The 71513-nt window shown below is 49.8% G+C and overlaps 2 protein-coding genes across 2 annotated transcripts; both read right to left on the reverse strand.

Annotated features, from left to right (window-relative positions):
* Nucleotides 1-15309: 15309 nt before the first annotated feature.
* LOC123139349 (uncharacterized) lies at nucleotides 15310-54353 on the reverse strand. The gene is made up of 10 exons (XM_044559158.1): nucleotides 54345-54353; nucleotides 54175-54258; nucleotides 54043-54069; nucleotides 53453-53529; nucleotides 53206-53328; nucleotides 53097-53154; nucleotides 16240-16284; nucleotides 15879-15897; nucleotides 15655-15762; nucleotides 15310-15437 (listed from the first exon to the last, which is right to left on the reverse strand). Exons 1-10 carry the CDS (start codon nucleotides 54351-54353, stop codon nucleotides 15310-15312), a joined length of 678 nt encoding a protein of 225 aa, XP_044415093.1.
* LOC123134377 (uncharacterized) lies at nucleotides 44900-47924 on the reverse strand. The gene is made up of 4 exons (XM_044553641.1): nucleotides 47404-47924; nucleotides 46981-47320; nucleotides 45615-45670; nucleotides 44900-45416 (listed from the first exon to the last, which is right to left on the reverse strand). Exons 1-3 carry the CDS (start codon nucleotides 47473-47475, stop codon nucleotides 45654-45656), a joined length of 429 nt encoding a protein of 142 aa, XP_044409576.1. The 5' UTR covers nucleotides 47476-47924; the 3' UTR covers nucleotides 44900-45416; nucleotides 45615-45653.
* Nucleotides 54354-71513: the final 17160 nt, after the last annotated feature.

Below are 71513 nucleotides of genomic sequence, written 5' to 3' on the forward strand. Positions count from 1 at the left end.
AAGCATCCCCAACTCACTCGCCCTCAAAGCTGCGCTTGCTCATGGACTCCTCCGTCGGGTGAGCGTCCCCGGCGGCGCCGCCCGATCTCCTTCCCCCGGCCTCCCCTGCTGCCGCCGGAACCAGATCTGCAATCAGCACGGCGTCCTCTCTCTTCCGCCCCTCGAAGGTCCACCCCCCGCGTAAGCTGCGTCGCTGGCTGCTCCCGTGTCCGTGACGCCCCAATGCTCGCGACGGCCGCGCCATCTCCGGCTCCGGCCATTGCGCTCGCTGTGGCCTCCCTCGCCGCCCGCAAGGCGGATCCGTCCGTTCAAGGACGCGTCGCCTCGCGCAAGCTCCCCTGCACACCCACGGTGCCGGCAAGTCAACCCCCGCCGCCAACCGTCCCCGTCCTCGTTGCCGGTGGCACTTCCGGCTGGACGACGGCACCTTCCGGCCTCCTCTGCTCGTCGCCAAGCACCCAACTGCCCCGTGCACCTCCTGTGTTCGCTTGCATGGCAGACCCAGCAGGACATGTCTTCCCGCCGCCGCAGCCAAGCTTGGGCCCTGAGGACGTCGCTATTGAGGTGCCGGAGACAACTCCTGGGCCGCCGGCAGCGCTGCCCTGCCAAGACGGCGACCGCCCACCTGCTGCCGTGTTGAGCTCCAGCACCCATGTCCCCGCTGCCGATGCTGACTTGCTCACCAGGCCAGATTCAACTTGTGTGGAGGAGGCTGCAGGCTGGAAGCTCGTCCAGTCCCGCCGTGTGCGCTTGGAGCCTCCGCCACATTTGGCTTTCATGCCTCAGCAACGTCCCCGGCCACCTGCGTGGCTCAGAAACAGATGTTTTCGTTGCTTCGCAAAAGGCCATCGGACAGCCGGATGCACGAGTTCGATCCGGTGTAATCAATGCTTCTGCTCGGGACGCCGTGCACGGGATGGCTGCAAGCCGGCACCGTCGCCGCATGCTTCATGTTCTGCTCGGCCGCCGACCCATTCTTGGGCTTCAGTTGTTGCATCTCCACCAACATCAGGGATCCATGAGGCACTATGCAACATGAAGACTATTTGTCAGGATTCATTGCCTTCCTTGTTGATTGCTTCGAGTTCCACCTGGAAGGATGTGGAGGAGGCAATTAAGCCCCTTCGTGAGGTCGGTGACTCTTTGCAGGGCTGGTTAGTGCGTGTTGGGAGCTTTTTAGAGCGTGCGGAGGCTGCTTTGCAAAGGTTCCCTGTTGCACCGGCTCCCATGCTTGAGTCTGTTGTTGGCTTCGTGGATGAGGAAGATGCAGAGCTCTTCGGTAGCTTCTCGCCTCGTGCTGGGTCCAGTTCGACGCCCTCTGTGTTGACAGGCTTTGAGGGCGAGGCCTGTGCTGAGGTTGTGTCTCCGGTGCTGCAGATCATGCTCGAGCTACAGATATTGTGTGGGAAACCTGCTTCGCCTCTGCCGACGGAGCAGCTCAAGTTGGGATCTCTCCAGGCTTCAGAGGTGGCCCTGGTGCCCTCACCACCCCCCGTGGAGCCTTGTCAAGTGTCAGGCGGCCTAGCACTCAGCGTCGTGGAGCATGGAGTTTCAGATATTGCTGCCCTTCCCTCGCGTGTGACCATCGAGCAAGTGGTGCCTATGAGTGGCATGACCATCGAGTCAAGTGTGTCGGCACCTGCTCCAAATTCTAATGCTCTCTTCGCAAAGGAGCTTTGTGACTTGCTTGCCAGTGTGGAGGTTGCTAGACCTGGTTTGGGTAGGTCAATTGCTTGCCTCCTAATTGGGACGCCAATAAGGGGCAAATCAAAGAAGGTCGGCAAAGGCAAGAGTGGTGCCATAGGCAGGACGAATGTGCTTGCTTGATGGATGATCTCCGATCTCTCAGCTCGTCCTCTTGGAGTGGGTTGCCTTTGTTGTTTGGGAGGAGCATGATGTCTTGTGTCGAGCTGTTCTTCTTGGGTCACTTGGCGTGGTAGCAATGTCGAGTTTGGTTGTTGTTAGTTTGGAGGGGCGTACATATGTGTCGTTGTGGGGTTTACCGAAATAGGCTTACGCCCCGCTATATTGATATAGCAACCACCCGATACAACAATCCGATCCACGCTGGGGCAAACAACACAAGCACGCCCAAAAGAAATAACAAGAGAAAATAAGAGAAGAAATGCCAACAACGCCGGATCGACGAAAGCTACGGCACACCGCGATCGTTGCGCCCACCGAAGATAACCACCACGCTCCAAAGCCACCGAGTTGCCGTGTACCAAGCACCACCTTCAAGAAGGAATGCGACGATGACGACGCTGCTGCCCGGACGAGTCCTAGGATTTCTCCCGGTACACGGAGGGTAGAGGGGGGAGAGGGTCACCCGACGCCCTTCAAGAAGGATGGTGGCGCCCGCAGGCGTCACCGCGTTGGTGCCGGCAAGACCCGACATGGATTTCTCCCGACCTCTCGCGCCCACCACCCAGGACCAACCTTCGGCTCCACCACACCCGCCGCCCACCAACATGCGCGAACAGTCACGAGGACACCGCCGTCGTCTCACCACGGCCAACGAAGCGAGGCCGGCCGGATCCAAACGAGACACCCGAAGACAAGGACCGGCAGCACCGCAGCCACGAGGGAGGGAACAACCTCCACCGGCTTAGGCGGTAGCAGACCGGGCATAGCAGCAGAGGCACACCAGACCCCCTGTCCGGCCAGGCCCTGCGTGGGCCCGTGAAGCTTCGCCGCCGTGCTGCAGCAGTCGCGGCACAGCAGCCGCCGTCCCTGTCGCGAGGAGCTCGCCGGAAACCACCGGAGAACAGCCCACTGCGGCCACCAGCAGGCCCGCCCCGACCCAGATCGGGCCCGTAGGGCCTAGATCTGGGCCAGCCGAGCGCCGCCGGCCGCCGCAGGCCATGGGCCGTCACCGCCGCCAAGGGGCAACGCCTCCGCATCGCCGCCGTCCAGATCCGCGCCGGAACGCCGCCGGCCGAAGGGCTCCGCCGCCAGGACCGCTCACCCGAGCCGGGGTCCAGCGACGGGTGAAGAAGGAGGGCCGCCACCGCCGGACTGCGGGGCGCCGCGCGGGCAACGCCCGGCCGCGCCCGCCGACGGCAGCGGCGAGGGGGAAGGGGGGCGGGGACTCGCGGGGAGGGGAGGGGTGGGGAGCCGCCCCGGTCGCCTCGCTCGGGGAGGGCGACGCGGGGGGCACCGGGGGGGGGGGGTCACCTCTTCTTCAAATGGCTTGGTTTTCACTCCTCGTTGTGGGGTTTCATGTCATGTGAGTAGTTTGTCTGTGGTACGTTTGTAATGGTTTTTGCCCGATTTTCCATAATTAATTGGACAATTCTCTTCTTCTTAATTAATTGATGAGGCAAAATTTTTGCCTCCGGTTCAAAAAAAAAAAGTATGCTAAGCCTGAAAGTTTTGAGGATCCAGTATAGATATTGCCGAACTAATCTTTAAATAGTGCACTTCACATGATCCGATCTAGGCTTTGCAAAGTCAAGTGAGACCAAAACCTTGTGTTTGAACCGATCTGGGGCCTCTTTGGTTCCGAGATTTCAGAGAAAATATGTCTTACATGTTCAAGATTATTATTTCTTCTATATAAACCTTATTTGATTTGTATGGTTGAAAACTAAAGGATATTTTTCCTATATGATCTATTTCAACATGTGAGAACTGAGTGCTAGCTCAATGGCTGGTGTTTCAATCAAGTCAAATATCATAGAAACTTTCTTTCATTACAATTTTAAAATGCTATGCCATATAATTCATACATCTCCCCCTCGTAATGCCTTTTGAAATCTCGCCAACCAAAGAGGCCCCTGGCATGTAGAGGCTCCAATGAAGAAACTTTGACCAACTGTACCAAAAGTTTGGTGGCTCCTATTCGCTGCGACAACATAAATTTGGATGACATTCTCGAGGCCTTCCCGGCGGTGCGCACGGCATTCCCGATGCGGTACCTTGGCCTTCCGCTATCGGTCAAGCGCCTCAAGAGCATTCATCTTCAACACCTTGTGGACAAGGTCGCATGCAAGCTCCCACCATGGCAGGGAAGACACGTCGCTACTGCTGGGCGTGTGGTGCTTGTAAAGGCGGTCCTCACGGCCATTGCAATTTATCATCTCACGTCTCTCGACATCCCCGTGGAGATTCTTAACGTAATTGACCGACTTCGGCGTGCTTACCTTTGGGAGGGTACCGACAAAGTCTCGGGAGGGTCATGCAAGATCAATTGGGACCTCGTCTGCAAGCCTAAACAGTTTGGTGGCTTGGGTGTGCTTAATTTGAACAAATTCGCTAAGGCCCTCCGACTTCGATGGCTATGGTTTCGAGTGGGTGGACAAAAGCAAGCCTTGGGTTGGCATGGGGTCTCCATGCACCAAGGACGACCGCAAATTTTTTGCGGCTGCTACAGTGGTGATTGTGGGAAATGGGCGCACGGCCAGATTCTGGCACTCCCCTTGGTTGCATGGTCTCTGCCCCTGTGACTTGGCGCCGAATATTTTTGCCATCTCCCGCAAGAAGAATTCCTTCGTCCAGCAAGCCCTCACCAACAACAGCTGGATCTCCCTCATTGACACCTCCAATGGCCTATCGTTTGCACACGTCCAACAGTTTGCTGACCTCTGGGAGAAGATATCCATGATCGCTCTGAATGATGACATAGAAGATTCCATCACCTGGAAGTTCACCAAGGATGGGGTGTACTCTGCTTCGTCTGCTTACAAGGCACAATTTGAGGGTCTCACATCGTCCGATCTCGTTCACTCTGTGTGGAGGGTTTGGGCCACCCCTCGGTGCAAGTTCTTTGCTTGGCTAGTCCTTCAAAACAGGATTTGGACATCGGATCGTCTCATACGTCGCGGATGGCCAAACTGTGGCCTCTGCCCACTTTGTAAGCAATGCCAGGAGTCAGCGGCCCACCTCCTCTTCCAATGCCGCTTCACCATCCGCATTTGGAACCATATTCTTATGTGGCTTGGCATGCACCACATTTCTACGACGATATGGCAGACGAGGACTTCGGTGAAAGACTGGTGGAACGACAACCTTCAGATTCGCCTTGGCTCCCCTAAGGCGCTAGCCTCCTTGATGATGCTTATCTCATGGGAGATATGGACAGAGCGTAATGCTAGGGTCTTTCGAAACACAGCCATCCCTTCCATGGTCCTAATCTGTAAGATCAAAGAGAAGGTGTCTCTTTGGGCAGTGGCGGGTGCAAAGCACATGAGTGCTGTAATGCCGCGAGAGTAGACATTTTATTTTGCCGCCTTGCGGCCCTTGTTCGATAACTCCTTTCTTAATCAATGAAATGGCAAATCTTTTACCACTTGGCATGAGTGGTAAGCTACATCAAAACAATGAAAAAAAATGGCAAATCTTTTGCCTTGTTTCAAAAAAAAAAGCCTTGAACCAAACAGCCCCGTAGTCTTGCTGTGGCGTCCTATTTTTTTTTTTTTGAAAAGGACGATTACCCCAGGGCTCTGCATCAGAATGATGCACACATCCATCTTTATTAATTATTTACGTGAGTTTTGACAAAATGAATACAACGATCAACCCGAAGCCACCTTCTAGGCGAACAAAATCGCTACACCTACAAGTATACAGATGTGCCTTGTCCGCATAACATACACAATCTAATCCACTGGCCTTAAGACCATCTAGTCTAGGTGTCACATAACGTGCACCGCCTGCGCACGCTCTAGGATCCGCAATCGCCATCTTCCGCCATCTCGTCTTCAGAAGGAATTACTTCATAGATCTTGCCAGTCCTATCCGCCGTTGACGTCACTACAACATCAAACAGCACCACCAGTCTGCGCTAGTCGAAATCCGCGTCCAACTCTAAGACTCCATTGCTCCACGCCGCTGAGACCCACCGTCTTCAATGAAGTCGATGTAACACCACTCCACCTGTTGGCCTATCCAGTGAACCTCTGCTCCAAGACGATGCCCCCAGGAGGAAGAACGGCAGCAAAGTCTTCGTCGTCACCCGATTCGGGAGATCCAGTTCTATGGTTTCCGCGGAACAGCTGTCACCCGGAGGAAGAGGGGCACCCATGTAGTCCTGCTGTGGCATCCCAATTGGCCTGTCAGTCATACATATATATATATATATATATATAAAACAATGATGATATTCTTCTCCTGCGTTAGCTCCTTGTGAATGCAGTGACTGCTTAGTCATCCATATTCTCCTCAAACAAAACCTCTATTGGTCCAAGTATAAACTGGGCTTGTTAGCATAATCATTATACAATCACATTCCCTGTCGGCATCGTGCTATTTTATGCTGCCTGCTAGATCAAATCAGGTTTGTTCCGTAGTGGCTTCCATTGTCAGTTTTATCAATTGCAGAATTCAGTGGCATGTACTACCCTTTGACTCACCGGTCATTTCCCCATGTCCACATCATTAATTTAGAAATCATCCTTGTCTGCACACGGAATCTGGCGCTCCGATTATCAAATCCTCAATGCTGGCGTAGATGCCCTAGGTATGCGTGTGCGCCACAGTGAGCACGGGATAACAACATGTAGTCTACTGCTGTACGCCAGTACTGTACTGTACTGAAGTACTGGTAGTGGTATAGTATTAACAGGGATGGATAGATAGGGTTTCCTTCTGAAAAGAAAAGAGAGAAGGACTGGGTGGGTAATATGGTGGTCAATCCGTGGGCAAGGTGCAATTGTGACTGTCGGTAGTTGGACCAGGCCACGGAAACGGCGGGGGCCATATGAGATAGGCGGGGCCAGCCGGCCACGAGCCATGCATGCACAGTGCATGGCTAGTGGTGTGGTGGGCGTTCGCAATCTAATAAGTTGTACTGTAGTATGCAGGTCACCCGCTCCTTGGGCATTATGTGTGCATCCACTTAACACATTTGCAACTGCGCCCGAGGGGTTGGTCTCCGTCCTGTCCCCATCCATGCACATGGCGTGATGTTGGAGATTGTTCCTGTGGATTTTTCTTTTCTCTCTTCTGCTCCAGTGTGCGACCAAGAGCGCCACTGCTCATGCCTCAGGGAGGCAATGTAGTGCAAATAATGCGTGCAGAACCATGTCTCCATGCAATACAGGCCTTTCTTTCTTTGAGCATTTCACGCGCAAGCAGGCAGGCAGCTAGCTACTTGCTTGCTGGTGAGCTGCTTTCGCTGTCCGGGCAGTTTAGCGCCCAGAAACAGATGGGCATGTTGGTTCCGGGCGATATGGCCGCGAGGCCAGATCGTCGCTGGCAGATGGATCCACGAAAGCAACAATTCCCCTGTAGGCTCAAGATCAGAGGACCCATGCGTGCATGCTTGTTCCTCTCCGTGCATGCACAACAAGCACATACGACGAACGACGTCACAGCGTCGTGACAGCGACGAATGGACGAATAAATACGCACCGCCTTATTACTAACGCTGTCTGGCGATCTCATTAGCAGGTGCGCAGTATTCGTCGATTTTGCCAAATGAATGATGGGGCCGAGTTATTAGCTGTAGCTGTACGATGGCTAACTATCACTGCACTGCACGCTACAGTGCTGTAAGTGCGATCGCTCGCGCGCGTGCATTCAAACGGCCTGGCCCCGGTTCGGTCGAGCCTAAGTACGTGCATCTATCGATCGATCGATCACTGTATCGTGCCGCAGAAAGTACCTGTCACCTTGCTGTGCGAGATCTGGCGGTCGTCCATGCATCAAACCGGGCTGGAATGTTCACAATGCCTCACTTTAACTTAATCGGCGGTGGCGGTACTTGGATGGATGGATCCTGGGCGGTCGAGTTCTTATTAATAAGTCCTGCCGGAAGCTGCGCCCAGCATGCAGCTGGTAAACGATCCATGCGTACGGCGGACCCAATTTACGCACCGTCCTGCCTTGCGTGCGGCATGTGCGCGGGCGGGCGTGCCCCGGAGACCGACAGTGAGGTGCTTTCTCCGCGCGGCGTGTTAAACGAAGGTACTACGTCCTCGACGAGAGGGGGAGAAGGAAATCTCCGGACGGATCGATGAGCAGGCGCATCCACCAAAACTGCTAAACATCCTACGGAGAATCACCTCGCGTACCCTCCCTGACGCGCGCATTTGCTTCGCCTGCGGCATTCGCGTGTGCCTACGAAGATTCCACGCTGAACGGAACGCGGTACTGGCTACGATCTCATAAGTTCGGAACAGAAGTAGGTCGTCTACCGCTTGCTTGCTGCTTTGGGAGATTGAATTCTTGGAGAGTAAAAACCTCTCCCAACGGTTGAGTTGAGTGAGTGTGCGTGGTTTTTGGTACTTCCGTCTTCAGGTACCTGGTTTCGGCACGCATTCAACTGGTTTGGTGTGTGTTTTGGCTCTTCATGAAAATTGGAAGTAAATGTTGTGCTTGGGGTACGTTGCTTCTTGTAGCTAGATTACATTCTGGAGCATAGAGTATGAAGGCAGAGCTCGGTCAAACGTGGGTTGAGCATTTGGGGTAGTACCACTTATCTGTACCTCGCTGTGTGTGGTGGACTCAGCAGGGGCTGCGGTAACTGAAGCCCCAGCCCTGCTTCCTCTGCCCGAACCATGAGGTTGAGGGAATACCATCAAGGTCGGGTGGTAAGTTATATGCCATGAAGCCTCCACATTTGTCACGTGGAAACCAAATTCTCAATATAACTTGGTAGGCAGTACTACTGAAATGGCAATAAACCGTTAATGAATTGTGAAGCTTACCTGATTACACAAATATCAGGCGAGTACCACTACGGATTCATTACATAAAAGTGAGGAAAAACGAACCTTACTGCTCCACCCATCAATTGTTCCGTAAGTACACATTACAATCTCAACAAACTACGGATATGGTCAAAGCATTTGGTTCTGACATCCAGTCGCTCTCGGTAGGATCTGCCGATAATAACTTAAGGATCAAAGACCAAGGAGTGAATAGATGACTACAAAGTTTAAGTTAGTGTTAGTTTCGTAGAAATGCAACTAAGGTGAATCACCCTATACAATAGAAGCAACTAGCTAACAAACTAAACAATTCAAAAAAACTAAACTAAACAAGATAAGGGCATCTCTAGGAGATCCCCTATCCTAAAAGTTCAAAACATTTTCTCTATCTCATTTTCCTATTCTTTTATTTTGCCAGTTTTTCTAAACCTTTTCAAACTTATTAGAACATATTATTTAATAAACTTGAATGTTGATGTACACACAATTCAAATATATAAGAATTTAATATTCCCAAACATAACCATTCAAAGTGAAACACAACATATGGTCCAAATGAACTAAGAATCTAAATGAACATGAATACATGATATGCTGTAAGAGCATATAACAGATGCGTTGAATAAGCCGCGCGCTGGATAAAACGGATATATAGCGCGCGACCAAAAATAGCGCTCCAGCAATCACGCTATAATCCCGCGCGCAATAAACAACATTCAGCGCGCTGGGAAAAACTGCAGCGCGTGCCCTATATTTCATGCACCAGCTCCAGCGTTCTCGGTATTTTGTGCGCCAGCTCCAGCTCCAAGCGCCGGCTGGGCGCGCGCGCTGGATTTACCACGTCTGATGAAGCGCTACAGCGGCATGCTAAATTTTACAGCGCCTGAAAAAGCAACCACCCTCCCGCGCGCGCTAAAACGCTATTTTAGCGCTGCAAATTTTTTTTGATGTGCCACCCTACCGCACGTCTGTTGAAGATGCTCTAAAGGTATCAATGACGCTTAATAAAATCTTCTTGAAGCAGATCGCGAGCTTGACGCTTCTCGATCGTTCGGTGTGCTTGAGGGAAGGCCTCAATCCTGTTTGGGTCATGTTCCGACTTCATGGAGTGCCCATTGAAGAGATACCCAAATTCATCTAGGTTCTCTCTCTCATCCTCAATAATCATGTTGTGCAAGATAACACATGTTGTCATGATCTGTCATAGGGTCTTAGGTTTCAAATACTCAAAAGAGCCATCGACAATCGTGAAGTGTTTTTGAAGCACACTAAAAGCTCCCTTGACATCTTTTTAGTAGATTATTGGCAATCTGCAAAGGGAGATTTCTTGTTACCTTTAGGTTTGTCCATACTCTTCATAAATGTGGCCCATGGAGGATAGATGCCATCGTCAAGGTAGTAACCATGTTGTACTCATGGCCAGTGACAACATAGTTGCAAAGTGGATTGTCATCGACAACAAGGCATGCAGGTCGCTGGAGGAGAATGCGATCATTGTGAGAGCCAAGCATCCCAAAGTATGTGTGCCAAATCCAAAGATCATGTGATGCAACAGCCTCAAGAATGATGGTTGGATCGTGGCCATGCCCTCGGTACTATCCTTCCCATGCCACATGATACTTTTTTCCATGTCCAATGCATACATTTAATTGATACAAGCATCCCTGGCCAACCTCCCTCTTCATTTTTCGCCATTATACTTTCGGTATCTTCTTCAGTGGGAACCCTCAAGTACTCCAATCCATAGATCTTGATCACAGCTGCTTAGAATCGTCTCACACATTTGAGATATGATATCCTCCCCAATACAAACATAGTCATTAATGGAATCGTTCGGGCATCCATAAGCGAGGACTCACACGACTTACTATAATCTTAACCAATGAAGTTGCACTTGTTGCTCTTCACTGCATTCCTTCTCGGTTGAAACCAAGGATTATATTTCTCCACATCTTTTGCAATGGTGTTAGAGAGATACAAGTGCATTGGGAATTGTAAGTGGGATATAATGCATTCGGCGCAAGCAATCCCTCACTAGACAAAAATGACCCATGACCTTATCTCAAAGAAATAGTCTTGACCAAAATGAGAACCGTGTCTTGGTGTCATAATATCCTCCATCATGACCACCACGACCATCAACTCCAATTCATCACCTTCTTCTTCCTCCTCCAAAGATGAATCATCAAATATCATCTCCCACAACCTCTTTATCTAAACAGAAGAGAGTTTAATAATCCATTTGAGAACTTCCATTGATGAAAAAAATGCAGTGGCAATTTGACAAACATCTTGTGTGCGGACGGGGTTGGTGTGATGGTGGCGGGTAGTGAAGCCCCGACTAGAGGGCCAATGCAGCGGAGAACACCGATGACGCCACCTAGCATGTCACATTGACGGTTCGAGCGTGGTGGCGATGAACGTGGATGGGAAGTAGGGGTAGCGGTGGCGGTCTAATTTGCCGACTACAGCAATGCCGACCGGCCAAGGATGGTGATTGAGCTTCCTACGCCATATCGAAGGTCGGCCCATCGGTTTTCGGGAAAAAAATGACCTTGGCGGCAACCGAGCGGAGTTAGGGGACAACAGGCTCATTGGTGGCAAAAAAGCCGATTTTGGTGCCATCAAGTGAGGATAAGGCGTAGAAGAGGTTCGCTGGGCAATGTGACGATGTTGTGATTTAATTCCTTCACCAATGGGGGTGCTACTAAGACGACGGGGGCGACGATGGCGAGGGGTTATTTGGCACCAAGAGGAAGGTCGAGTGACCGCCTAAATATCCTGAGAAGCCGCATGTCTAGACTAAAACTAGGCGGAACGACTATGCTTTGAGGATGAAAAGTTATACTCCTTCTGTCTGGAATTACTTGTCATAGAAATGGATGAATCTAGACGTATTTTAGTTCTAGATACATCTATTTTTATCCATTTCTACAACAAATAATTCGGGGCGGAGGGAGTATTTTTTTAGGGAGATACAATTTTGGGGATTTTCTAGATAGGCCTTTGATGTCTACTACACAACTTTGTTCTTGTATACTTTGTTGAGCCTCTAAGCGCAAGGTTTTGTAGGCCAGCAACAAGTTTTGAATGGCTAAGAACTTGTAGCGTTGTTGCAATTAATTTTAGCTTGTGATATGCTGACTTTGGTTGTTGCCTCAGTATGAATTAATTCATTTGCACATTGAACTTTTTGAGAAGATATGTCATAATTAATGCGTTTCTTTAGTTTTTTAAGATACATACATGGTGGTTTTCTAAATTCCTAGAAACTCATTTTTTCCCTACAATTGTAACTGATTTAGCTTTAAATATTACAGGATGAACGAAAGTGTTCTTACCTGGAGTGAGTTGATCAAGAGTGGCTAACGTCTCTAAAAATGTGCCTAGCAAAGCTATGGAGCATGTATGAGGAAGTGAATAGAGATAGGCTTAGACAAAATGTTGTCAATGCTGAAGAATATTTCAAGATATGAGAAGAAAAGAGGAAGATGGAGAATGAGCTCAAAATTTTGAAATTAAACTTTGCTAAGATGGCGTTTGAGAAAGAGGAGGTGAAGGGGAACATTGCATGCACTAGTGCAGAAAAGCCTAGTTATGGCATGGAAAAAATGGCCTTGCCGGCGTGGACATCGGCGCCACCAATATGGTGCCCTCAACTTATTATTCTTCTTAACAAGATGAACAGTCTCGTTGTGTAGCTCTTTAATCTCCCCCTTTAGCGAGGCATTCACCTGTTGCACACTATTGATGGTATAGTGATGAGCCTCTAGGAGATCTTTGTTGAGCATCTCCACATCGTACACCTCCTCGTTGTTGCCTCTGAAATTGGCCATGACCTGATGCACTTTAATTTGTTAGAAACATAAATAATTTTTTAGACAAATTAGTTCAACATATGCACTCCTAGTGTGGCACACAAATGTGGATGCCACACTTGTGGCACACAAGTGTGGATGGCAACAAACATGCCATGTGTATCAAAATGTGATTTCGCACTAATTTGGCTCACAAGTGTGGAGACCAATTTGGCCACCACAATAACCATGGCATGCCACACTTGTGGCACACACGTGTGGATGGCAACCAAACATGCCATGTGTATCAAATGTGATTTCGCACTACTTTGGCACACAAGTGTGGAGACCAATTTGGCAACCACAAAAACAGTTGCATGCCACACTTGTGGGGCACAAGTGTGGATGGCAACCAAACATGCCATGTGAATGTGATTTCACACTAATTTTGCACAAGTGTAGAGACCAATTTGGCCACCACAAAAACAGTGGCATGCCACACTTGTGGCACACAAGTGTGGATGGCATCCAAACATGCCATGTGTATCAAAAATATGATTTCACACAAATTAGTTCCTAATTTTCCGTACCTAGTCACTTCACATTGGATTCAATGTCGTGGAGGGGATGAACTCACCGACGATTTGTAGTCAATGCCGTGGAAGGGGATGAACCCTAGCAGTTCATCACCGCCATCGACGAAACCCTAGCGATGCAAATCCAACAGAACCAAATCAAACAAAATCAAAGGAAATTAAATCAAATGGTTGTAGAGTAGGGCATGGAGAGAGAGGGAGAGGGAGATTTACTTGTTACCTAACGACTGGAACCCGCCGGAATCTGAGGGCAATGACCGGAATCTGTTGGCGAGAGAAAGGGGATAGAGAAAGAGGATCGAGAGAGCGAGGGAAGAGATAGGGGGAGCGGCAGCAGAGAGAGAGAGAGAGAGAGAGAGAGAGAGAGAGAGAGTAAGGGTGAGGCGAGGTGGTCGTTGCCCTCGACTTTGACCCCCACTGACTCCTAAAAATTATGGGCTTGGCTCAATAAGCAAAAAAGTAAATTTAGCAAATAAAGTAAGAATAAAAGCAATACATTATTCTTAATTTTAATAAAATAATTTTCTTAACTTAATAAAAGTAATACAAAATAATAATAGTACTTTAATAAAAGTGAAAACAATATTCTTAAATAGTAGACGCAATTAAAATAAAAGCAATATAATATTCTTAATTTAAGAAAATAATATTCTTAACTTAATAAAAGTAATACAAAATAAGTACTTTAATGAAAGTTAAAAAATATTCTTAAATTAGTAGAAGCAATTAAAATAAAGGCAATATAATATTCTTAATTTAATAAAAATAATATTTGTAACTTAATAAAAGTAATACAAAATAATAATAGTACTTTAATAAAAGTCAAAACAATATTCTTAAATTAGTAGAAGTAATTAAAGTAAAATAAATATAATATTCTTAAATTAGTAGATATAATTAAAATAAAATAAATCAAATATTCTTAAATTAGTAAAAACAATTAGACCCCATGTCATGTAGTGCTGAAGTGGCAACGCGTGACACGCCACAACTAAACATAATAGTGCTTGTGTACCATGTTATACTACGCTAACACTATATTACACCTTGTACAAAGTGTGGATTCCATATACCTGTGACGTCCAACTATTTTCCTATGCCACCACTATGTCCCTAATAATGTCATACCAAATAAGCCGACGCCACCAACATTTGAAAAAAATATTGATGCCATCGGTTGAAATTGGCGCACCAGCAACAAAAGTCGTGGCTAGCATTTTTTCTGCTAGTGATGGAAAAAAAATTCCTTCGAAACATCCAAGATTTATTCTATGTAGATGCTAGCAATGAGAAGGGGGAGGGGTGTCTACATACCCTTGTAGACCAAAAGCGTTAACGATCTAAAGATCGTGCTTGGTGTAGTCATACACCCTTTGCGACCCAATGGGATCCAGCGCCATACGTACGTCACCTCCGAGATGTGCACACGTACACTACAAGAAATATGTCAACTTGTGACCTTGACTATTGGTCATTGAAAGATCATTGTTTTTTATTTGTGACCTTTTTATGACCAAAAACAGAAGGTCAAAAGTTGGCGGTCGTAAACTGAAATTAATGACCTTCTTTGTGAGAAGGTCGTAGACGTTTACGACTAAAACAGAAGGTCGTTGAACCCATGACCTTTTGTTTTGGTCACTGGCTGTTTGCCCAGGCCACGTCGGATCCGACGTGGCAAAATTGCGACCAATTGAAAAGGTCAAAAATTAGAATCGGCCCGGTCCAATTAGGTGTTTATATGGGCCGAGCCCATTAATTCAGCCAATTTAGTGTATTTTTTCTGTCAATTTCTATGGGCCATACTTCCATATTAGGGGGCCTTGGCCTTTTTGCAATATATTTATTTTTTTATTTTCTAAGGCTTTTTTGTTTCACTTTTTAAACAGACCAATGCTTGTTGGGCTGTGGCCTTTCTCAGCCAATTAGTTGTCCACTATTAGATCTCAGATTTTGAAATAAATGTTTGAACAAAATTGTTTGGGCACAAGACCTCTTTAATCCAGTTACACACACGCATCCGACATTGTTTCATATTCAAATCAGAAAAAACTCAATGTCGAATTCAAATCATCCATCATATCACATCACATAACACATCTCCCAGGTTTAGATAACATAACAAAATCATCTCAGGAATACATTTCCTTACACAAGAATTATGGCACATCTACTACTATCCTAACATGTACGTATATGCATGTGAGATTGCTTGACCGGCGCATGCATCACTGTAGCAGCCAAGCAAGTAGGCATCGTTGATGTCTACTCACAGATTTCCTCGCACCAGAGAAAGATCAAAACAAAAAATATTAGTAACTTTAAATCAGAAAGTATATCCACATCACCATAAAATAGTTGCAAACCATCACACAGAAGGCAAATACTATAAACTGATGATTAGTAGGCACGGACATGATTCAGCTACGTAATGGCTACCACAAGCAAAAGTGACAAGTGTGTAAGCAAGCTGCTAGTGTACACAAGGTGATTGAGCTCCTGTTTAGTACGCATACACGGTAGGCTACTGCTGCTAGTGTTCTAAGCCAACAGAGCATGCTATAGGAGAAGAAAATAGGGAGCTAGGGCTAGAAGATGGAGCCGACTCACTAGAGAGCTTGTGGTCGCCGCCGTACAAAGCCGCCATCACGCCGGTCGCCTCAAGAAGCACCACCGCGCCGGAGATGGTGCCAGACGTGTGCAAGAGCAGAGCACCTGCTGCATCCATTTCCAAATAGAACAAGAACAAAAAATTAGGAAGGGCTGCAAACAAATTAGGAAGGGTTTCAAAAAAGAACAGTTATTTAGAATGACAACAGAAATTCAGCTAGTACCATGCTTTTCGTTCTCCAGCTAGTTAAAATGAGATACTCATTCATACAAGAAAACATAGACACAATATGAATATTCATTGCACAAGTGCAAGTCATGCAAAATACTTCACTGCAACACATTGCGCCTAAACTTCGCATAAGATATAATTGATAAAAATCAGTTTGCTGCTACTGCCATTGGAAAACCGGCACCGAATTGAGCGGTAATAGAGATATATTTGATAAAAATCAGTTTGCTGCTACTGCCATTCAAAATCTAACTGACCAACTGGTTCGAACACTAGGCAAAGTAAGACATAAACAAGTAAATCGGCACCGAATTGAGCGGTAACAGAGAGGGGAGGGGAGACGTGCAACTTACAACATCACTCATGGACTTCCACTTCTCACCACCGACCTTGCCAATCTGCAATTCAACCAACCTAAACCATATCAGGACACATAATTTTTTTTGACCAGTGAAAACAGCAGGAGAGCCTCCTATTGTCGTTTTTCTTTCATTATTTAAATAATGTTAACCATGGGTTAACATTATAGAAAATGTTTGATTTACATGGCTAAAACAAGGATACAGGAGGTTTAAAACTAGCCTATGTAAACCAGGGGGGTCACAGAGATAAAGAGTTTGAAAATCCCTCTAAAAAACTCAAATTTTGGGGGTTGATCCTATAGCCCAGGATCACAAAATCTTCCTTAAGCTTCCTCAGCCACTCAGCATGCGTGGCCACCTCTCCATCAAAGATCTCTCTGTTGCGTTGCTTCCAAATATTCCAGGAAGTTAATATAGTTATGTCTTTGAACAAAGGTCCTCGCCACCTCACTCTAGCTCTCTCATATCTGTGTTGTATGTCTGGATCATTGTCCCAATCAATGTCCACAACCTCCCAGCATTTGGCGGCAAAAGGACATTCATAAAATAGATGAGCATTTGTTTCTACAACTCCCATATTGCACATTGGGCAATCATGATCTTCTCCAATATTAAAGTGCCTTCTTAGCAGCAGATCTCTTGTGTTGACCCTGTCATTTAACATCAACCATGCAAACACCTTATGTCTCATGACACACTTAGACTTCCAAATGGATGTGATGCATGGGGGAGCCAATACATTTCTGAACATGTATTTGTAAAACTTCTGGGGTTTGAAATCCACATCACCCCAGCAAAGAATCCACTCATCCGTTCCCATAGCTTCCAGGTTAATTCCTTCCATGATCTCTCGTAGATTATCCAGTTCAGTTCTGGCTTCCATTGACAGTGGGAGCATAAAGTTATCCGCGTGATCATAGTTGTTGTAGTACTGTGCCAACGAGATGTCTTCGTCTTTAGCAAACGAGAAAAGATGATCATGAGATTCCATCAAGGGTATTTCGTTTATCCAGACATCTTTCCAAAGAAGAACCGTGTCCCCCGCGGCCGGTATACATGTTGTAATCCCATGGTAAATATCCATCAGAGAGAACATGTCACGCCACCAAAAGGAGCAACAAGGTGGCTTCGCGTGGGGGGTGTATCGTCATAATGGGCATTCCAAACTAACATTACCCAGGGGACATCTTGCTTATGAATGAACTTATGCAAGTACTTGAGCAGAAGAGCCTTGTTTTGGATTTGCAGGTTTAAAATTCCCAGTCCCCCTTTTTTCTTTGGACGACAGACCATTTCCCAAGCAGCCAAGGAGTGGGTTTTAGCATCCCTATCCACTTCTTTCCTCCACAGAAAGTGCCTCCTTGATCTGTCAAAGATCTCAATCAACTTGAGTGGGAGTTTGAGAACACACATAGCAAAGGATAATAGCGACGAAAGCGCGGAGTTAATCAATTGTACTCTCTCCCCGTAGGATAGCCAGATAGCTGATCCTGTCAACCTCCTCTCAATTCTGTCGACCAAAGGCATTAACTCTCTAACAGTGGGTCTTGTTGTGCCCAGAGGCAAACCTAGATAGGTAAAAGGCATGTCCCCCACTTGACATCCAAGAGCATTGGCCAGATCCTTAGTCTTTTGAGCATTTAGATTGATTGGCATTAATTGAGACTTAGTATAATTAATTTTTAGGCCAGTTGCCCGGGCATAAGAATCAAGAATGCCTTTGATTGTCTGTAGCTCTTGTTGACATGCATGAAGAATGATTAATGTATCGTCTGCATATTGAATGACTGGATAATCTTCAGAAGCAGGCTGGTTAATTGGTAATGAAATCAAACCATCCATCCATGCTTTATTAATCAAAGACTGTAATAAATCTGCCGCAAGCACAAACAACAATGGTGAAATTGGGTCCCCTGTCTCACCTCCCGCTTACATTAGAATTCTGTACCAGGTATACCATTCAGAAGAATTGAAGAGGATCCAGACTGCAGCAACATCTTAATCCACATGCACCACCTATCATCAAAACCCTTGCATTCCAACATTTTCAAAATGAAAGAGTGTTCCATCGTGTCAAATGCCTTCTCGAAATCAAGTTTTAGAATTACAATTTCCTTGCTAGAGTGTTTGCATTGGTGTAAATATTCGAAGGCCCATCCGAGGCAATCCTGAATTGTCCTAGTTTTAATGAAACCATACTGGTTACGATGAACAGCCTTTAAAATCCAGCGTTGAAGCCTTTCAGAGAGAATCTTTGTTATAACTTTGAGCACAAAGTTTAACAAGGAGATTGGTCGGTAATCGTTGACAGACTCAGGCGTTAGCTTCTTCGGTATGAGAGTGATTAATGACGTGTTCAAGCATTGCAAATTTATTGTCCCTTGCCAGAAGTCCTCACAAAGGGTGTAAAAATCTTCTTTTATTATATCCCAACATACTTTGAGGAAAAGCCCATTGAAACCGTCTGGCCCTGGTGCACGATCAACCGGAATGATTTTGATCACATTATCAATTTCTTCTTTCGAGAATGGAATAGAAAGTTCCTCCAAACCCTGACATTTTTGGACTAAGTCTGCAAGCTCAAAATCATAGATAGGTTGAGAAGACACTCCCATTCTCCTCTTAAAGCAATCGTAAAATGCTGCAGCTTTTTCCTCATGATTTTCTATCAATCGTCCATCAGGTAAAACTAGAATGGTGATTGCATTTCTCCGCAGTCTTTCAGTTGCACGTGCTTGAAAATATTTAGTATTTTCTTCACCTTCGATAGCCCACCGAAACGTGCAACGTTTTTTCCAGTACTCACTTTGATATTTAAGCAATCGTAACAGATGTGCTTTAAGGATTTTTCTAAAATTGGCTTCAGGGATATATAGCTGTCTCAGATCCTCAAGGTTGTCAATTTGAAGCAAAATTCTATTACAGTTTTCAATTAACAGTTTAGGTTTTGAGATTGATTTGCTCCATTTTTTTAAGGCATACCTCAACCTCTTTAATTTTGCAGATATTCTAGTAGGACTGGAGGAGGCCTTTATGGGAGCATTCCATGAAGATTTCACCACCTCTAAAAAACCAGGGTGCGAGGGCCAAAAATTCTCAAACCTGAAAAGTTTAGATCTTGGGATTGATGTTTCGACATATAGAATACAAGGCACATGATCAGAGATTGGACGGGCAAGAGGTTTTGCAATTGTATTGGGGAATTTCAAAAGCCATTTAGGGGAGGAAAAAAACCAATCTAATTGCTCGAGTAAAGGAGTTTCCTGCATGTTACTCCGAGTGTACCTCCTCCCCTTAATAGGGATTTCCAACAAACCAAGATGACTGATAATCTCATTAAACTTAATCACATCTTCCACATTTCCACCTGGGAGGTTTCTGTTTTCCAGAGAGCGCATGAAGTTGAAATCACCCATGAGAAGCCAAAGATCATCAGGTTCAATATTTAGGCTGTCCAACCAATCAGTGAACATTACCCTCTCCGGTCCATCGCACGGCCCATAAATATTAGAGAGGAACCAACTTTCATTTGTTTGAACCGAGGTCATTTTCATAGTTATTGCAAATGAAAATTGATGGATTATTTGTCCCAAAAATTGGCTGCTGCACCAAATAATAACTAAACCACCCGAGGCACCATCAGATGGGATAAACTCAAACTTATCAAAACGTCTTGGGCAGCACTTCCTAATAAAAGAATGATCAAAGTCAATCTTCTTAGTTTCCTGAAGGCATACAATCGAGCAGTTGGATTCATCAATCTTGTTACGAAGTGCATCACATTTGGAGCTAGCATTTAGGCCGCGAATATTCCAGCACAAAATATTCCACATAACAGTAGCCATTTAAGTTCACCACACTAATCAGGAAAGTAAATAAAAAAGTTCAGGAGACTTCTAAGAAATTGCACAACTTAGGAGAATAGATAGTGAAATAAAAAGGCCTAGGCCTCGTCCTTCCCCAGTCCTTTGAGAGGCGCCAGAAGCTTCTCCTTGGTGAGTTCTGTCAGTGGAATGGCACATTGAGTTGTTCCCAAATATTGCAGAGTTTCAAGGGAAGTGGGGGGAGGGACATGAGCAGAAGCCGAAGTTTCAGCAGTGATCGTGCCATGCTGCATCTCCAGCACATCCGGATTCCTCCGTGGTTTGACATGTGAGGGTTTGCGTTTATTATCTGCCAAAGAGGGAGGTTTAAAACCCTGGTACCTAGTAGCGCGTACACTACGTCTGACTTCAGAAATGTCAAGCGGTGTAGTCATTCTTTGCTTTCTCTTGTTCATGGTCCCATCTATATCCATCACCTCAGGTTGTGAATCAATCAGAGGGCTGTTAAACTCTTCCACAACCATGGACTCAGCACCAATCAGTTGACAAGCTCTATGCATTTGAACATCCACAAAGTCACAACAGATCGACCAAGCCTCATGAGGAAAACAGATAACATTTGTGCCCGTAGCAAAGGGTGAAAATGGGAAGTAAGAGAAACATGTCGTACCCACAAGATCCACCAAAGTAGTCTGTAAGCCCTCCGCAAACTTGAACCAAATCTTAACCTCGTTGTCGCCCTCAGATTCCCAACAGAGTCGGGGGGTGAACACAGTACTATAAAAGCAGATCATGAAGGAAAGCCAGTTCTCCTCTTCTCCATGAACTTCCACAACCACTTGATGAGCATTTACCTGTTGAAAAGAAAGAGTACCAGTAGGGCTACCCTGAACAAACTGGTCAGCCACATCTTCAATCATTGCAACATGTTCATTCCAAAGGCGTAATCCATCATCAAAACCAGAATCAGCAGTCTGAATCCCATCCATCATAGAAGGTCCCTCATAACCAGTGTAGTTTCTGTAGCTAAAACCTTGATACACATGTGGAACTGGAGGAAGCACTGGCCATTCACCCCAGCCCTGCTGCAGTGGAGGGGGTTGCGGAGCAGCCTCCCAAGCATTGGCCGCATTCTGGAGCTGCCACACTTGTGCATCATGCTGCTGTTGTTGCATAGCATTTAGAAACGGGAGATGTTTAGGATGTGGTGAAGCACCCAAAGGCGGCGGTGCTTCCTCATTCCCCTCAAGCCCCTGACTAGGATTCCTGCCATTGAACACATAAACAGGGACCGCCCAAGATGTGCCTAGCCCACTGATGTCAGTAAATCTCTTGATCACAAGACTGAAATGCACTTGAGCAATCTCATTGATCAGAACACGAACTAACACGCGCAACTTACGGTGCCCAGGTCGGTGCCAGTACATACACCTTCCAAAACATGACACTGCCTTAATGATGTAGTGCTCTGTTTGATAGTTTAGGGGAAAACCAAGCAACATGACCCAGGCATCTCTTTCAATGATAGGTCTACGCATATTCGGCCATTCATCGTGTCTCAGCAGATAGAAGCTTGAATGCTCATCTAAAGGTTGCTCCCCTCTACTAATCATCGTATCTTTAACAAGACTGTCATTGAAATGGATTAAACCCACGCAGAAAGGATAGATCTCACCCACCACAGTAGGCGCGCCATGATCATCTCGAAGAACTCGATGAACCTCAGCAAGAATAGCTTCTCTTTGCAGATCTCCAGGGGGCGGCACCGCCATCACAAGAGCATGTTGCAAGTGATCCAGCAGCGGATCATCCACAATGACCATGTTGCGCTGAAGCCTTCCCTCCGGACCGTGATGAATGTCCATCTCCCCCGGCACAAACTGGTAGGGCAGCACTGGTAGGTTCGCCATCGGAGATTCAAGGTTTCTGGTGGGGGAGAGTTCGAGGAGAGGGGTGGAGGAGGACGCAGGGGCGCAATGGTGGCGGGCGAAACAGAGCAGAAACTGTGGCCTCGGGAATCAGGATGTTGTTGATAGGTTGGAGAGGATGTGAAACGTCCGGGGTATTTTTGGTATGTCTAACAGAAGAATCTGCCCTCTCTCCCCCCTTTCGCTTGACAATCCAAATTTGCCTCTTATCCTTATTCTGTTGCGCCGGATTCCCCGATTTTCTGCGCCAAATCTTTTTCTTCCTGACAAATATCGGAGAGGTATTGTACTTCCCCGAAATCCGGTCTTTCCTTCGCCAAACAACACGGTTAAATGAACTTGCACGAGACTAGCAATTCCAATGGACGTGCCCTCTGACACCACAAATATTGCAACATCTATTATCAATAGAGCACATGGAAGAAACATGACCCAAGGTCCTACATTTTGTGCACCAAACTAAATTCGCCATGTGTGTTGTCTCATCATTTTTCTTAGGGGGCTGCTTATTGGGCAAATTCACATTATCACAATGCACTGCGACATGACCACGTCTCCCACATAACAAACAAATATGAAGCTTGTTGAATATAAATTCCTTAGTAGGCAGAGAAGAAATACCAAGTACCGATTGAATAGTATCAGTTGAATAACCAGCTTGCCTTAAATCAAGAATTTCCTGAAGATTTGCATCTGCGATTAACTCCCAAGATAAATTCATAAAAGTACGTCCAGAGAAACGTTTACCAGTAACCCGAAGATTGTCCCGATTGATACAAACATGAAGGCTCCCAAAAACCATCTTATCGGAGGAGTCATCCGAAACGAGGGCTTCATTAGAAGATTGAGCTCGCCTCAAATTATGGTTATTCAAATCTTGATCATGTAAAGACGCCATGCTGAAATCCGGAGGCAAAAGATTGAATTTGGCTAATTCCATTCTAGATGAGGTATCTCCTTGTGCACTTTTACGAAGAAACCCTAAAGGACTTCTGATAGCCATAGGTGATCAAGCAGAAACCTCTGGAATCACATCATCAAGATGCCACTCAGATCCATCCCATGCATACTCCATAGAAGTATTGAACAAACGGAAATGACACACAAAATTTGGCCAGACACGATCCTTCAAACCATAGATGAAATGTCCAATGCGATTAGAAGCCACCGAGAACCGAAAGGATCGATCACCCAATTTTTTGACATTGAAACCTTTGGCCAAACCTCCAATACAACATTGTAAAACCACTCCAACAGCCTCTACAGAGAGAGGAAAGGAGGACGAAGAGAAAGAGATAACCAAGAAGAATTCCTTGGTTCCGGAAGAACTTTCAAAATGCACCGTAGATCTAAACTTGTCACATACCTTCTGCTCCACCTTAAGCCCCGGGGCAAAATCCCAATGGATGAGACTAGCCATTGGAACACAAGCGGATCACTACTCACCATGGGAGATCTAGAGGGAAGGGAGGTGGGATGTGGATCAAGACACATAATTCACAAGGAAACTCATCTCGCAGCATCACCAGTTCGAACGAACAACAAGACAGAGGCGGGTGGGGGACGCTTACTGTCGGTGTCAAAACCGGCGGATCTCGGGTAGGGGTCCCAATCTGTGCGTCTTAGGCTGGTGGTAACAGGAAGCAAGGGACACAATGTTTACCCAGGTTCGGGCCCTCTCGATGGAGGTAAAACCCTACTTCCTGCTTGATTAATATTGAAGATATGTGGAATACAAGAGTAGATCTACCACGAGATCGTAGAGGCTAAACCCTAAGAGCTAGCCTATGATGGTATGATTGTATATGTGATCGGCCTTCTAAGGACCATCCTTTCCGGTTTATATAGACACCGGAGAGCTAGGGTTTACATGGAGTCGGTTGCAAGGAAGGAAACATAATATCCGGATCGCCAAGCTTGTCTTCCACGCAAAGGAGAGTCCCATCCGGACACGAGCCGAAGTCTTGAGTCTTGTATCTTGACGCTTCTATAGTCCGGACGATGAATATAGTCCGGCTGTCCGGATACCCCCTTATCCAGGACTCCCTAAGTAGCCCCTGAACCAGGCTTCAATGACGATGAGTCTAGCGCGCAGTCTTGTCTTTGGCATTGCAAGGCGGGTTCCTCCTCCGAATACTCCAAGATGATTATCGAACACGTAGACCGTGTCCGGCTTTGCAAGATGATCTTCACATACCCTAGCATAAATCCATTCTGCTGGAAATTTTTGCACGTCGTGCCCTTGTATCGTGGCCTGGTCCAACACGAACCGGCGTCTCCTACTCCACCTCGACTCGCGTCGCGAGGCGGTTTTATTGGCACATCCTGCCAAAGCAGAGATCGTGTCCCCCTTAATACGGGCTCTTTTGTTAACATGGGCATATGTGACCCCACGGCGACCGTTGGTATGATTCCGTGTATTTTTAGATAAGTCTCAAGCGGTCACGCTGAAGACTCTTGGTATTCATCCCTTTTATAAAGGAGTCAAGGCCTTCGCCTTTTCACCACCTCTCCTGCTCCTCCTTGCCCCTCGAGTTCCAGCACTCAAAACCCAAGCTCCAGCCCCCCAGATCCTCCAACATGTCCGGATCTGATGCAACAGGCCGGTGGGTGGCCTCCTCGATTCAAGAGGAGTATATTGCGAAGCTTAGGGAGGTTGGATACCTGACCGCCGATATCCAGCACAGGCTTCCTACTCCGGGGCAAGTCATCCCCACGCCGAAGCCCAACGAGAGCGTCGTGTTTATCCCTCACTTCCTCCGAGGCCTAAGCCTCACCCTCGACCCCTTCGTGAGGGGGCTCATTTTCTACTACGGGTTGGATTTCCATGATCTGGCTCCAGACACCATCCTCCACATCTAATCCTTCATTATCGTGTGCGAGGCTTCCTCCATGTCAACCCACACTTCGGCTTATGGCTGAAGACCTTTAATGTGAAGCCGAAGATGATCGAGGGGTGACATGCGGAGTGCGGAGGCGCTGTAATAAGCAGAAACGCCGATGCCCCGTGGCCAGAGGGTTCTTTGCCGGAAGTATCCGATGTATGGCAACGGAGATGGTTTTATGTCACTGCTCCCAGAGGCACAAAGTGGGCAGCTGCCCCCCGAGTTCTGCTCAGGCCCTCCGTCACAGTTGGCGTCTTGGACCAATGTGGGACGGAACTATGGGCATGCTGGCGATGTACCAGAACTACAGAATCGCATCCGGGAGCTTATTGAGAGGGACATAAATCTTGTCAACATAATGCAAGTGATGCTAATCCGGCGGATGTTTCCGTGCAAACGTCGGCCTCTCGGGATGTGGGAATTTAATCCGGAGGGTCCGTGGACTATTAAGCACTTCTTCAGCCTGAAGCTCGAAGGGATGTGTAAATTATTCTTCGGACCTCAAGTAAAATGTCCGGACACCACCGAGGATGCGGGCCTAAGCTGAAATCGCCTAGATGCCCAAGTAAGTAACTTCAAAGCTGGACACTTCGTTTATATTTACCATAACCTTTATTCTGAAAACCCTGCCGTGACCAGGAATGGCTCAACAAGGCGGAGAGAATCAGGTGTCCGCCGCCACTTCCTGAAGGCTCGCCTGGTCCCACTATTGCAAAGATGCTGGGCCGGGCGCTCAGCAAAATCCCTTCAGGGAAAGGCAAAGGAAAGGGCAGTGAAGCCGAACTTCATGCGCTACGCATCCAGACCGGGGAAATCGCTACCTCTCCTATGGAGGATAGCCGGAAATGGGAGGTCAAAGCCTCCTCCCCACGCGGGAAGAAGAGGGCCGCCTTCGAAGATTTGGAGGCGGAGACGCCCAAGCAAGGGAAGAAAACATCGCCCGAGGGCTTTGCCACGACGGGCATCCTCACCGCATCATGCCCACCAGGGGGGCAACTCTCCACCGAGCCGTAAGTTATTCATTAATTCAAAAGTGTGGTGTTACTCCAAGATCCGTAACCAGGACTTTGTCTTTTCTAGTCCAGCGAGCAGCTCTTCTTAACAGAGTTCGTCTTCGGGGGACCTTCATCCGGAGATGATGGAGAGTGAGACTCCACCCACCTCTCCGCTTCATGAAGCGGGCGACACAGAGGTGTCATCATGGAGGAGTCCGGATCTGCCGAAGCCGGAGGCTAATACGTCAGCCGCCCTGAGCCTGGAGCATTTGGCTCCCACGGGGGGCGATGAGAAGGGTCCGGCGCAGTTTAGTGTCCGGCCGGACGCACTGACGGGTCGCCTGGAGCGAGCCGCGCTCTTTGAGGAGCACCGCTCCTTAATGAGCACGGTGCTCACGAAGATTTCATCCGCTACCAGCGGCTTGAATGAGGCATTTACAAGCCTGCTCAAAGGCTTTGAGGTATGTAGTAAAAAATGCACAACTTTTTGGTTATGAAGCACGCGCTAGGTGTGCTCCCTATAGATAGTAGCCCCTGAGACTCTGGTTGCCCACCGTAGGTGGCAAACGGGGGATCATATACTAATGGCTGCGCCGTATATGTGCAGGTGTACAAGGAGTCGACAGCCGACCAGTCTGTTGAAGCTGCCGAACTAAGGAGGCAGATCGGATCAATTGATGCCGATATCACGCTGGTGAATAAGCGGCTGGAGGAGTCACAGGGTATGTGCTCGGCTTTCCTTATTATGATGTATAGGGAAATGTAAGAGGGGCGGAGTATAATGCCATGTGGTTGCACTGCAGATGGTGCTGCTGCCGCGGAGGCCCTGAGGGCGGAGCTTGTTCAAGCCAAGGAACAAGCTCGGGCTAGCAATGTGTCTGCCCTAAAGACGGCCGAGGAATTGAGTGCCGAACAGGCTGCTTATCGCCGAAGTGAAGAAAGGATAGTCGAAATGGCTGGGGAGTTAAAGAATGCCACCGACCGGTACGCACTCCTCGAAAAGGAGAGCTAGGCTAGTTCGGCCGATCTGGAGAAGGCACTTAATGCCGCCAAGGAGATGGGGACCGAGATCCGCAGTATGCGGGAAGAACTCCAACAGGCCGACAAAATCGTGGCTGGGGGCTCATACTTGCTGCGGATGAAGTTCTTGGATCCCAAGTATGCTCCCCTGGCGGGGCGCTTGAGTCCGGCAGATGCATATGCGGACTTGGCGGATAGTACAGCTAACGCTGTCAAGTTCTTCGAGGGTCAAGGCGATTGTCGGTGTCAAAACCGGCGGATCTTGGGTAGGGGGTCCCGAACTGTGCGTCTAGGCGGATGGTAACAGGAGACAAGGGACACGATGTTTTTACCCAGGTTCGGGCCCTCTCGGTGGAGGTAAAACCCTACTCCTGCTTGATTAATATTGATGATATGGGTAGTACAAGAGTAGATCTACCACGAGATCAAGGAGGCTAAACCCTAGAAGCTAGTCTATGGTATGATGGTTGTTCGTCCTACGGACTAAAACCCTCTGGTTTATATAGACACCGGAGAGGGCTAGGGTTACACAGAGTCGGTTACAATGGTAGGAGATCTACATATCCGTATTGCCAAGCTTGCCTTCCACGCCAAGGAAAGTCCCATCCGGACACGGGACAAAGTCTTCAATCTTGTATCTTCATAGTCTTGGAGTCCGGCCAATGATGATAGTTCGGCTATCCGGACACCCCCTAGTCCAGGACTCCCTCAGTAGCCCCTGAACCAGGCTTCAATGACGACGAGTCCGGCGCGCATATTGTCTTCGGCATTGCAAGGAGGGTTCCTTCTCCGAATAATCCACAGAAGATTTTGAACACCAGGATAGTGTCCGGCTCTGCAAAATAAATTCCACATTCCACCATAGAGAGAATAATATTCACACAAGTTCAATCTGCTGACGTATTTCGTGGCATGACATCACACCACGGCCAAACCTTTACTCGAATCATTTTTATTGTTCCACCTCAACGCGTTTAGCGAAGCGGTTCCCTTGGCACGTCTTGTCAAAGCAGAGATCGTGTCCCCTTATTCCGGGATTCTCATCAATACGGACGTGGGTAACCCAACCGCGCCACTGATTGCGGCGCTTGGGAGATAAGCGAGTTTTACCGGGCTGGCGGGGACACATAGTTTCGTCCGCCCATATATAAGGGGATAAGGATCCACCTTTTTACCTATGCCTTCTTCCTCCTTTGCTTATCCATCTCCGTGCACTCGAGCTCCAGTGCCCAAGCCCGCACATCTCACCTCAACCTTTTCCAACCATGTCTGGAGCGAGAGGCAAGTGGATGGCCTCCTCCGTCACGGAGGGACACATCAAAAAGTTGCACAAGGCTGGATACTTGTCCAGCGATATCGTGCACCGGCTCCCCGACGAGGGGCAGCTCATCCCCACCCCCACGCCTCATGAGAGGGTGGTATTCCTTCCCCATTTCCTCCGCGAACTGGGCTTCCCACTCCACCCCTTTGTCCGGGGGCTCATGTTCTACTATGGCTTGGATTTCCATGATCTGGCCCCGAATTTCATCCTCAACATTTCGGCGTTCATCGTCGTGTGCAAGGCCTTCCTCTGCATCCAGCCCCACTTCGGCTTATGGCTGAAGACTTTTAATGTCAAGCCGAAGGTAGTGGGCGGCAGCCAAGCGGAGTGCGGAGGCGCCATGGTGGGCAAGATGCCCAACGTCATATGGTTCGAGGGCGCCTTCGTGGAAACCATCAAAGGGTGGCAATCGGGATGGTTCTACATCACTGAGCCGCGTGGCCCTGAATGGGCAGCGGCCCCCGAATTCAGATCTGGCATCCCCACACGGCTCACCTCCTGGAAATAGAAGGGCCTGATATGGGGCGATTCAGAGGAGCTGACCGGACTCCAAGCCTGCGTCCAAAAGCTGGTGAACAAGAATCTCAAGCTTGTCAATGTAGTCCAGGTCATGCTCATACGCCGGATCCTCCCGTTCCAACAACGGGCCTTCAAATTGTGGGATTTTGATTCGGCACAACACCGAACCCTGAGCAGGCTCTTCGACACTACGTACGAAGATGCCTGGAAGGTGCTGTTCAAGGGCGCCGAGGCTCCCGCATCCGCTACCGAAGATCGCGGATTCAGCTCGCAGCGTCAAGCCAGCGAGGTAAGCTATTTTACCCTTTATGGGACACTTTTGTTTCATAGTTTGACTCTATGCGGGATCTAAACTCCCTCACCTTTGATAGGACTGGTTGAAGAAGGCCGAGCAGGCTAACTATCCGGCTCCTTTGCCAGAAAACCCAGCGGACGCCCGTTTGACAGGGCTGCTGGTCCCGGCGCCTCATGTGGTGCCGGTGAAGAAGGCCAAGAAGAAGGCCACGGGAACCCGGAGGAGTTCCCGGCGCCAGGTGTTATCGGATTCATTGTCCGATGACTCCGAGGCGGACTCCTCCCACGAAGACGAGGAGGAGAAGAAAGAGGCCTCTCCCCTAGCAGGGGGAGAGAAGAAGAGGAAGGCTTCCTCAACGGGGGAGGCCGAAGGGTCCAAGAAAGGAAGGACCGTTCCCCCAGACTGTTTCACCAACACCGACGATGGCGAAGAGGAGTGGCCCTCAAGGGCCAAGCCCCTGGCGAGATCGTAAGTGTCCGGATTCCTGAATAACTCATATTTTTTGTTTTTGTCGCATAGTGTCTTCTAACGCCGTATACGACCATGTAGTCCGCCCAAGGATGATCTCCCCGCTTCGTCGAGCGGGTCCCTGGGTTCGTCGGATGTGAATAGCACTTCACTTCCGACCGCCTCCTCCCCCCGTGATGCAGACGACGCCGAGGTGGGGTACCAGAAGGGGACCAACCAGGAGGAGGAGGCCCCAGAGGTGCCACAGGGCAACCTCCCGGACTTCAGACCGGACTCCGCACCGGAACCTTTGGTGGTTCCGGAGTCCGGCGGGCGGCCCCTTCGTGAGAAGGGCAAGACAGCGACGCCGGTGGCCTCCGTCCAACCAGAGGCGCCGGATAGCTTGCTGGAGGCGCTCAACGGCGCTTCCATCGACGAGGAGCACCGCACTGTCATGAGTGCGGTGATTCAGAGGGTTCAGCTCGCCAAGAGCGGGCTGACCGAAGCCTGCACCAGCCTTCTAACATGCTTTGAGGTATGTGATTAGAATGTGTAAAAATAGTACCGCATAGACAGTAGCCCCTGTTGCTCAGTTCGGTGTTCAGAAAGAAAAACCGAACTGAGGATCTAAAAAGATATACGCATGAGTCTAACAAAAATATGTCAATATGGGAATGCAGGCTGCACTGCTGACCTCTGCCGCACTGACTGCGGAGGTCAATTCCTTGAAGCGGAGCCTCGAGCGGTCCGAGATCGAGCTCAACCATGCCAAAAAGCAGCTCGAGGACAAGGAAGGTAAGTAACACCTTATTAAAGTTGTACCTTATAGAAAAGGATTTGGTTGCAAAAAAAGAAAAATGACAGGAATAACGTGGGTACTCCAGGGGCTGCGAACGAGGTGGCGACCCTGAAGGAGGCGGTGTCCACGGCCGAACGCAATGCGGTCGCGGAACACGCCGAGCGAGAGAAGCAGGAGGCGCGGGTGGCGGAGGTGCGGCAAGAGCTCCAGGCTCTCGTGGAAAAACACGAGAGTTTGGAGCGTGACTCGAAGACTCAAGAGTCCAAGCTCGCGTCGGCTCTTGAGAGTGCCAAAGCCGCTAAGGCTGAAGCCCAGAAGGCCCTCCAGGAAATTGAGGCAGTAAGGAAGATAGCGGCGGGTAAGGCATTCTTCATGCAAAGCAAACATGTAAAAGTGAATTACTTGTTACTTACCCGAATTCGGAGCTCTCTAGGAGCGTTCGCAGATCTGCCCCGTAGCGTGTCCGATGCTACCGCGTTCTATAGAGCCGAGGAGGGGAGCTCGACGGAAAAGGTGTTCTGGTCTCAGTATGCTGAGGCCGGACATCCGGTGCCCCTGAGCGACCAGCTGAAGCAGCTGGTCGAGCTCCACAAGGTGGCCGAGTAGGCCATGAAGGGCCTCATAGTTCAGCTGTGGACCAAAGAAGCCATGCCTGGGAGCTACTTCGGTCTGGTGCGGCGGCTGGTGGACGCCTGTCCGTGGGTTGACGTCGTCAAGCACTCCGCCTGCATTGAAGGTGCCCGTCGGGCCCTTGCCCGCGCTAAGGTGCACTGGGGCAAGATGGACGCCGAGAAGCTTGTGACGGACGCGCCACCGCCGGGCAAGGAGTATCGCACGCCCGAGATGTATTATAAGGGTGTCCTGAAGGGTGCCCGCATTATTGCGGGTGAATGCTCCAAAGATGTAATTTCGAGTAGACTCGCATTTTGTTATCCTGTGCGCTGAAAACTTTGTTCATATGCGCTAAGCAACGCTTGTTAATTTAAAATATTACCTTCTGTGCGGCCGTTTATCAAATCTGAGAGATGGCAAGTCGTTGGCTTTGGCCCCCATGCCACGAGTGCTGGGGTGTTCGGGATAAACTTGAGCGCTCTTGTTCCCATTTGTGGGTCCATCTAGGGAGGCGCTCAACACAACGAACGAGGCAATCGGACTTATAATGCTTGAACACTCTCACTTAGCCATAGAATTCTATAATTTTAAATTTTGGTGAAGCCCCTAGTGTTCGGAAGGCCGAATTCGGGGCGCTATCCACGCCTGGGCCGGACAAAGCCGGTTCCTCGCTCTAAGCGGCATAAGTCTTTAGGGACTCGAAAAAACCTCTCGAACAGCGACCGACTCTCGCCCCATCATGATAGTCAGTTTTAGCTTTCTCCACTGAGGTGCTCAGCCCAGCTCAACTGGGGCACAATCGCAGTGGTTCTCCCAGCGCTACCTTAGCCAATATAACGGAACGTAAGGTACCAAAACATGGGAGCCGGGCAAACCCAACTATTGACCCAAGACATGATTCGGAGCCGATGCATATAATGCTATAAGTTAGGGGTGCCGCACTTGTGAAAGTGTTCGGACTTAGCACACCATGATTTGGGGAACTTAAGCCCCTGGTGTATTTGTCCGTACCAAAGCGTACGGATGCAACATGTCATAATTGAACATATATATAAAAAAGGAATGCAATGATAGGCAAAAAGCGATGCATTCTTTATTCAAAAAAATACTGCAATGAATGCAGAACGATACAAATAGTGCGATAAGCAAGGGGGGGGGGAGTATTTAACATGTCCCCTTCCGAGGGTAGGCTGCGGAATGGTGTATAAAACAGGTATAATGCTCGTAATGGAGACCACCTGGATACTCGTCGTAGCTTTTCTGCTTCCCTGGCTGTTGCGTCGTGAGTTCGGCGGGTCTACTGCCGGGCAGGGCCTCAGGGAAACGGAGTCCTGAGGATAAGAAGAAAAAAAAGGAAAAAAAAGGAAAAAAAAGATGACACATTTGGGAGCCCCTGGTGTGGTTGAGCCGCACTCTGGGCATGCCGTGGTCGTGCCCCTCCCCCTATGCCCATGGTATCTCCAGAGCGTAGTGATGTACGCGTGGCACTGGTCTCGCAATTTTGCGAGGGCCGGGGTTGGGGCCGCATTGCTACGCGTGCTCGGAACGTGCCAGGTGGTCTTGTTGTAGGTTACTCCGGGCGCGCTTGACGGTGTCCGGTCGCTTAACGGCCGGACTCGAGAATTGCCTTAAGAGGCTGCTCTGCACTTCCGCCGTGAGAGCCGCTGTATGCTCCTCCGTTTGGAGAGAGCGTTCCGTGTTTCCGTTGACCGTGATGACTCCTCGAGGGCCTGGCATCTTGAGCTTGAGATATGCGTAGTGCGGCACCACATTGAACTTTGCAAATGCGGTTCGTCCGAGCAGTGCATGATAGCCGCTGCGGAACGGGACTATGTCGAAGATTAACTCCTCACTTCTGAAGTTATCCCGGGATCCAAAGACCACTTAAGGTGTGACTGAGCCAGTACAATTGGCCTCTACACCTGGTATGATGCCTTTGAAGGTCGTCTTTGTGGGTTTGATCCTTGAGGGGTCTATGCCCATCTTGCGCACTGTATCCTGATAAAGCAGGTTCAGGCTGCTGCCGCCGTCCATCAGGACTCTAGTGAGGTGAAATCCGTCGACGATTGGGTCTAGAACCAATGCGGCGAATCCGCCGTGGCGGATGCTGGTGGGGTGGTCCCTTCGATCAAAAGTGATCGGGCAGGAGGACCATTGAACTTTGGGGCGACTGTCTCCATCACGTATACATCCCTGAGCGCACGCTTCCGCTCCCTTTTGGGTATGTGAGTTGCGTATATCATGTTCACCGTCCGCACTTGTGGGGGGAAACCCTTCTGTCCTCTACTGTTCGGCGGTCGGGTCTCTTCCTCGTCATCGCTATGCAGCCCCTTGTCATTGTTTTCGGCAATTAACTTGCCCGCCTGCTTGAACACCCAACAATCCCTGTTGGTGTGATTAGCTGGCTTTTCGGGGGTGCCGTGTATCTAGCACGAGCGATCGAGTATCCGGTCCAAATTGGATGGGCCTGGAGTAGTTCTTTTGAATGGCTTTTTCCGCTGACCGGGTTTGGAGCCTCTGAATCCGGCGTTGACTACCGTATCTTCAGTTTATCACCGTTAATGCGGCGTTTGTGCTTATTGCGACGCGACCTGCCATTGCTGTCCTTGGTATCCGGACTACCAGAATGTTTGGTGAGGTTGTTACTGCAGGCTAGCCAGCTGTCCTCTCCCGCACAGAAGCGGGTCATGAGTGATGTGAGGGCTGCCATGGATTTCGGCTTTTCCTGTCCTAGGTGCCGGGCAAGCCACTCGTCACGGATGTTATGTTTGAAGGCTGTAAGGGCCTCTGCATTCGGACAGTCGACGATTTGATTTTTCTTGGGTAAGAACCGTGTCCAGAATTGTCTGGCCGATTCGTCTGGCTGCTGAATTATGTGGCTTAGGTCATCGGCGTCTGGTAGTCGCACATACGTGCCCTGGAAGTTATCAAGGAATGCGGTTTATAGGTCCTCCCAACACCCAATTGATTCTGCTGGCAAGCTGTTGAGCCAATGCTGAGCTGGTCCTTTAAGCTTGAGTGGGAGGTATTTGATGGCGTGAAGATCATCACCGCGGGCCATGTGGATATGAAGGAGATAGTCTTCGATCCAAACCGCGGGATCTGTTGTGCCGTCCTAGGATTCAATGTTCGCGGGTTTGAACCCTTCGGGAATTTGATGATCCATTACTTCATCTGTGAAGCATAGCGGGTGTGCGGCACCTCTGTATTGGGCTATATCACGACGCAGCTCAAGCGAGCTTTGTCTAGTGTGTTCGGCCCGGCCGGAATTGCTGTATCTGGCGTGACGGTTGTCGTCGCGCATCGTGGGGTGCCCACGCAATCCGTAGATCGATCTTGATTGTCTTGCCTTATCCTCCAATATGTCCAACAAGTCCGGCGCGTTCCCCCGTGACTTTGTACTTTTCGAGCGACGCCGGGGTATGGCTTTAGTGGAGGGCCTAGAGGCCTCTCTGTCGCGGCCACGAGGTGGCTGGTCGGCCGTATTGTGCGCTGGTGATGTAGGTTCATGTGCTTCCTCTTCTAATCGGGGCAGCAGCTTGCGTTTGGGGTAGCTTTTGGAGGGGCGTTCGAGTTCATGCTCTTCGGCCGCAAGGACTTCAGTCCATCTGTCGGCTAGCAAATCTTGGTCAACTCTAAGTTGTTGCTGCTTTTTCTTTTGGCTATTTGCCGTGGTCATAAGCCTGCGTTTAAAACGCTCTTGTTCGACAAGATCCTCAGGCACGACAAATTCATCGTCATCGTCGAGGCTTGCCTCGTCTCTAGAGGGAGGCATGTAATTATCATCCCCTACCTCTTTGTCTGCCGCTCTCTCATGAGGGCTGGCTTCTCCATCCTCCTGTGCCGAATCTTGCTGGAGGGGGTTGTCTTCGACACTGTCCGGGGTGTTATTATCTCCGGTGCCGGAATCTCCATTCTTGCTGTGGTGGGATTTTGAGCGGCGTCGCTGACGCCGGCGTTTAGGCTATTTTTTGGAGGGGTCATCCTCCGGCATCGTCGTCCATGCCGTCGATGTCTTTGGAGTCGAAATCTAGCATGTCGGTTAAGTCATCGACAGTGGCTACGAAGTGGGTGGTGGGTGGGTTTTGAATTTCTTCGTCGTCCGCATCCCAACCATCCTGGCCATAATCCGGCCAAGGCTCTCCTGATAAAGAGAGGCACTTTAGCTAACTCAGGATGTCACCAAAAGGCGAGTGCTGAAAGATGTCCGCAGCGGTGAACTCCATGATCGGTGCCCAATCGGGTTCGATTGGCAGGAGCGCGGAAGGTTCGGGGTCCGGATGTCGGATTTTGGGTTCCGGCAGACCCTTGAGGTTCAAACATTGGGGTGCGCCTGGAGATCTCGCCCTCTACTACCTACCTGCACCCCGCCGCCATGCCAGGATCTAAGCTATCAAAAGAACAACACAAGAGACACAGTGTTTATACTGGTTCAGGCCACCATTGCGGTGTAATACCCTACTCCAGTGTGTGGTGTGGTGGATTGCCTCTTGGGCGGATGATGAACAATACAAGGAAGAACAGCCTCGCGAGGGTCCGTTCTTGTGGTGGTGTTGTCCCTTCGGAGGGGTCGATTCGAGATGCCTCTATACTATGGTGGCTAGCCCTATTTATAGGCAAAGGCCCTGGGCCTCTTCCCAAATATTGAGCGGGAAGGGCGCCAACAATTGGCCATTTTGAAGGGGAACATCTGGTACACTTATCCTGACTAAAGTTGGTCCTCGCCTGTCAAAGGCTCTGGTGGTGACGCCGGCTTGGGCTCCGCGATGACCTCCATCCTGCCGTTGGACTGGTCTTGGTCTTGTTGCACCGGAACGGACGCCTTTGCTTGATACTCTCGCCTGCGCTTGCTCCCTTTGCACCAAGGAGGAAAGGAGGACACTGCGCGGGCTGGCACCCGCCTGGCGCCTTTGGTCGTCATGGCTTGCGTCATGGGCACCTTGCGAGGTACCCCGCATTGATCTCTCCGCCTCCTCGCGAGCCAGCCTGAGGAGGCCGCGCCTGAGGAAGCTCCTTGTTGCCCGCCCCGCGAGGCTTGGCCCCTCGCGAGGGTCTTGAGCTTGCGTTGATGAAGAGGGCCGTGTTGGGCCCCCCTTTGAGCCACGCCGCAGGCTGCAGGCAGGCAAGTCTGGGGACCCCCGTTCCCAGAACACCGATAGTAGCCCCCGGGCCCAAGGCGCGCCCGGACTTGGCCAAGCAGAGAGGCGAAAGGGCAAGAGTGAAGCGCCGCGGGCCCTAACAGCCTGCGGCCTTGGGCGCCGCGTGGCGGTTGATTGGATATGGGTGGCACTGTTTGGTGCCACGCTAGGCGGACTTGCAGTTGTACACAACCACTCCCCTTTCCATTGCTCGAGCGCCCTCTGTCCTTCCTCCTCTCGAACTCCAGCTTCTGCTTCCAAGCCAATCTCGAACCTTTCCTCCCCCTTTTCGTCACCATGGCCCCGACGAAGAAGGGAAGAGGGAAGGGACCCGTGCCTCCGCCTCGCTTGCCATCGTCGGCGGCCCCCGCCGTGGATCGGTCGATCGTACTCAATCGAGAGGGCTTGGGCAAGGTCAGCTCGGCCCTGGCCACCATCTTCAATGAATGCGGGAGGACGACGGCCTGGCCCGCGTCTCGCTTCTCCATCGACAGGATAATCACCGATGTCCCTTATTTCGTCGACGCCCTGTGGGCGGGGCTAATTCCCCCCTTTTCCGATTTCTTCAACGCCATGCTCTCCCACTATCAGATCCACATGATGCATCTGGGGCCTGACTCCATTACTCTTCTTGTGGTCTTCGCCTTCGTTTGCAAGGCCATGGTAGGCATCCTCCCCTCGGTTGCCTTGTTGCGCCACTTCTTCTCTCTGCGCCTTGTCGACCCCGCCCAATGCTTGGGGTGCGTGAGCTTCATTGCTGCACCTGAGACAGCGGCCTCAGGGATTGACTTTGGCCTTCCTCCGCCTGCGCCTGGGTTCTGTGAGCGGTGGCTGTATGTGGATGTGGGGGTGCCCGTCCCCCTGCTGTCGAAGCCGACTTCGCCCGCTGTCCCTAATTCAGGATGGGGCCAGGAGACGCTCACGAGTCCCCTGCTCATCTTCGTCTGGCGTCGCTTCGCGTGCTTGAGATCGCTTAGCGTGACGGCGCCCAAGGTGGTAAAGGAGTTCCTGCTATGCCGTGTCGCCCCTCTCCAGCGCCACTCTCGCCGCATGTGGGCCTTCAGCGGGCGTGAGGATCGTATGAGGCTCCAGGAAGAGGACCTGACACCTGAAGCGTTGAGGAAGGTGCTCTTGGTCCTGACTGGGGACCACAACCCTGGCAGCATCCAGCAAGGGGGGGCCTTGCTGTACCTCTGTTCGGGCAGGAGAGACTTTGTGAATCAGATGCCCGTCTTTGACGAATGGGGACCATGCCCCGCCGGCCTCCAGGGGCCTCGCGAGAATCCAGTGGCGGTGGCCGCCCTTTCAGTTGGCCAAGGCGACTCGTCCTCGAGTGGCGGAGCAGGGAGGCATGAGCCGCCGGGGGCCGGGGAGGCCCCCACCGGGGTGACAGCGTCAGGTGACGCGCATGAGGGAGCAGCTCCTGAGGCCCGCGCTGCTGTGGCTAAGGGCGGCGTCCAGCCGCCCGTGGCTGAGGCCCTTGAGGCCCCAGCCACTCTTCCTGATGAGGCGACTGGCAGCGCGCTTCAGGCAGACGCCCCCGACGCGGATCGCCTTGACGCTTCTTCTTCGTCGCAGGTTGACCCCTGCACCCAACTCTTGGGTCACTTTCATGTGGACTTTGAGGCCCTCCGAAAAAGAAGGGAGGCTCTAGGTGACGACTACCCTTGTCGCCTGCTGAAGCGTAGGAAGTACTTTGCCATCGATGAGTAAGCCTCCTCCCTTTCTAGCCCCTGATCCTTCTGCTGCTTTTACTGATTCTTGCTCCGCAGGGCCCTTCCCGTTGAGCTCACGGAGATGACTGAGGATCCATCCCCATCGTCGCTGCCCTCTCCACCGTCCTCGAGCGCTCCGAGCAGCAGAGCCCTTGTGGTGAAGTCGGTTGGAGAGGCGGACCACCCTGAGGCGCACCGCGGCCCTGTGCGCCTCGCAACCTTCCTTCGCGAGCCTTCTCGTGGCATAGCCAGCCTGCCGTGGGCTTCCCGTCTGGCCGCGGACCGCGGTTGGTTGAGGTACTCTCGCCATTCTTTTGGCGATGGGCTGGCTCTAGGTCGGGCGTCTGGCGAGGCGTGCCCGGCCATCGTGAGGGTGCCAGCCCCCAGCCCCCTGCCCGGAGGGGGAGCGCTGATTCGTGGCTCCCGGCGCCCGCTTGGGCGGATGACGGTGTGGAAGACATACTCAAGCGCGCCCAAGAGTGTCGTGCTCTTCGCCAAGGGTTTCTTCGGAGGGTGGCTGACGCGGTGAGCTTGCTCGGCGAAGAGCTTGCTGATGAAGACGCGTGCCTAGAGGCCGAGGGCCTGCGCCTGGCTGCAGAGAGGCATGAGCTGGAGGGCACTGTCGCCCTTGCGCGCCACCAGCGCGATCTTGACAATGAGGCGGCCAAGGCGTCGCTAGCGGCCTCTCGGGAGGTCTGTTCTCGAGCCGTCGAGGAGGCTCGGGAGGCTGACAGGCGGCAAGAGGCGACGGAGGAGCGGGCACGGGAACTCCTGGCCTGGTGCCACTCACTGGAGGAGCAAGTGGAGCTGCGCGAGTCGGCCCTGGCGTCAATGAAGGTGGCTTCAGGCGACCCGGCAGAGATCCAGAAGCGTGAGGAGGCGCTGACGCTGGAAGCCGCCGAGCGCGTACGCCAGTATGAACGCCTGGAGACAAGGGAGCGCTTGGTGACGCAGGCAGAGGATGATGTTGCCGCGTGGGAAGCTTGTGTTCTTGAAGTGGTTGGACGCTAGGTGGCGACGACCCGCTCGAACCTTGAGCGCGGGCTCGAGGATAGGCTGGGGTTGATCCGGGTCGAGGACGAAGGTAGGACCGCTGCCTTGAGGGTCAAACTGGAGGAGGCAACGCGGCGGGCCGATGCTTTTCGGGCCGCCCTTGAGGCTGCACAGGGGGAGTTAACCACCTCCCACGCCGAGGTGCTCCTCCCGCGCCAACGGGTGGATGAGGCTGAGGCCGTCGCGCGCCAGAATGCAGACGAAATGCGCCAGCGGCGGCTTCTGGAGCACGAGCACAGCCCCATGTTCACCATGCTCCGGGAGAGAGCCAACACGGCCTTGGGTAACATCTGCGAGGCGGCCGTTGGCGAGCCGCACGCAATTAACTATGCTGGCAACCTTCAGTTCTTCACCGACGTGGTGACGCAGCTGGAGGCGCGGTCGGTTAGAGCCGACAGGTTGGTGGAGGAGAGGAGCCGCGCCATCCTCGGGCGCGCCTTTTCTTGTGTCTTCAGCCATCTCCGGAACATGGATCCTCACTTTGACTTCGACGCCGCCATCGCCCCAGTCCCCCAGGCCGTCCGGGACGACCTGGCGCACTGGATGGAAGACCATGTGGATGCCCTCGTTAGGGCCTTCGCCTCAGATAACGACGACATGATCGTGGCTGCTGATGAGGGCGACATGGTGAACGGCCCGGACGCCGCCAATGGCGGCGCAGAGGGTGATGGCGAGGCCAGCGATGCCAGCAGCGGTCCGGGCGGTGCTCCTGAAGACGCATTGGGGGATTTATCCGACTGACTGCACATCGTTCCTATTTCTTTACCCTGCATGAATAGAACTCAGGTTTCATCCTGATGGTTGTCAGAGCATTTTGGGAGGGGGAGCCCCTCATGTAAAACTTGTGCTCATCGTACTGGTATACACTTACATCACCCGCACACCCACGCCAAGTGGTTAGCTAAGCGGCGAGCTGGTTTGCTAATTTACCTTGTGTCCCGTACGGGCCTTAGGATAGCCTATGGGAGGCCGTGGTGCTTCGGGCATCTCCTGATTGAGTCCGTAGGATCTGTAGTAAAAACCCTCCTGAGAGGATGCGGCGGCGGCAGTCTGGGCTGCACGCAAGCTAGGCCAGACCCGGCTCGCGAGGGGCTCGCGGGGGGAGGCAGCTGAGGCGAGGTGGTAAGCGAAACGCGAGAAATTGCTCGAACGAGACTAAGCACCCCTTCCCCAGACACACGCAAATCTCAAATTCGAATCCAACTTAAATTCGGCAAGGGAAAGCGACAACCAAAAGGGAAAGGGAATAAAAGCAGAAAAAGGCCGTGTCCGTCACCTAGTCTAGTCTTGGACGTCTTCTCACCAGCGCGGAGCTAAGTGCTGCCACTGGGTGTGGGAGGGAGCCCTAGGGCCTGAGGCCGGCACCCCTGAGACTCTGGGGCGTGTACAACCCCACTCATTATTACGTGAGAGTGTCACGGGGCGGCGAGCTTCACACGCACTGGGCCTTCTTCACAGGTACCGGCCTTGCTTCATATCGCCAGACGAGGGCCCCGCCTTGCGCCACACTCTAGTGCCATCAACGACGACCGGAAACCAGGACGCCGCCGATGGGGTAGAGCGGTCGCCAGCGGTTCCCCCGACGACCACGGGTTCTCCGCCAGGGGCAGGCCCTGAGGCACCTCACCAGCAGAGGGCCTACCTCCTGAGAACATCTTGCTCCGAACACCGCGGTGGTGATGCCGGATCTCGGCCCCTCTCCGGCAGCCCCCGATGCCCTCCTCCTGATGGGTAGGAGACTGCGGGAGCGGGGCAGCTGCTCGCTGCGGCGACCTGCACCTCCTGCGATCCATGATTAGCGTATGCCTGCTCCTGAGGAATTAGTGGTACCCGGTAATCGTCGCTTCCAGTGTGGCCAGTGGGGCCATCGCGGGGCTCCTGGAAGAGCTCAGCTTCTGGCGCCTCGTCCTCCCAGCTTGGGCTGAGGAGCGAGCCTTGTTCTCCCTCGTGCGGGTGCCCTTGGTCCACCATGTGGGGTACGTATTGTTCTGGGGCCGTCATCCCGAAGGTCGTGCCATAGTGTTCCGCGTGCCATGCAGCCCTACTCGATGCGCCCTCCTGGGGATGGTAGCGCGGCGGCCTACTGGGGCCGTGGGTTGCGTCGAGTCCTCCTTCGCTGGCCGGGGGTGGAGGCAGCGCTGCCTCCGGCCCGGTGCTGACAGCCTCGTTAGTGTTGGAGTAGCCTTGGAGCCCGCGGGCGCGCACGGAGCCCCCGCGCGGGCCGCCCTGGACCTGAGATGGGAGCTGGGTGCAGAAGGGGTGAGCCCCTGAGGCGGCAAAGCCCAGGAGCTCTGCCACCCGCTCAAGCAACACGCCGCGGCCGCTTTCCAGCAGCCTGCACTGTAGTAGCTCTCGGGCCATCGTGAGCGCGGCCCTTGAGTTTGCCTGCTCCCGACGGGTGTACGGCGTTGTGGCCGCGGCGTGGTTGAAGGTCCTTGCTGCCGACCGCGCCTGCCGTGGTGTGAGAGCTGTCGAAGCCTGTCCGCGTCGCCTGGGGCACGGGGTCGCCTGAGGCGAGCGGTTTTGCACGGGCGGGCCATGCCTCCCAGGGATCAGGGTTGCCCGCTTGGTCGCCGGACATGGCGATGACGATGCGAAGTGGCAGAACGTGGATTCCGGCGCACCCCTACCTGGCGCGCCAAATGTCAGATTTCGGGTTCCGGCAGACCCTTGAGGTTCAAACACTAGGGTGCGCGCGGAGATCTCGCCCTCTACTACCTACCTGCACCCCACCGCCATGCCAGTATCTAAGCTATCAAAAGAACAATAGAAGAGACACAGTGTTTATACTGGTTCAGGCCACCATTGCGGTGTAATACCCTACTCTAGTGTGTGGTGTGGTGGATTGCCTCTTGGGCGGATGATGAACAATACAAGGAAGAACAGCCTCGCGAGGGTCCGTTCTTGTGGTGGTGTTGTCCCTTCGTAGGGGTCGATTCGAGATGCCTCTATACTATGGTGGCTAGCCCTATTTATAGGCAAAGGCCCTGGGCCGCTTCCCAAATATTGAGCGGGAAGGGCGCCAACAATTGGCCATTTTGAAGGGGAACATCTAGTACACTTATCCTGACTAAAGTTGGTCCTCGCCTGTCAAAGGCTCTGGTGGTGACGCCGGCTTGGGCTCCACGATGACCTCCATCCTGCCGTTGGACTGGTCTTGGTCTTGTTGCACCGAAACAGACGCCTTTGCTTGATACTCTCACCTGCGCTTGCTCCCTTTGCACCAAAGAGGAAAGGAGGACACTGCGCGGGCTGGCACCCGCCTGGCGCCCTTGGTCGTCATGGCTTGCATCATGGGCACCTTGCGAGGTACCCCACATTGATCTCTCCGCCTCCTCGCGAGCCAGCCTGAGGAGGCCGCGCCTGAGGAAGCTCCTTGTTGCTCGCCCCGTGAGGCTTGGCCCCTCGCGAGGGTCTTGAGCTTGCGTTGATGAAGATGGGCCGTGCTGGGCCCCCATTTGAGCCACGCCGCAGGCTGCAGGCAGGCAAGTCTGGGGACCCCCGTTCCCAGAACACCGACACCGGAGAAGAGTCCAGCACCTTGGAGTCACGAGCTTCACAAGGGACAGGGTCAATATTCAGCTCCATGGCCGTAGAGGTAGCAGCCCCCGAGGCGGTGTCTAGCCACCCATCCTCGATCGGCGCAGTCGGCTCCGAGTTAAGGGTCGGAGCGGACTCTTGTGTGGCCTCCAGGGCACTGTCCGACGGCAGAGCTAAATCATGCCCATCGTGACAGTGCGGCGCGCTCGGCTGTGGCTCGAATCCGTCGAAGATCAAGTCTCCGCGGATGTCAGCCGTATAGTTTAAACTTCCAAATCTGACCTGATGGCCAGGGGCGTAGCTTTCGATCTGCTCCAGATGGCCAAGTGAATTGGCCCGCAGTGCGAAGGCGCCAAATACGAAGATCTGTCCGGGGAGAAAAGTTTCGCCCTGGACCGCGTCGTTGTTGATGATCGAAGGAGCCATCGGGCCTATAGGAGACGACACAGAGGAACTCTCAATGAAAGCACCAATGTCGGTGTCAAAACCGGCGGATCTCGGGTAGGGGGTCCCGAACTGTGCGTCTAGGTGGATGGTAACAGGAGACAAGGGACACGATGTTTTTAACCAGGTTCGGGCCCTCTCGGTGGAGGTAAAACCCTACTCCTGCTTGATTAATATTGATGATATGGGTAGTACAAGAGTAGATCTACCACGAGATCAAGGAGGTTAAACCCTAGAAGCTAGCCTACGGTATGATTGTTGTTCGTCCTACGGACTAAAACCCTCCGGTTTATATAGACATCGGAGAGGACTAGGGTTACACAGGGTCGGTTACAATGGTAGGAGATCTACATATCCGTATTGTCAAGCTTGCCTTCCACGCCAAGTAAAGTCCCATCCGGACACGGGACGAAGTCTTCAATCTTGTATCTTCATAGTCTTGGAGTCGGGCCAATGATGATAGTTCGGCTATCCGGACACCCCCTAGTCCAGGACTCCCTCAGCGATGAAGAAGTGGAGAAGCTTTTCTGGTCGCAGTTCCATGCTCCCACTCGCCCGCTCCCGCTGAATGAGAAGGTGGCTGCTATGGCGGAGCTCCACAGGCTATCCGGGCTGGCAATGCGGTCGGTAATAGACCATCTTTGGCCGAAGGGGCCTAAGACGGACAACTATTTTGGTTTGGTGCAGCAGTTCCTTGGAGTCGTGTCTTAGATTGACGCCATGAGGAGGTCGGCGTGCATAGAGGGTGCGTGGATGGCACTGACCCGCGTTAAAGCCTATTGGACGGATATGGAGGCCACTGTAATAGCGACCCAGGATCCGGCGGGAGGCCAATATCCGGCCGAGCACTACTTGGTGCAAGTGACGGAAGGTGCCCGCGTAATCACTACTAGGGAAAAGGCTACTAGCAGCATGAGTAAAATGGCTACTAGTGTCGGATTTAGGGTTCCGGCAGACCCTTGAGGTTCGAACACTGGGGTGCACGCGGAGATTTCGCCTTCTACCTACCTGTTCCTCACCGAATCGCTAGGATCTAAACTACAAAAAGAACAACACAAGAGACGCAGGGTTTATACTGGTTCAGGCCACCATTGTGGTGTAATACCCTACTCCAGTGTGTGGTGTGGTGGATTGCCGCTTGGGCTGATGATGAACAATACAAGGAAGAACAGCCTCGCGAGGGTCTGTTCTTGTGGTGGCGTTGTCTCTTTGGAGGGGTTGATTCCAGATGCCCTATACTATGGTGGCTAGTCCTATTTATAGGCAAAGGCCCTGGGCCTCTTCCCAAATATTGAGCGGGAAGGGCGCCAACAATTGGCCATTTTGAAGGGGAACATCCGGTACACTTACCCTGACTAAAGTTGGTCCTCGCCTGTTAAAGGCTCTGGTGGTGACGCCGGCTTGGGCTCCACGGTGACATCCATCCTGCCGTTGGACTGGTCTTGGTCTTGTTGCACCGAAATGGATGCCTTTGCTTGATGCTCTCGCCTGCGCTTGCTCCCCTTGCACCAAAGAGGAAAGGAGGACACTGCGCGGGCTAGCGCCCGGCTGGCGCCCTTGGTCGTCATGGCTTGCGTCATGGGCACCTCGCGAGGTACCCCGCCTTGAACTCTCCACCTCCTCGTGAGCCAGCCTGATGAGGCCTTGCCTGAGGAAGCTCCTTGTCGTCCGCCCCGCGAGGCTTGGCCCCTCGCGAGGGTCTTGAGCTTGTGTCGATGAAGATGGGCCGTGCTGGGCCCCCTTTGAGCCATACCGCAGGCCGCAGGCAGGCAAGTCTGGGAACCCCCGTTCCCAGAACGTCAACAACTAGCAGCGTGGGTACCCACACTACTAGTATCGCGCTACAACTAATAGTTAGTAGTAGCATGGGTTCAACCCGCGCTACTACTAACAAAGTTAGTAGTAGCGCGTTTCCACCCACGCTACTACTATTATGAACCGGCGCTACTACTAAAGAAATAGTAGTAGCATGTCTATAATACCAACGCTACTAGTATCCTAAATACCAGTAGCGTGCAAATTTGTCCCACGCCACTACTAACGAATTAGGAATTAAAAAAATAAAATTGACAAATTCCATTTTATGCATACAATTCAAAAAAACACTAGTGATGGAAATGTCGTTATTCCTGATTATACTATTACACTGTTGCCGTATCTACTATCATACAGTTCCTCATTCTAACATCCTCACTCCAATAATAAGAAAAATGAAAAGGAAAAATTGCGTTAATCTACCAGTGTAATGTCCTTATTGACGTTGGGATCTGAGCGGCTGAAGGGGGCGAACAAGCGGACATTGCCTTCGTCGACATCGAGGAAGATCCTGATGAGGGGCGCCCGGGTGGAGGGCGCGGAAGAGGTTGCGGAAGGAGCAAGAGGAGCGGACGGCGCCAAGCCACGAGCGGCAAGTGAGCGTGGCACGGACGAGGGCCGGCAGGCTCGGCAGGCGGAGGAAGATCTCAAGGAGCTGGTCTTGGCCGAGCGAGGATATGGTGGTGGTTCCGTCAGCGGCAGTAGCTAGGGTAGTGGTAGTGGCCGTGGAGGGAATCCACGGAGGTTTCGCCGCTGGAGCATCCGGCGGCAGCAGCAACAGCTCGCTGCTCATAGCTCGAGCCTCTCCATGTGTTAACCTGCAGGAGAGAGGGGAACATGGCAAGATGAGATAGTGTTCATATTATTAGGAAGAAGTAGGCCATTGTAGCTCACATAAACAGATCTGCTACTATGCAGAACACAAGCACCTGTTATAGACCTATTTGCAGTAGGAGCCAATGGAACTGAAACACAAGTAGGACATGAACAAACAGTGAAAAAAATAGAAGGACGACCTTGTGTGGTGGCCAAGGTGCAGAAGGGTGTCCTCCTGGTCAGCTCGGGCATCCTCCTGCACCAAATCGAACAGAAAAAGTTTGAAGCATGTTGAATAACTAAAAATACATGTATATAATTTAGAAGCAACAGAAGCACATATATCTCCTGTTTTCTTCCTCAAAGTGTGCATATAGATAGGTCAGATTTTAGATATGTTAAGCAGGGGCAAGAGTTTTCCGTCAATCAACCTGCCGCAATAGTACTAACTAGACTAGTCAGGTACGAATTCGACAGCAAGGAAATGAACACAAGAAGCAGTAGCAACTCCAAATTTTGCACCTTCATTCAGTTGACAGATAGCAGCAGTCTGGCGCGCTTTGCTAACATCTTGAGAAATTCAACTAGACCAATCGGCAAACTAAATTATAGTGAATTTTTGCGGGAGCAAGCAAAATAATTAATTAGCAAACAATGCAGTCAGTGTCCATCTTATTCAACACAGTCTGACCAAGCAGCAAAAATTCAGTAAAGCATGTATGTATGTAGATTCAAACTAGAAGAACCTTGACATTGACATTGAACTGTTGCTGCTCACCCATAGAGAGAATACCTGAAGTTGATTTCAAATACCAGGGTTTCTCAAAAACAAGCTGAAGTTTATTTAAAATAGGTCGTGTAATAGCTACCATACATACATAGATATACTACAAAGAGCACATTGATTCTGCTCCTACTAATTATTCTCATTTTTTACCATTCACCACAAGTTCAATTAAAGCACAAAAGGCTAGTATAAGTTTTTCTCTTGTAATGCTTCAATTCCATGAACTAAAAAATAGAAAATAATACCTCTGTATAGGCCATGTCATGATAGGAGAAGGTACAACAGGACATATTTATAAATATAGAACATATGTGTTCAGGCTGACAATATAAGGTTTTCTACGGGCCTCATGAAGAGGCGAAAACATAGCAAATCTAATTACGAAGGGGCAATTAGACTGACTGCATAACCAAGGAAGCTAACACCATTGAAATATCACATACCGGCATCCATAGGCAACCTATCAGAACAGCGGCAGCAAAGACTGATGTGCATAAGCATGGTAAGAAGTATTGGAACCTGACGAGTCAAGTCCACTGCAATTACTAGTGGCTCTCCCTAATCAGGATGGATTGGGTTCCTATGCCTAATCAGCTTGGCATTTCCGCAAGTGTCAAATTTTCCTACTGTCTCCAATCACAGGAAAATATCAAACTTTTCTCCTCTCATCTCGTCTCTGAAGAAAGGTTCAGTTTTATTAACTTGTCCTCTCTAATGTTTCTGTAGCAAGCAAATTTGATGACCCATGAGCGAAGCAAAAGGAAGAGGGGAGTGAGTACCTTGGCTCGATGACTGCGCGACGGAGCTGCATCTCCACGGCCTCCGGTGCCGGTGCCGATGTCGTGGTTGTGGGGGTGGATCCAGAGCTCGCTTGCTTGGACAGGGAGCAGAGGAAGGGCGGCGTCCTCCCAAGAGAGAGAGAGAGAGCCTGAAGACAATACTAGCTAGTGACAAGCATGTTTCGTCGATTCCGTCGCGCTTTAGTCTCCTCTCGTCACAGGGCAACCTAAAGCCGATGCAGCAGAAGCAGAAGTAGTAGGCGCAGACAAGAAAGCTTGCGAGGAAGTTGCCACGCTCGTAGAAGAACTCTGCCTTCTCCACCTTGGTGTCTTCATCGACCTATATATCATCACAGGGTTGCAGGTCACTTATGTTTGAACAAAACCAATAATACACCATTAATTACTGTCAAATAAACTTACGTGGAAGACACGGACGCCGAAGAACTCGATGCGACAGCCGTGCGGAGGGTGGCCCTTGAACGGGCCCTCCATGTAGCCCTAGTGCCGGAACTTGAAGACACCCATGGGCGGGCCGCTGTACACGTCCAGCACCTCGATGGCGAAGCCCCGGGGGAACGCCGTGAGGAACGGGGTCGTGGCCGACTCCAGCGACTCCGTGTCCAGGTCGTAGATGCGGTGCTCCGGCGGCAGCATGGTCGCCAGGAACGCGTTGTAGCCGCCCATGGCCGTCACCCCCTCACTCCTGGTCTCCCTCCTCACCTGCTGGGTCGCGCCATGACCGGTGTTGGCGCAGAGAAGGGTGGATCTGGGCGCCTGGTCTCCCTCCTCTGCTGCTCCATGGGGGACGGGGGAGGCAAGGTCGCGGAATAAGGGCGACCGGCGCGCCGTGTGGCCGCGGGAGGAGGAGGGGATCTGGATGGGACGACGGTTGGTGGGGTGGGGTGGATCGGGGGTTGGGAGTGTGGATCGGGCCGGGGTGGACACGCTTAGCTGTAGCGTGGGGTCTTACCTGCGCTACTACTACTTCTTAGTAGTAGCGCCGGTTTTATACCCCTCGCTACTACTATGGCCTATCCCCGGGGCATTGTTGGAGACCATTTAGTAGCAGCGCGGATTTATACCCCTCACTACTACTATCAGCTTAATAGTAGCACGATTTTTATACCCCTCGCTACTACTAATTAGCAGTAGCGCCCATTTTTAAACCGCGCTACTGATAAACTTCTGTGTATAAGGTTTTTCCTAGTAGTGAATAGAGGTGCAGTGCTCGAAGGATGTGTCATTCGAGTGATAGGTCGAATTATTGTAGAGAACAATGTTTAGTTTAATTATGAGGCTATGTTTATACTTTTGCCCGAAAGTATGATTGTCCCCCCCTGTGCGGCCGTTTCTTATATGTATAAGTAGTCCGAAAGATAGCAGTCGTTGGCTTCAGCCCCCACGCACGTAATGCGGGGGTGTTCACAAAAAAATGTGCTTAATCACACTTGACCCAACGTCTTGGTCCATAAAGAAGGTGATTGCACGTCGAACTAGGCAACCAGACTATATAGCTGTAACACTTTCGCTTAGCCATGGGAGTATAATGGTGGGGCTACTATGTAGCCCCTGGTACCTTAGCGTGCATCCGAATACGGGCGCGTGTGTACATGGCCGGGAAACGGCGCTTCGTTAATGCGGAGGAATCTTTAGGGATTCCGGTGAGTCTTCGAGTGGTTGAAATATCTCTCGCTGTATCATGACGGTCAGTTTTCGGCTTTCTCTACTGAGGTGCTCATCCGAAATAACCAGGGCACAATCGCAGTAGTTCTCCTTTGGCCTGCCTTAGCCGGATGATAGCGGAACGTAAGGCGGCAAACCAAGGATCCGGGCAAACCCAACATTTGACCAAAGACATGATTCGGAGCTGATGCATATACGACCAAACTCGTGACGCCGAATACTCCCGAGGGTATTCGGTTTTGTAAAAGAAGATAGGCTGACTAGAGCCTATTGTAAGCCCTTTATACCTAGGTACGTGCAATTTAGTGTACCGTGGCCAAATGCCAAAAACGGCAGTATCCTCTGTGGGTATAGAACCCATGGGATGGTTTAAATAACAAGAGGCACTAGAAAAGGTTTACACAGGGGCTTAATTTAAAAAGAAACCTATTGCACGGGGCCCTGCTGCACGTCTGTGCCTTTGTCTCTATTGTGCCGTATCCTGGAAGGGTATTGCGCGAACGTTGTCTATAAAAAAAGAAAAAATTTGTAGGAGGTTGTAATGTAAGTATGCTATTAGTACTAAAAGTGTAAGCTATTGGCCTGCCAATAAGGTCGAGCCAAGCGTGGGGCTGTATTAAATATATACAGCCCCTGGTTTCCATTATGAGATTACATATACGGTGCCCTGTTTGAATTTTATCCGGGCGACCGGACTCGTCTAACCGTGTCTGTGGTTGTAATGACCAATCATGTTTTCTAGTACTGGGGGCCGCTTATAGTCCGGCCGCCAGGGCCGTTGCGTACTCCTCTGCGCGTGAAGGGCGCTCTATGATTCCGTTAACGATGATGACGCCACACGGACCGGGCATCTTGATTGTAAGGTGGCCATAGTGTGGCAATGCGTTGAAGCGGGCGAAGGCCGTTCTTCCTAGCAATGCATGATAGCTGCTTCGGAAGGGTGTGACAGTGAAGAGCAGCTCTTCGCTTCTGGAGTTGCCTGGGGAGCCGAATATTACTTCCAGCACGACGGAGCCCCTGGCACGGGCTGCAACGCCTGGTATCACCCCTTCAAAAGTGGTGTTGCTTTGTTTAATTTTGGATGGGTCTATCCCCATTCTGCGGACAGTGTCTTCGTATATTAAATTTAGACTGCTGCCGCCGTCCACGAGGACACGGGTGAGACGGTATCCGTCGCTTATTGGGTCAAGCACCAAGGCCTATGATCCTCCTTGCCAAATTGTAGTTCGGCCGTCCATGTGATCGAAAGAGATCGGATGGGACATCTAGTAGTGAGACGTGGGTACAACGGGCTCTACATCATGCGCTTCTATGAGCGCGCGTTCATGCCTTCTCGTGGATGTGTGAGTCACGTGGATCATGTTTATTGTTTTAACCTCTGGCGGGAATTTTTTCTGTCCCCCAGTGTTCGGCTGGTGAGGCTCATCCTCGTCTTCGCTTGGTGTGTCCCTCCCCTTGTGTTCGGCGTTTAATTTGCCGGCGTGCTTGAAGACCCAGCACTCTCTATGGGTGTGGTTCGCAGGTTTCTCCGTGGTGCCATGAATTTGGCATAGTCTGTCCAGGACTTTGTACAGACCGGACAGTCCATCTTTACCGCCTTTGAATGGCTTCTTTTGCTGATCAGGTCGAGAGTCCCTGAATCCGGCGTTGACCGTCGTGTTGTCTGGGCTCTCTTCCTTGTTTTGGCATTTGTTTCTATTACGCCGTGGCTTCCCGTTGCCATCCCTTATTTCGGATGTGCTGGGTTCGCTGGTGCCTTTACGGGCTAGCCAGCTATCCTCACCCGCACAAAAGCGGGTCATAAGGCTTGTTAAGGCCGCCATTGTCCTTGGCTTTTCTTGGACGAGGTGTCGGGCGAGCCATTCGTCACGGATGCTGTGTTTGAAAGACACTAAGGCTTCGGTGTCTGGACAATCGACAATTTGATTCTTCTTAGTGAGGAATCTGTTCCAAAGCCTGCAGGCGGACTCTCCAGGTTGTTAGATTATGTGATTTAGATCGTCTGCATCTGGAGGCCGGACATAAGTCCCTTGGAAGTTGGCCCTGAAAGCGTCTTCGAGTTCCTCCCAACTCCCAATTGAGTTTTCGGGAAGGCTTTTCAACCAGTGTCGAGCTGGTCCCTTCAACTTGAGGGGAAGGTATTTGATGGCGTGGAGGTCATCCCCACGAGCCATGTGAATACGCAGGATAAAATCCTCTATCCAGACCCCTGGGTCTGTCATGCCGTCGTATGCTTCTATGTTGACAGGTTTAAAGCCTTGTGGGAATTCATGGTCCAGTACCTCTTTGGTGAAGCACAAGGGGTGAACAGCCCCTCTGTATCTGGGCGCATTGTGGCATGTAGTCGGTTGTTGTTGTTGTGTTCGGGGTTGATTCCGAACTGGTATCTGGCTTGTATGAGCATTTGGGTGACCAAAGTCCCTCGCTGGGTGGGTCTTCTAGATCCATATATGGACCTGACTGCACCGGCCTTCTTGTCCGGATGTTCGCGTGGATCGTGCGCAGTGTCCACAGCCACTCTGTTATGGTTGTGAAGTGGTACGTCTGGTTTCTTGGTCGGATTTTCTTTTGGTGGAACGGCCGCGTCATCGAACTCTGGCAGTAGCTTGCGCTTTGGATAGCTTTTCGTATGGCGGTCATCGCCATATCTTTCTTTAGTGTCTAGCACTTTATTCCATCTTCGGCTGAGCTTTTCCTGTGCGGCTTTGAGCCATTGCTTCTGCATTTTTAGACTTCTTGCGGTGGCCATAAGATTTCTGTGGAGGTTGTCTCGTTCCACTTGTTCGTCCGGGATGATGAATGCATCGTCGTCCGGACTGTCTTCCTGTTCTGGGGCGGTGTCATGAGCTCGTCCCTCCGGATCATTGTGATCGGGTATTTGCTCTGAACTTGATTTGGCGTGACCTGGCTTGTCCTGCTCCATCGCTGGGTCCGTGTGATCGTTATTGATGTTGAAGTTTGCGGGTATATTAGCCCTTATTGCACTCTTGTCGCTATTTTTGCCATTGCTGGACTTTGATTAGCGTCTGTGCCGCCTTTTTGGCTTTTTCCCGGGTGTTTTATCTTCCGGTTTATCGCTGTGGTCCTTATTGGGCGTATCTACCATGTATATATCATCGGACCAGGTAGCAGTCCCGCGCCCCGGGGATTCTGGAGCTTCTCCTGCATCATTGTCCATACCGTTGATGTCTTCGAAGCCAAAGTCATGCATGTCGGTTAAATCTTTGATTGTGGCAATGAAGTGGGTGGTGGGCGGGCATCGAATTCCTTCGTCGCCTGCTTCCCACTCGGGCCGGACATAGTTCGGCCCAGAGCCTCCTGACAAAGAGAGAGACCTTACTAGGTTCAGCATGTTGCCAAAGGGCAAGTGCTAAAAGATGTCCACAGCTGTAAACTCCATTACCGAAGCCCAGCCTGGCTCGGCTGGCTCAAGAGCGGGCGGACCAGGGCCAATAGCCGGATATGAGTCCGGGGGCCCAGGGTAACAGGCCTCCACAGAGGTGGGACCTGTGTTCGGCTCCACGGCTGATGAGTGCGCGGCCCGCGGGGCGGGGTCCAGCCCTCCGTCCGTAGGCAACGCAACCTGCCCTAGATGTAGATCCAGGGTTGCCTCAGGGATGATGTCCCGAGTATTGCCCGACTGCAGGTCTAGGCCGTGCTCGTCGTGACTGTCCGGCGCTCCTGGCACAGGCTCGAATCCACCGAAGATCAAGTCTCCGCGGATGTCTGCCATGTAGATCAAGTTTCCAAACCTGATCCGGCGGCCAGGGGCGAAGCTATCGATCTGCTCCAATTGGCCAAGCGAATTGGCCCGCAGTGCGAAGCCGCCGAACACAAAGATCTATTCGGGGAGAAAAATCTCACCCTTGACTGCGTTGTTGACGATTGAGGACGCCATCAAGCCTCGAAGCGACGACACAGAGGAACTCTCAATGAAAGCACCAATGTCGGTGTCAAAACTGGCGGATCTCAGGTAGGGGGTCCCGATCTGTGCGTCTTAGGCTGATGGTAATAGGAAGCAAGGGACACAATGTTTACCCAGGTTCGGGCCCTCTCGATGGAGGTAAAACCCTACTTCCTGCTTGATTAATATTGAAGATATGTGGAATACAAGAGTAGATCTACCACGAGATCGTAGAGGCTAAACCCTAAGAGCTAGCCTATGATGGTATGATTGTAAATGTGATCGGCCTTCTAAGGACCACCCTCTCCGGTTTATATAGACACTGGAGAGCTAGGGTTTACATGGAGTCGGTTGCAAGGAAGGAAACATAATATCCAGATCGCCAAGCTTGTCTTCCACGCAAAGGAGAGTCCCATCCGGACACGAGCCAAAGTCTCGAGTCTTGTATCTTGACGCTTCTATAGTTCGGACGATGAATATAGTCCGGCTGTCCGGATACCCCCTTATCCAGGACTCCCTCACTTACCACGGAGACCTGCTTGACGCCGAGGTGCTTCTCCTTGTAATCCTTCCTAAAGTTGTCCCTGCGAAGACGAAACACGCACCAAATCCTCGGTCAGGACGCGACGCCACACCACAGAAGCAACACGAATCGAACCAGGAACCAAGACTGGGACTCACATGAAGATGAAGAAAGCGCTCGGGGGCGCGTGGGCTTATTGGGGTCCTTCTCAGCCTTGATCTTCTTCACCGCAAGCCTGCGCCACCACAACGGAAACAACAGCAGCAAACCAAACCGAGTCAGAACCCGACGTGAAATAGCAGCATCCACCACAGGAAACAAAAACGAGACAGGAAGACGAGGGAGGGAGGGTTCGGGACCTGGAGTTGCCGGCGCGGGAGCCCACCTTTGTTACTATGTTAAAGAAAGTTGATTTGCCAACATTGGGTAACCCCACCTGCATGAAACATGAATAGTAAACTTCATATATCCTCTTATTCCTCTACTTGGCAACAGCAGAATAGTGCGCCAATCAACATTCAACAGAAGAGTAGTCCATTATGATTTATATCGAATAAAGGATTATTGTTAAACACCATCAATGAGACTAGAAGTGCGGCATTGGCAACTCATGAAACTTCTTGAACAATAGTAGTACATAGTAACATGCTAGTGTTGTCCAAGAAGACTGAGTTACATGCATAAAACTACAATTCGTCCACCCTGAGCAGTCAAGATAAACACATGCCAATCTAACCAACTGCAGCTTCTTCTTTTATAGTCTACAACAACATAGTTCAGTAGTAAATCAGAATAGAATCAATCTATTATAAGACAACATAATGCTCATTTAACAAAATATCAACACCAAGCACCCATTCAACTGCACCAAATTAACAGTACCATAATCTATATGGTTAATTTTCAAACACACATGTGAAATCATATTGTCAAATGCATGCACATATACCACTAATATCTTTGCAGCAGCATTTGTCTGCCATTTTACACATTAAATTAGATTAAGAATGTGAAGCAGTGCATCTCCATTTTCACGACACTGAGAATGATATCAGAAAACAAAATCGACCAGGTTACAAACAGACAGCAAAGTAAGCAAGCGAGCAAGCAAAACCCTGCAGCTCAAATGATTTCTAGCGGATCCAGTGGCCTTCTTTGCACTCATCTGTTAAATGAAAGACACTTGAACACAAGTCTAGGAGCTAGAATCAGAATCTACATTGAACTAGATAGGAAACTAATTCAACATACAGAAGGCATGTGCAGTATAAAGATTAGAGACTAGAACTAGATTAATATGTAGCTGCCACAACAAGAATGATTAATTCCAACAGGATAATCAGGTCCATATATTTAAGTCAAGCCGGGAGCATGGAGCAGCAATAGCCTTCCCACTTCTTTCTTGTCCATGCCAGGAGCCAACAGGATAATCAGGTCCATATATTTAAGTCAAGCCAGGAGCACGGAGCAGCAATAGCCTTCCCACTTCTGTCTTGTCCATGCCAGGAGCTTGCTAGCGTTCGAAACCAGCAGTTTCTGTAACAAGTAACTGAAACTATGTAAATGTAAAGAAAAAGAAATCTAAAGGTGTATGAGAGCACATCAACCAGATTCAGGATTCGGCTATACCTCCTCGGACAACCTTTTAGATGGTGACTTGTCAACATTGATGGGTGGCAGCGTGGATCGGCGAGCACCCGCGAAGAGAGGAGAAGAAGACGTCGCTGCAGCGTGCTGTGGGCAACAACCCGATTCTCCTCATGCATCGCATAAATCACCAGAAGTTGAGAAGAGCCCCAGGCTTGTCATAACCTGTATGGTTATATGTAATTTTTAATTCCAACAACTATATGTTTTGAGTTGTAATAAATAAGTAGATGCTTACTGCTTATTCTCCTTTTTTTCTCAATTTCTTGGTGTAACGAACTTTGTTGGATAAAAAAATGTTTTGAAGTGGAAGGTCATGTTATAAATAAGAATAGTTGAATACAAATAACCAAGCTACACAATATTACTATGTTATAAATCAGACATGGGTTAGACAGAGTAATGTCTTGTGTCAGGATCAGATTGCATGGCAAGACTACAACATCTTACAGAGGCAATTCTGATTTCTGGTTGAGCATGCACATTAACCATTAGCATGTGCAGATATGCAGCATCGTTTGAACAGGGTACAGCCTGGGAATTTTTAGCTGTTTCGTAAATACCTAAGAGCAATAGACTCCTCTAGCCTTGGACAAACAACATCTTACAGAAGCTGACACGCAGACGCAGCGGGACAAACATGCGAGGGTTTCGCATGGGGTGGGAGGGCGAGGGAGGAGGTACCTCGCAACCGATGAGGTTCTTGGCGTAGTCCACGACCCTATGCCGGCGCCGCTCCGCCTCCTCCGTTGGGTGTAGTCGCAGCAGCACCTCGCGGGCAGCCACCTTCGTGGACCACAGCGCCGGCGAGATGGTCGGGGGCCGCGGCCGCAGCGCCATCAGCATCATCCCACGCGGCTGCTCGTCCGGGACCCAGCCGAGGCTAGTGGGTGGCTCAGGCCCACGCCATGTGGTTGGGGGAAGCCATGGCGTCGCCGCCCCCTTGTTCGAGTTGCTGATGGAGGGGCCACGCCGGTGCTGGATCTAGCGCCCGCTGGCCTCGATGTTGCCGGATGTGGCAGACCGGCGGCGAGGGGAGAGGTGGGTGGCGAAGAGGAAGGCAGCGGCGAGGGGAGAGGTGTGGCAGAGAGAGGGGGATCTGGATCGGGGGTGGAGTGGGAGTGGCGGCGTCGCCATCGATTCGATCTGAATCGGGGGAGTGGGAGTTAGGGTTTGGGAGGTAGGAGCGGAGGGAGTTACAGTGGTGTGTGATGGATGGATGGATGGATGGATGTGTGCCTTGTCATCGATGCGTGGCACACACCTTTTCGCCAATGAGAATTTAAGTTTATTTTCTGAGTGTAGAAATGGTTTTTTAAGAACATATGAAATCTTAATGGAAAATTGGATCATATTTTGTGAAAATGCTTCAATATTGTGCACATGTGTGTATATTGGGATGGGGGTTTTATTTCTTCGCACAAAAAGTCATTTTTCAATTTTTGGAGTGGTAATAATCGAGTTTTTTGTGAACGACCTAGCAAATAGTTGTTGTAAAATTGGACCAAATAAATTTTCTAAAATACTAGGCCATATCTAATGCACAATTGACCAAATAGTTGGGTGTCAAAAGTTTCGACCCACCTCTATTGAAAAAGACAAATTTCCGCCTATTTAGTTGGAAGCGGGTCAAATTTGAATTGCAGCTACCTCATAGTTTGCTATTTATTTTTTCTAAAAATCATTTCTAGGTACGAAAGTATCTATTTAATCACAGAAACATCAAAAAATTTCCAATATTCAACCACTAGCTAGGAACGGTCATGCCCGCCATTTTGACCGCATTTTGAAATAGGCATAAAAAATTCAAAAAAAATCAAAAAATTGGAAAACCTTCACATTGTGTCATTACATGCGACCAAGTTACCAGGAAAAATAATAAACTTTTAATACGGCAATTATTTTTAAAAATTGTTCTCAAAAAAGAGCTATCATGCGTGAAGATTCATGGCTTTCAAGCCAAATGATCAATCTTGTGGCCATGTTCATGGCATAGTTTGTTCAAATGATCTCATATTGTGCACAGGGTTGCATCTTGGAATTCCAAACAATGTTGCCTAAGGGAGTTTTCACTTTCATTGCACAAAAGAGCCATTTTCCATTTTTTGAGTGCCCCAAGTGAGGTTTTTTTGTGAAGGACCTACCAAATAATTCTTGCAAAATTGGACCAAATCATTTTTCTAAAATACTAGGCCATATTTAATGCACAATTGACCAAATGGTTGGGTGTAAAAAGTTTTGATCCACTTCTGGTACAAAAGACAAATTCCCACCGATTCAGCTGGAAGCGGGTCAAATTTGAACTACAGCTGCCTCATAGTTTGCTCTTTGTTTTTCCAAAAATCATTTCTAGGTACAGAAGTATCTATTTAATTAGAGAAACATCAAAAGTTTTCCAAGATTCAACCACTAGCTAGGAACGGTTAAGCCCGCCGTTTTGACCACATTTTGCAATGGGCATAAAAAATTCAAAAAAATCAAAAAATTGGAAAACCTTCGCATTGTGTCATTATATGTGACCAAGTTTTCAAGAAAAATAATAAACTTTTAATACGGAAATTATTTTAAAAACTAAAAAATGAGCTATCATGCGTGAAGATTCATGGCTTTCAAGCCAAATGATCAATCTTATGGCCACATTCATGGTATAGTTTGTTCAAATGATCTCATATTGTGCACAAGGGTGCATCTTGGAATTCCAAACAATGTTGCCTAAGGGAGTTTTCACTTTCATTGCACAAAAGAGCCATTTTCCATTTTTCGAGTGCCCCAAGTGAGGTTTTTTTTGTGAAGGACCTACCAAATAATTCTTGCAAAATTGGACCAAATAATTTTTATAAAATACTAGGACATATTTAATGGACAATTTACCAAATGGTTGGATGTAAGAAGTTTTGATCCACCTCTGGTGAAAAAGACAAATTCCCGCCGATTCAGTTGGAAGCAGGTCAAATTTGAACTGCAGCTGCCTCATAGTTTGCTATTTATTTTTTCCAAAAAATATTTCTAGGTACATAAGTATCTATTTAATTAGAGAAACATCAAAATTTTTCCAAGATTCAACCACTAGCTAGGAATGGTCAAGCCCGCTGTTTTGACCGCATTTTGAAATGGGCATAAATTTTTTTTGGAAAACCTTCGCATCGTGTCATTATATGTGACCAAGTTTCCAGGAAAAATAATAAACTTGTAATACGGAAATTATTTTAAAAATGTGTTCTCAAAAATGAGCTATCATGCATGAAGATTCATGGCTTTCAAGCAAATGATCAATCTTATGGCCACATTCATGGCATAGTTTGTTCAAATAATCTCATATTATGCACAAGGGTGCATATTGGAATGGCAAACAATGTTGCCTAAGGAAGTTTTCATTTTCTTTGCATGGAAAATTCATTTTCCATTTTCCGAGTGCCTGAAATGAGTTTTTTTGTGTGAAGGACCTACCATATATTTGTTGCAAAATTGGACCAAATCAATTTTATAAAATACTAGGCCATATTTAATGCACAATTGACAAAATGGTTGGGTGTCAAAAGTTTTGATCCACCTCTGGTGAAAAACACAAATTCCTGCCGATTCAGCAGGAAGCGGGTCAAATTTGAGCTGCAGCTGCCTCATAGTTTGCCATTTATTTTTTCCAAAAATAATTTCTAGTTACATAAGTACCTATTTAATCATAAATACATGGTTTGGTAGTGATACGTCGAGGTTTGGATGGTGGGCGAGGGCCCCAACTCTAGAGCGCGTAAACTCGCATGCCCACCGTGTGGTCACCGCGTGACTATGGCGTTGCCATGTGTTCTGAGCGGCCTAGGCATGTCTAGTGGGTTGGGCACTCCCTAGGTAGGTTCTAGGAAGAAAATCACAACATAAGATTCTCACGAGGAGACCGATCGATGCTCAAACATGAATAAGCAGCCAAGTGTTTGATTAGCGGTACGGGAAATGCACATGGCTAATGGGTGTGAGTTTTGGCTGAGGATGATCAGTTACTAAGAAGACCATCTTCACAAATTTTTAGCTCAAAAGGATTTGCCTAGGTGGTAATTGCTTTGCAAAGTACCACACTGGACATAAATACGAATGTTGAAGCCGGGCTCAAAATAATGAATGGATTGAGCTGGCATTTGGTGGAGGATGGTTATTTGGGTAGAGGAAAGCACTGTAGAAAATGGATACCATTTGGACATGCCAAAATGGTACTTCCTTCACAAAGTGCTGCTCTGAACAGAATAGGAAAATGAATATTGTTGAGTTATTTTTGAACTAGGCAAGGAAGATTTTTGACATATTTGATGAAGATATGATCCAAACAATTTATGAGAATTTTTTGGGATTTTTGGGAATAACAGAAATATAGGTTGCTTCATAACCTAGGGAAAAAATTAACACATGGACATGACACATAGGCAAAACTGATGAGATGGCGCCTAGTCATCACAACCCACCACAATCTACAAGGTTATGACCATCTATATTGGTCGTTAACAACTAGAAATAAGGCAGTGGACCAACACTGTTTGCTTTATGACCATTTCTTGTAAGGAAATTACGACCTTTCTGACCAAAATGGTCGCAATGGTTTAGGGTTTGGAGCCCCCCGAAGAGCTTTTGACCAATTGGTCTCAAATGGTCATAGATCTATGACCAATTCTTCTAGGGTCACTGACAGAGGGTCACTAGTTGACATATTTCTTGTAGTGGTATGGCTCGGTGACGTCTCTGACTTCTTGATCTAGCAAGGGAGGGTGGAGAGGTAGATGGGATCTAGGCCAACACGAGGGCATGGTGGTGGTGGTGGCAGCGGAACACTGTCAGGGATTCGCCAAGCGCTACGCAGAGGAGTAACAAGAGGGGAAGGCGCCAAGGGGTGGAAGGGTTGCTGCCCCCTACACTTCCTCACCTTTATATAGGAGTTGGGGGTTGGTGGCTTGCCCTCGAGCTCCCCGGGGTCGTTGGTCAAAAGGAGGGAAGGAAACCCCCTCCTTTCGATCCCCACCGATCGCGGTCCCCCCCTTTTAGGGATCTTAATCTTATCCCTTCGGGATATGATCCTCTTCCTTTTAGTTGGGATCTTGGTGCGCCTAGAACAGGAGTGTGGGGACTTCCCCCACTATCGAAATCCATGTGGGCTCCCATGCAGGTGGGCCCCACTATGGAACCATCTAGAACCTTCCCGATAAAAAACCGAAAAATCTCAAACATTTTTTGGAACCCTGAATATGACTTCCCATATATAAATCTTTACTTCAAGACCATTTCGGAGCTTTTCGTGATGTACCATATCCCATTCGGGACTCTGAACAAAATTTGTTCTTGCCATTATTAATATCCCAATACTACCATAGTGTTACCGAACGTTAAGTGTGTGAGCCTATGGGTTCGGGAACATGTAGACATGACCGAGACTCCTCTCTGATCAATAATCAATAGCGGGACCTGGATGCTCATATTGACTCCCACATATTGAACGAAGATCTTATCGGTTTGAACCACAATGTTGAGGATTCAGTTAATCCCATATACAACTCTCATTGTCCGGCGATATGTTGCGTGCCCGAGATTCGATCATCGGTATCTCCATACCTAGTTCAATCCCATTACTGGCAAGTCTCCTTACCCGTTCCATAGTACAAGATCCCATGACTAAAATAATTAGCCACATGCTTGCAAGCTATTCATGATGTTGTATTACTGAGAGGGCCCAGAGATATCTTTCTGTCACACCGAGCAACAAATCCCAGTCTCGATCCTTGCAACCCAACGAATACTTTTCGAGAAACATGAAGAGCACATTTATGATTACCCGGTTACGAAGTGAAGTTTGATAACCCATAAAGTATTATTTTTGTATTTGGGAGTGGCACGATCTCATGGTCTAAGGAACAGATACTTGACATGAAGAAAGTTGTAGCAATTAAACTAAGTGATACGATCTGATGCTAAGCTTACAATTGGGTAGTATGTCCATTGCATGATTCTCATATTGATGTGATCCTGTTATTAAATGACAACCCATGTTTGTGGTTTCAAAACCTTAACCATCTTTAATCAACGAGATAGTCTAGTAGAGGCTTACCAGGGACACAGTGTCTATTTATGTATCCACACATGTATTTAGGTTTCCGGTCAATACAATTATAGCATGAATAATAAAAATTTATTATGAACAAGTAAATATGATAATAACATCTTTATTATTGCATCTAGGGCATATTTCCAACAATCTTCCACTTGCACTAGAGTCAATAATCTAGTTTACATAGTTATGAATCTAACAACCATCGAGTTCTGGTGTCGATCATGTTTTACTCGTGATAGAGGTTTAGTCAATGGGTCTGCCACATTCAGATCCATATATACTTTGCAAAGCTCTATGTGCTTGATGCTTCTCCAACTAAGTGCTCCAAATAAGTATCTGGTCTGAGACTTTTAATCATCTAGATCAGTGTCAAAGCTAGCATCGGCGTAACCCTTTACGACGAGCTTTTATTCACCTCCATAAGCGAGAAACATTTCCTTAGCCCTCTTTAGCTACTTAAGGATATTTTTGATTGTTGTACAGTGATCCGTTCCTGAAGCACTCTCGTACCTTAAGACAAACTTATGGCAAGACACACATCAGGTCTGGTACACATCATGGCATGCATGATAGCGCCTATAGTTGAGGCATAGGGGATGACTTTTATCCTTTCTCTTTCTTCTGTCGTGGTCGGGCTTTTAGTCTTACTGAACTTCACACCTTGCAACACAGGCAAGAACCCCTTCTTTGACTGGTCCATTTTGAACATCTTCAAAATTTTGTCAAGTTATGTACTTTGTGAAAATCCTATTAGGCGTCTCGATCTATCTCTATAGATCTTGATGCCCAATATGTAAGCAGCTTCACCGAGGTCTTTCATTGAAAAACTCCTATTCAAATAACTGCTACTTGTGATAGGAGTTGGGATTTCCCTGAAGAGGAAGGGTGAAGTAGTATAGTAGTAGAAAGTATTTCCCTTAGTAAAGAACCAAGGTTTATCGAACCAATAGTAGATTCACGCAAATGACCTTTAGCAGTACCTACACACACAAGAGAAAATACTTGCACCCAACGTCAGCAAGAGGGTCGTCAAGCCCCTTGTACTCGTTATTTACAAGGATTAAATTTGATAGTAGGAGATATATAAATTTCAAAATAAAATAAATATAAATAAATCGCAAACAAGCTATTTAGGTTTTTGTGGGGACCCCGACTCGCAAGTCGTGATCACCGAATGCACGTGTACAGTGATCCCAGAGATCAATGCTCACTGAACACACAGAAGCTGAATAACAAGAGTCTTACATCCATACATACCGTCTTACACAAATAGTGACCAACATGGTCAAGTCTTACATCGATAAAGCCTTAAGGGCTGAACATCAAATGAAACATAGCAGCGGAAATCGTCGTCGATAAGTAGAACCCATGCCATCTGCCTTAACCCTACAGGCAATCTGACTGGGAACGTCCTAGTTCGCATGATCGTCTCCAAAGAACTCTTCTTCGAACTCCGGTTCTCCCATGCCTGGTCAATTAAATAACCAGTGGCAAGCCAATGAGTACTTTGAATGTACTCGCAAGCAACCCATGATTTGGTTCAAGGTACAGTAATGCATGACATAGGTAAAGTTTTGCATAAAGCTAGTTTTGAGTGCAGGACATGTTCAACATCCTATAAAGCATGCATCAAGAGAATTCAAGTAACCATAAGATCTGGTCACAGATATCAACATAAATAGAAAGGGGCACCAACCCATTTATCATAAACAGAGAGGGCACCAACCCATCTCAATCGTGTCAGGTCCTCTGACTTGATCCAAGACAACACCATCATCTCACACACACACCGGGTTTGAAAACAAGTGGACGTAGCCCAAGAGCGGTTACCCAACTGTCCTTGACCGTGGACACGGCTATTCGAATAGTTTTACACTCTGCAGAGGTTGCACACTTTACCCACTAGATCCGGGGAACTTCCGTGTCATCCACGACCCGCGGTACCTCAAGTACCCGGGGTAAGCACCCGATCACTACCTTTCCCTAGACGACACTAACATGGAGTCCACTCGATTGGTAGTAACCCCCGTGCCGAACATTTCACATCATAAAGTTGTGGAGCCTCGCTCCCATTTTCATCACATACCACAAGCACGGGGTACCAACGGTGTGTCCGGTGCCCTGTGAAAACAGTCATGGCCGCCCTACCTGGCATGACCCCGTCCCAAGAGAGAGCACCAACTCTCCCCCGTCACTAGTAATGCGGGCTCCAAGCTAGTATCGGTCTAGGTACTCAATAATGCCCTTTCCCATATAAGGGTAGAGTGGTCGCGCATGTAAGGTTGGAATAACGGTCGCAACTCCGACCAATCCGTTTTGAAAACAACACACACCTTCCTTGGCACACCACTTCGTCATCAAGTGGTCACCCATCTCATCATCTCCCTCGGGCATAGGTGGCACCCGACGGGGTTTTCGAAAAGACTTTTGAAATCACATTGCCTCCTTCACCATGCACAAACCCACCCTATTTGCGTAGCATCTACATTTGCATCCTATCTACTCCCACCGGCATAACCCTCATAAGAAGGTAGGGCCAGGCACACTGCAAGTATCAACGAGGAAGTAATCGTGGTAACCAACCCACGTGGTTCACCATCTCATCATGATTCCGATGCATCGATAATAAAGAGCTAAAAATGACATGCATATAAAAGGGGTATCATAGTCATGGTCAAAGGGCTGCTTGCCTTGGTTGGCTTGATCTTCAAAGTCTTCAGGCCCTGCTCCTCCTTCTTCCTCAGCTACCTCGTCAAATACGGGATCTAACGTCGCAAGAAAACAACGGGAAAATAAGGCAATAATAAAAACAGAAAAGTCAAAGCGCTCACAAAAATGTCAACTTATTTTTGTAAAATACTAGGAGGAAGGCTAGGAAGGGGACAACTTTTGGTTTTGGTTTTGGAGCAGCAAAATAGGAGTTATGGATTTTCAAAGGCCTATTTAAATGCTAAAAACCACATTTAAATATTTACAGAGAAGAAAAGGTGGTTGGATTTGAGTGAAAGTTGCACCATTAAATAGGTTGCAATATTCTAGGAATTTAGAAATTGGAATCAATGCATTTGGATTAATATTCTGTCCTGTGGAATTTTTGGAAATAATACAGAAAAGGAAAAAGAAAAACGGCGCTGTGCCACTGGGCCAGAGAGGCCACAGCAGCAGCAGGCCCAGGGGGGAAACCCAGCCCACGCGGCCGCCACGTCGAAGGCGTAAAGGCTGAATACGCCTTCGGCCGACGGCGGATCGGTGCGCGCGCGCGCACGTTTTAAACCTGACGGGTGGATCCCACCCGTCAGGGCGTGTGGCTGACGGGCCGGCCCCACGGCGGCCGTCGTCTACCTCCGGCCAGAGGCGACGGCGAGCTCGCCGGCGGCGGTACAGGGCACGGGAAGGGATGCGGAGACTACCGTCGGACTCAGGGGCGAGTCGCGGTTCTGGTGGTGGTGGAGACGGTCGCCGGGGTGGCCTGCTTCGCCGGCGACGAGGTCCCGCGGCGGAGGTGCTTCGGGCGCCGGTGGTTCCGGCCGTTTCCGGCTGCAAAACGAGGGGGAAAGAGAGGGGAAAGCATCAGTGAGGCGAGGGGAGTCCAGTTCGAGAGAGAAAAGAAGCGGAGGAGGCCTGTACCCGCAGATCGACGGCGACCCGAGGCGGCGGAGCTCGAGCTCGATCTCGAGCTCGGGCGGCTCTGGAGAGAAGTGGGTGGTTCCGGGGGTGGATTGGGTGTGTGGAGGGGCGACAGGGAGGAAGAGAGAGGCTCGGGGGCACCTTATATAGGCTGGCCGCGGTTCACCGTAGGCGTGGCCTACGGGCGCCCGCGGGATCGGCTCTGGAGACCGTGGGAGAGGAGTTGGAGCTGTCCACGGCGCTCGTGGGGATGGAGTAGGGCGCCAGTGAGAAGGAGAGAGAGCGGGGGAGGGTTCTGGCGCCCGCGCGTGTGAGGCCGGCCATTGGCCGAGCCGGGCGGCGTCGGGCACGCGCTGCAGGAGGGGAGAGAGAGGGAGAGACAATGGGGACGGCACGGCGGCGTGTCGCAGACGTCGAGACACATCAACTGGCGCGATGGGAAGGCACGAGGCGGTCGGGAGGCGCGGTGTCAATGGTCGGCGCTCTGGCAGGCGCTCCAGAGTGCGACTTTGGCCGGCATCCGCGGGTTTTCCGCGTCGCGCGCGCGTCCTTTTCTGTCTGGAGGCGACAGTGGAAGGGGGCAAAACCTGGAAAGAGCCTGGGATGCTCTGGGGTGCAGAGGGGAAAGAGAGAGGCTGGGAGAGAGAAGGGAAGCTGTTGTCCAGAGAGGACAAACGTGATTCCCTCCTTCCTCCACATTGCTTCCTCGGGTAGAAAAGTGTCTAAGTGACAGAGGGGAGTGAGGAGGGGTTGTGGCAAAAAGATGAACTCAAGGAGATTAGTGAAAGTGGCAAAAATAGGCCTTTTAGTATTCTGCCAGAAGGTGTTTGATGGAGTTTTGGGTAAGCTAATGACTCCCACTGGCCAAGATACTCCAAGGGGTGAAATTTCACATATATTTAGGGCCTTCCACCCATTTTGAGCTTATTTGAACAAAGTTGCCAATGCAACTTTTGCAAACCCTAGAAATGGGCAGAAATGGATTTGTGTAGATCCAGTGGAGTAAATCATTTCTCCTTGATGTACCACTTGGTGTGGTGGCCTTATTTGGTCACATGGTCAGGCTCACCAAAGTTGGGGTCTTGGAGAAAAAGTTGGTAGTGCAAAGTAGTTCAAACTTGATTCTGGTCAGAGAGGGTTTTGAGGCACTTTGACCAAGACTTCCTCTTCTCCAACCTGTGCCATTTGGTCCAGATGCATCATTAGACCAATGAAGCATGTCCACCAAGTTTGAGAACATTTGGACATACTTGGCATTGTAAAGTTGATCAAACTTCAGAATGGACAGAGATAGTTTTGAGGGGTTTTGATGGTGTTATCATGTTCTCCAAGTCCTGAGGCTTGGCAAGATCATCTAATATGTCATATGTGACATGATAGAATTTTCCTGGAATTTTTGGAGAATATTTCCTTTGTAAATATTTCAAAAGCTTGAAATATCCAGGAAGGGTTTTAGAGGGATTTGACCAATATTTTGAACATGACCAGGTGTTGAAACTCTTATATATGGACAATATATGTCCTATGAGTTTCCATAAATTTTGTCAAATATTTTTAAAACAATAAAATAATTTTTCCCTATTAAAGACCATTTCTGGCCTTAAGAAAAAGCCTTTAAATAAAATAGTAAAACAATTTTTAAAATTATAGATTTGTGGTTCCTGGGCATCCTATATCTAATAGGAGTCAAATATATTTTTGGAATGATTTTTACTGCTCTTAATCAAGTACTTGCAGTGCAAACCTCAATTCAGGGGTTTTTGGAAAACTAATTTTAGAAAATACTTTCTGGCCAAATTATTTTTGTAAGAAAATTCTATATAGCACTATTCACCTGGCATGGTCATTGGTCAGGAGCTTGGGGTAAGGAGATGGAATTTAGAGGGTAGAGTAGTTGACTTCAAGAAGCACTTGAAAGAAACACAGAGAGGAAACCAACTCCAAATAAAAGCCAAATAATGCAAAAAAAAGTTTTTGTTGGTCCAAACTTTCATGCTTTAATAATGAAAATGAAATGTTACAAAATGCAGGGTGTGACAGACCTACCCCCCTTACAAGAATCTCGTCCCCGAGATTCCTAAACTAGGCTTAAAAGAGATACGGAAATTCGGATCTAAGGTAGTCTTCACGCTCCCAAGTTGCTTCTGCTTCAGTGTGGTTGCTCCATTGGACCTTGAAGTACTTGATGGTGCGCCTTCGAGTGCGTCGCTCAGCCTCATCCAGAATGCAGATGGGCCGCTCACGATAAGTCAAATCAGGTTGAAGATCAATGGCTTGATGATTGACGTCCTTGTAGAGGTCGGGCTTGTCTGGAACTTGGAGACACTTCCGGAGTTGTGACACGTGGAACACGTTGTGCACATCAGAAAGTTCAGGTGGAAGTTCCAACTGGTAAGCCACCTCCCCTCGTCGCTCAGTGATCTTGAAGGGCCCAATGTATCTCGGAGCGAGCTTTCCCTTGACATGAAAGCGATGGGTTCCTTTGAGAGGGGTGACCCGGAGATAGACATGGTCTCCAACTCGGAAGTTTATGTCTCTGCGACGTGAGTCCGCATAGCTCTTCTGCCTTGACTTGGCAGACTTCAGACACTCTCGGACAAGCTGGACTTGCTCTTCTGCTTCACGAAGGATATCAGGCCCAAAGACAAGTCCTTCTCCGGCCTCCGACCAGTTGAGAGGTGTACGGCACTTCCGCCCGTATAACACTTCAAATGGTGCCATCTGAAGGCTGGCCTGATAACTGTTGTTGTAAGAGAACTCGGCGAAAGGGAGGCAATCTTCCCACTTAGCTCCATAAGCTAAGACACAGGCTCGGAGCATGTCTTCGAGTATTTGATTCACTCGCTCGGTCTGACCTCCGGTCTGTGGGTGGAAAGCAGTGCTGAAGGACAACTTGGTCCCCATAGCCTCCTGGAATTTCTTCCAAAACCTTGAGGTGAACTGGGTTCCTCGATCTGACACAATCTCCTTGGGAACACCATGAAGGCTCACGATTCGGTTGATGTAGAGACTGGCTAACTGGTTCCCCTTGTAGGTCGTCTTGACAGGAATGAAGTGGGCCACCTTGGTCAAATGGTCAACGATGACCCATATTGAGTCATGTCCCTTGCTTGACCTGGGTAAACCGGTGATGAAGTCCATCCCGACTCTGTCCCACTTCGATTCAGGCACCTTAAGGGGTTGCAACAATCCAGCGGGTCGCTGATGCTCAGCTTTGACTCTCTGGCATACGTCGCATTTTGCAACATAGGTGGCAATCTCCCTTTTCATCCCGTGCCACCAAAATTTTTCCTTCAGGTCTTGATACATCTTGGTGCCTCCAGGGTGGATGGAATATGGGCTGTCATGAGCTTCTTGCAAGATCAGGTTCTTGAGCTCAACCTTGTTGGGCACGCAGATGCGATTCCCAAACCACACAATTCCTTCCTCATCTTCTGAGAATCCTGAGGCTTTGCCTGCCTTGATCTTCCTCTTGATGCCTTCAATACTCTCATGCCCCTTCTGAGCTTTCTTGATATCATCCATCAAGGTAGGCTTAACTTCGAGGCTGGCCAAGAATCCTGGTGCAACCAGTTCCAACCCGAAGCTTTCAAGTTCTCCATACAAGGCGGGTAGCTTGTGCTTTAGCATAGCATTCAAGGAGCAAGCCTTCCTGCTCAACGCGTCTGCTACCACATTAGCCTTTCCAGGGTGGTATTGAACACTGAGGTCATAATCCTTTATCAACTCCAGCCATCTTCTCTGCCTCATGTTCAATTCCCTCTGAGTGAAAATATACTTCAGACTTTTGTGATCCGTGTATATCTCACATCGCTTCCCCAAGAGGTAATGTCGCCAAGTCTTCAGGGCATGAACCACTGCTGCTAGCTCAAGGTCATGAGTAGCGTAGTTCTCTTCGTGAGGTCGTAGCTGCCTTGAAAGGTAGGCCACGACTCTGCCTTCTTGCATCAGAACACCTCCCAGTCCGATTCTTGACGCATCACAATATATCACAAACTCCTTGTGTATATCTGGTGTGGCCAGAACTGGAGCGGTGGTTAGCCTCTTCTTCAGCTCCTGGAAGCTTTCTTCGCACTTCGGCGTCCATTCGAACTTCTTGTCCTTCTTCAAGAGCTGAGTCATGGGTCGGGCAATGCTCGAAAACCCTTCAACGAACTTGCGGTAATATCCCGCGAGTCCGAGGAAGCTTCTGACTTCCTTCACATTGCTCGGGGATTGCCATTCAGTCACGGCTTCAATCTTAGCAGGGTCGACTGACAATCCTTCTTCAGTTAGAACATGTCCCAGAAATCCAACTTCACGCAGCCAGAATTCACACTTGCTGAACTTGGCATACAGTTGGTGCTCTCGAAGCTTGTCTAGGACCATCCTCAAGTGTTGCTCGTGCTCTTCTTCCGACTTCGAGAAGACAAGAATGTCATCAATGAAGACGACGACGAACTTGTCCAAATATTCCATGAAGACCTTATTCATGAGATACATGAAGTAAGCTGGGGCATTGGTCAACCCAAAGGACATGACCGTGCATTCATACAGGCCATATCTGGTTACGAATGCCGTCTTCGGAATATCTTGGGGTCTGATCTTCAGTTGGTAGTACCCAGATCTGAGGTCGATCTTGGAGAACACCTTGGCCCCATTGAGTTGATCAAACAGATCTTCAATCTTGGGAAGTGGGTACTTGTTCTTGATTGTAACCTCGTTGAGGGAGCGGTAGTCAATGCATAAGCGGATGGTACCGTCCTTCTTTGCCACAAACAGAACAGGTGATCCCCAAGGGGAGGCACTAGGGCGGATAAATCCCTTCCTCAACTGCTCTTCCAACTGCTTCTTCAATTCTGCTAACTCCTCCGATCCCATTCTATAAGGCTTCTTATAGATGGGTCCCGCTCCGGGTATGAGCTCGATGATGAACTCAATGTCCCGATCAGGAGGCATTCCTGGTAGCTCATCAGGAAAAACATCGGGATACTCGCGTACTACCGGCACTTGCTCCAATCCAACTTCAGTCAGACAGTTGACTTGGTTGGCTTGAGCAGAGGAGGGATTGGAGGCAAACTTAACTTCGACTCCTCGGCCATTGGTCATAGTGACCGTCCGGTTGGCGCAATCAATCAAGCCTTGGTGCTTGCTGAGCCAATCCATTCCCAAGATCACATCCAAGCCTTGTGATTTTAGGATGATAAGGTCTGCTAGGAAGTCTACCCCGTTAATGGTAATCCCGACTCCTTTACATCCTATCTTGGCTCTCATCTCTGCTCCAGGGGTTTGTACCACCATAGGGTTATTCAGGGGTGTAGGGGTCATGCCACTTTTTAATGCAAAACTTTGGGTGACAAAAGAATGCGTGGCTCCAGAATCAAACAAAACAGTTGCGGGTGCTGAATTGACAAGGAACGTACCCAGCACGACGTCCGGGTCTTCCTGGGCTTCTTCTGCGTTGACATGATTCACACGACCCCTGCCATTGTTGGGCAAGTTGCGGGGAGCTTGGTTCCTTGGTGGCATTCCACGGCCTTGTCCCGGGTTCTGCGCATTGGGGCGCGGGGCGTCAGGCTTCTTGTTGGGGCAATTCTTGGAGTAATGCCCTGGCTGTCCACATCCGAAACAAGTGACTTGATTGGGGACGACGCCCTTGCCAGCATTGTTATTGGGGTTGTTGTAAGCTGGCCTGGGGTTGGCATACTGCTGAGGTGGATAGTTGGTGCGAGGTGCAGGAGCTCTTGGCTGCTGATAGGTTGGCTTGACCGGGGCTGGCTGCCACGGGCGAGGCTTCTGGTTGCTGGAGCTACCCTTGCTGATCATCTTGCGCTTACGAGTGTCATCCAAGGCACGTCGCTTGTCCTCAAGCATGAGTGCCTTGTTCACCAGATCGGGAAAGGTTGGGCAGTCACACACAACAAGCGAGTACTGCAGAGTCTGGTTAAGGCCTTCCATGAAGCGCTCCCTTTTGGCAGCATCAGTGCTGACATCTTCAGGGGCATACCTTGAGAGAACACTGAACTTCTGCATGTACTCCTTGACAGTGCTACTACCTTCTTTCAGGGCTCGGAACTCACGCTTCTTGATGGCCATGATTCCAGAAGGGATGTGGGCCTTGCGGAATTCCGTCTTGAAGGTGTCCCAAGTGATGTCTTGCTCAACATGCATAGCCTTGAATCCATCCCACCAAGCTCTGGCAGTCCCCCCGAGACAGTGGGCAGCATACGCCACTTTATCACGGTCCTCAGTGCATCCGACTAGTGCCAGCAGATCCTCAATGGTGCGGACCCAGTCGTCTGCATCCAGGGGTTCAGCAGTCTCAATGAAAGTGGGTGGTGCATGCTTCTTGAACTCCACCAGTGTGGAACGTCCAGGGCCGTGCCCCGCCGGCTGGCGGTTGACAGCCTGAGCAATCATCTGGAGGGCTGCAGTGTTGGCTTGGCGCTCCTCTCGAAAGGCTTGGAGAAGCTGAGCCATATCCATGCTTGGAGGAGGTGGTGGTGGTGGAGTCTGTCCTTGGGCTTGGTCCTGGCTGGCTCCGGCCTCAGCAGAACCTCCGGCTTCTTGCGGCTGGGTAGAGGTACCAGTACGTGTTACAACAGGCATCCTGTTGGAGCGGTCAAGGTCTCATGATTGGGAACAACAATGAGGGAAAGCAGTAGAGATGGAATGCCTAGCAAGGGGGTGGTGTGACACAAATTAAGTAAAACAAAGGCCAGAAGGGCCAAACTCATGCATTAAAACCAAATGGGGAATGTAGTCGTTTACAAGCTCCCAAAGGGAAAGTACGACTTCATCAAAGCAAGTTGAAAGCAAACACAACCTAACATGGTTTCATAAGAACCATTACAAGGACTCGACTTCGCAAAAGGGGTACACGACCTATCCAACCATAGGCTACGAGCTAGCCTATCCTAGTCCTGAACGGAGTCTAAGTGGTGGAATGCTCGGTCGGGTATTCTGGCTCCTCTGGGTCTTCCTCCTCATCTTCATCTGTCTTGGTCTCTTCATCGCTTGAGGAAGCGGGGGAGTGAAGGAGCTGAACACGGCGCTGCTTTGTTGGTGGCGTCGTGAAGAGG

Source organism: Triticum aestivum, chromosome 6B, assembly GCF_018294505.1.
Source record: "Triticum aestivum cultivar Chinese Spring chromosome 6B, IWGSC CS RefSeq v2.1, whole genome shotgun sequence".
In the NCBI taxonomy this organism is placed as follows: domain Eukaryota; kingdom Viridiplantae; phylum Streptophyta; class Magnoliopsida; order Poales; family Poaceae; genus Triticum; species Triticum aestivum.

Excerpts from the sequence above, each read along its gene's own strand:
- LOC123134377 (XM_044553641.1), bottom strand. The coding sequence starts at position 47,475 with ATGGAGGGCCCGTTCAAGGGCCACCCTCCGCACGGCTGTCGCATCGAG. Across the intron at positions 47,321-47,403 it reads TCGGCGTCCGTGTCTTCCAC|GTCGATGAAGACACCAAGGT; the intron begins GTAAGTTTATTT and ends GATGATATATAG.
- LOC123139349 (XM_044559158.1), bottom strand. Across the intron at positions 53,329-53,452 it reads TCCCGCGCCGGCAACTCCAG|GCTTGCGGTGAAGAAGATCA; the intron begins GTCCCGAACCCT and ends GTGGTGGCGCAG. Across the intron at positions 15,438-15,654 it reads CGGCGACCACAAGCTCTCTA|TTTATAGTATTTGCCTTCTG; the intron begins GTGAGTCGGCTC and ends ACTAATCATCAG.